Raw genomic sequence first — 71,367 nt, 5'->3', positions numbered from 1 at the left:
GTTATACTCCATAAGCTGCATATTTCCAAATTCTCATTCAAGGCAAATTGTTTACACAGCTTCATAGACACAAAACATACTTTGTTTCATAAGAACAATAGGTGCGTTAATCAAGTCCTTAAGATAATGTATCAAGACACAGACACATGCCAGTGTTTCCTAAGAGAAAGTCACAGATGAGATTGAAAAAAAGTATTAAGTTGAAGGAAGTTTGAGACAAGCTCAGCAAATTTTTACAGTTCTTCATACTTTTTCCTTGCAAATAGAACACGGGGCCTCCTCAATGAAGGGCAAATGTCCCTATAGTACAGCTGTAAAACAAACATCACTTCCCAGCTTGGCATGTGAATTCTACTCTACGAGATTCATTTTCTAGAATAGGGGAGATGAACCACTGGTGTTACAGTTCAGGTCATATTTGGGTTTGCTTTGTGGTTTTCATTTCACTTTTACCTATCCAGGACCTCACAGTGTTTAATACACTCTTTGAATACAACCAAGACGGAAAAAAAATGAGAGAGGAGAAGTAGGTGATGGGTACTTATCAGCAACCCATAGCAGAGGTACAGAGAGAAGGCAGGAGGGGAGAAAACCAACCCAACTCCTGCCTACCAGCCCATGGTACCTCACTGCTGTGGATGCCTTCTGCTCCTTACTGTGGGTACTTTGCTGGGAAGCAAACCTAGGTGCTTCTGCAGCAAGACACAACCCACTGTGCTATGGCTGCACAGACACAGAATAAAAAGGCTGCACAAGTCCAAAGTGATTGAGGAATATTTCTTTGCTTGATAGCTCAAGCTAAGAACAAACGCAAGTCAAAAAAAGCATGCTGAATATATCTACCTTTAGGCATGCGCTCAACTGTAAGTATGTGAGTAATCCCAGCGGTTTCAGTTTTGGGGATTTTAAGAGTTGTATGGTTTTCATAACTACAGGAAAAACCCTTTCCAACAAACTGCCAGTGCGACTCCCTGTTGTACTATACCACAATTACTGGAACATATTTGGTATTTCTCAAGAGGTTCAGATAATGAAGAATCCTCCAAATTTTCTATTAGCCCAAACTTAGGAATTCAGCATCAGGGAGTTAACGGCAGAACAGACAATGTATGTTAGGTATTGCAAAAGAGAGGCAGAAATATTTATAAAACGTAAAGCCTTTTTGTTGTTGTTGTAAGGTTGTTCGAGAGCCCAGACTGCAGCCCAACCAATGCTATTGCACAAGCACACCGAGTTATTTAAAGACCCGACTCTCTTCCACTACTCTGCAAAAGAAACAACATTTGAACGTTTCTTCGTAGTTTCAAACCACAGTATTTTCCCAAATCTAAACGAGATTAATGATAAATAGGAAAACGTGCACAAAAAGAAGATTTTGTTCTTTGATGTGCTATCAGTTTAACACTGAAGCACAAGCTTCTACTAAAAACAGATCAGTATTCAGAGTTGCAAGGAATTTGTTTTAAAAGAAAAACAAAGAAAGGTGCAATGCTGAAGTTGCTTTGGGGGTTCTGTTTGTTTGTTTTCTGATTGGCAAACAGCCCATTCTTTTATTTCCTGTGAGCGAAAAGAAGCAAACAAGGACAAAAAAAGGAAAAATATAATAAAAATAAAAAAGGTAGCCCTGTCCCAGCAGGGAAAGCCACCGAAATTTGCCACATCAGAAATATTCTCAACAAGAACACAAATAACTGTGAGCCAGAGCTGCACTAGTAGAGGCCACGCACACACAGCGGGGCTGGCCCAAGGACACTTGTTCTGGGCTGTAGTCTTTGCCCTCAGCAAGATCATTGCTGCTCTGCAGTTCCAGAAACATGCACAGTTCTGTGCATGGGGCCCAGCAGTATTTGGGTCAGCCATAGTCAGTTATCACAAAAAACCGTAAGTCAACAAAAAGAGCTCGGATTTACCATCATATGATTACAGCCTATGGCAAACACTAAACACAGGTAACAGTTTTCCCTACGCCTTGAGAGATACAATCTAATCCATAAGAGGCACCATCTCCACTAGGTTAGAGAGAAGGGGACGGCTCTCCAGCCCGTAGGGCCTGCTGCAGGGGCAGGCACCAGAAGTCTGCACATGGCTGCCAAAGGGACCCGGAGGTGGCAGGAAGAGGGCTGGGGAATGCCTGCCAAGCCTCCCCGTGAGCCACTGCTGGAATGCGAGAAAAAGGTATTGACTTCCTAAGGCGATGTAGGGAAGTCACTGCAGAAAGGGAAGCAAGGCTGCTAAAGGTACTCCACCAGCTTTTCCACAGGCTGCAGGCACAAGGATGACTTTGCTCCATTTTCTCTCAACACTGCTGGGCATAAAGCCCCCAGCAGGCCCCACTAATGGGGCAGCACCCCACAGGGCCCTGCAGGTGAGGGCTCCTCTGAGTGCCCCTCAGCACCTCCCGGGGCTTTCAGCAATTTCAGAAGAGCACGTAAGGGTGAGGGTCTGTATTGAGAACACAAACAGCAGCTCTCTTTGGAGCATTACCTGAAGACAAGAAACAGGAGACAAAATAAACCAAAATGGAGCTTTAAAGCAAGTCTCTTGTATCTGTTATCAAGCAGGAAAGAAAAAAAAAAAAAAAAAAAAAGAAAGAAACACTTGAAATCAAGGAGATTAAATCAATGGACTTCACACATGAGCATTACATGAGAGTCAGTACCAGATCTGAAGACAAGCATTCACAGTTTCATTTTGCAATGGCTCAAAATACTTTGTACCATTCTCCCCAATGACACTCAGAATCTGACTGAAAGTAGTTCTTTATCTTAATCAATAAACAGATAAATACGTCAAGGCTAAAACTTCCTCATCCAGAGTTGGCTACTACATTCTACATAAACATTGATGCCAGAAACACACCACTTCAGCCAAATAAATTTGGGGAGTGACAAAATGATTCCAAACCAGTGTAATTCTCACACAGCTCTGCTTCTCTGCTTCTCCATCCCAGCATTTTCAATGCTCTGCCACACTGCCACATCCCACATGCCCTCTGGGGGAACAGACTGGTCAGTAAAAGCAAAGAAATTACGAAGGGCAAGGCATGCCATTTTCCTAGAAATACAGGAGGCCACGAGCAAATCACCCAGCTGCAACACCTCCACTGAGCTCAGCAATTAATAATGTACAAGCTTGGCAGTACTGTCTAGCCCAGTATGTCTTCACTCATGTGAGTAGCCTAATAAAACAAAATAAATTTGAGCAAGAGCTTGAATAAGTAAATTAGAGCAAAACTGCAGTTGCCTATCAAGCAATTAGCCAGAAGGCTGCTGCTTTGTCAGACAGGACAAAAATGGGCAATTTTTTTTGTCAAACGGGAAGGCTGATACACCAGAAAACTTCCTCGCATCTTGCAGACAGGTTTGCTGGTCTAACAAAAGCTACTGCCGGCTCTTCCAGACTTTCTCTTTCACATACATGCAAACGTATTATTTATACTTGGGTGCATGTACATATATATATATTTATATATATAAAAGAAGTAGGTCTTGAAAACCTTTTTCCAATCACCACCCCAACCTTCTCTCCAAAATCCTGAACAATTAGAAATCTTTGCAGGCCAATTTCAGATACTGACACAATGATAAAATAGTTGAAGCTCCCAGAACAAGCAGCTACAATCACAGTCGTCCTCTGATTTCTCTATATTAAAAACTGCCATAAACCACAACAAATATATTCCTCCAAATGAGACAGCACTGGCACTGGCACTGTCTTTTAAGAGTATTAAAGTTAACTTGTTTAGATGTTTTATGTTTCTTGTGTTTTCTTTTCCTCTTATGTTTAGTTATATCCCTTTCTGTGGATTTAGATTCATTTTTCAGATTTTCTTCTTAGTATTAAAATAAGAGTTGAAAAAAAAAAAAAAAACAAAACCAGACAGGTCTGTTACAGGTCTGGGTAAGTCAATGTGTACACCAAATCTTCCCCTCAGACACCTTCCATATTCATTTATCAGCAAAAGATTTCCTACCTTGTTATTTTTTGCCCTATACTATTTCAGTCTCTCTCCATTTACCATTTCTGCCTCTACAAATACTAAGTCCTTCCTACCATGCACTTTTGCCATCTTCTTTTACTTTCCACGTTAGGGGACAGGAGGCTGAAAGGATAAAGAGCTGGGCTCAGTTTTGCTCAGGCAAGCACTGTTCCCTCTTATCCTAACAGCTGTTAAACACAGACAGTGTCTCTCGGGCTTCCTGCAGTGCCCTCGGGGAGCACTGCTGCATCCCCTGCACCTGAACATGCCCAGTGCTCCCATCAGCAACAGCCCCACAGAGCCAGCAGAAGCAGCAGGAGATAGGCTCTGCAGCACTGGGTGCCAACTGACTGTTCCCACCAGATCTCTTCTCTGCTTTTGCTTTCTCAGTTGCAATACAAAACCAGAGAAGCCCATCCCTACTGAGAACAAAGAGAAACACTATCACCAATAAGAAATGTTTCATCCCATGCTTGATATATACCTAGCCTTGTTCATGGACCTCTAGCATCAACAAAAATCTCAATCAGCATGAGTAGTTCTCCAGGAGGCTTGGACTTACATTGCTGGTTTACATAAAACATTCAGCTTTGCTCCCATTAATGGCAAGGGTAAAAAAAACGCATTTGTTCCAGGTCCTGGGGAAGCAGGTCCTAGATGCTCCCCCAGTGAAGAGCTTTGCCTTTGCAGTGTACCACACATCCTCTTCTCAAAAGGCACAGCAAATCTTTATTAACACCACCTTGGTTAATACTCATTTGACTACTACATGAAGTAAGTTCCAGCAACCACCACTCACAGGGCTTAGCTAACTTTCCCCATTGGTAGCACAGAAAAATCTCAACCAAGCCAGGTGAAGTCCATCAAGAAATGCTCAGAGCTGCAAAATTAAGCACCAAGACTGCTGGAAGTTGCCAGGAGTACTGCTCCCATCGAGCAAATATCTGTGGGCAAAGTCTACGTAGAGCCAGTAACAGCTTTTTTGAGTCCAATCAATTGAGTGGTTAAACTTGTGCATTCAGCAGGCAACCAAGGGAGGGACGTATTTTAATGGTAGATGTGGAAACAAAGGAATTTTGATTAGCCTTGGGACTGGAGGGGGTAAAAATACTGTTTTAGGATTTTCCCAGGATATGCATATTAAGAACTTGTCTTTTTGCCCTCTGTGTAATTTTTTTAATATTTGGAAAGCAGAATTAGGCCACATCTGACCAAACCTCCAGAGCCTTGTATGAGCCAGCAGAGACTGGAGTACAGTGACTTGCTAACTCCTGTGCTTTTACCCATAATGGGGTTTCAGTGGTGAGCAGTGAGGCTTTTGTAGAGCTATCAAAGGCTTAAACAAACGGCTTCTCTACAAGCAGGGACCTTTCCCTCTGCTTCTCTCTAAAACACGTGCATATTGTTTGCTTTCTCTAACACAAACTGGAAATAACTTCCGCATAAAGCAACTCCAACTGTTACACTTCTGAAGCAGCCTATGTTGTCAGTGCCAGACCCAAGGAGAACACGGCCATCAGCGATGCTACACAGAACTGAGGCCAACCCCACCAGAAAGGCCCAGGAGAGCAGCAGGTTGGGTGGGCATAGCAAGCCCAAGGATGGGTTTGTCTCACCCCCAGACCCATGAAGATTTCCCGTGACCATCATCCACCACTGTGGCTGCATCACTGCTGTGCTTGCCACTTCGTGCAGTACCAAGCAGTCACCCACCGTTTGTTCAGCTCTTGGAAGTACTGTAAAGCATCCACCATTCACCTGTCACACAGCACAAACTGATCCCTTTGAAATGAAAATCGAAAAGTAAATGTGCTGGTCAACATCAGCAGCTGCAACAAGCACCAACGCCAGTGTGAGCCTCCAGGCAGGTAATTCACTGCAGCTCTAGGCTGGCAAGCAACACTATGTTTTATTTAATTAGGATGAACAGAAGAGATAAACCTCACAGCAGGGCGGGTAATGACAACATTTCAAAAATAATTCATGCCCAGGTAACAAAAGGGCAAATTTCAATTACATAAAAAACTAAAAAGTTGACTTAATACATCCAAGGGGGAAAAGGAAAAAATATTAATAATTGTAGTGCATATGATTAACAAGTGGCATTTACAAGCTCTGCAAATTGGTCTTTCAATTGCCTAATCTGCGGTTGGAAAGAGAAAGGTTTTCTTTCTGAGCAAATGCAAACAATGTAATGAGCTCCCTAGCACAGGGCTCAGCCAGGCATTGCGAGCTCCTGCTGCAGGGCACTGCCCACTGCATCACCCTGCCGCCCCAGCGGCCCTCGGCTCATGTCTTCTACACCCCATGGCAGGTGGGGTGAGCTCCGACTTCTTCAGCCACAAATGGCACAAGAGACCACTTAGTGTCTCCTCATCGTTCCACTCCCTCAAACACACTGCCTCTGCTAAAGCGCCATCATTCACTGGGATACATTTTGTTTTAATGTGTATATATGCATAACAGTTGTCAAGGAGATGTAGTACTTGGAACTTTTATTACCTGACTTTTAGATCTAAGAGATGTAACCAGCTTCCTATGTTGACTAATAGATGAAAACAAACAAACAAACAAGAACCAACTTCTGAATCTAAAAGTACGCTGAATAAATGCAGGCACTGCAGAAAGCCCTGAGCTGGTTCTCACCTGGCTCCAACGTGCACCTGAATGCTCACAGCCCACGTACAATAACACATGGACTAACACCAGACCCTCCCCTCCACCACCATTTGTCAGTAAGGATTTAACAGAAGTCTGTAATAGGTTTTGTACTATTAGTATTTCATTACTCCAGTGCATTTAGAAGGATACAGTGGAACATAATAGCCGTCCTTTTTCAGAGGCATTTAAGGAGGATACTGATGGAGCGATGAGGGGTTGGTATAGGCATTTTTATAAGGCAGTTCAATTACTGCGGGTAATTAATAATCTTTTGCTTAAGAGAATATTACAATACAAGAAGAATTTTATTATCTTTTACAGATTGCAGACTAATGCATGAGAGCAAGACATCATTTATTTACAAAAAATCAACAAAACAAGAACATAATAATGCGCTCCGTATTTTTCAAATATTGCCAAGACCTACGATGCTGATTGCACAAACTGCAAGGAGGATGTAAATAAACACATTTGGTTTAAATAACCAAATAGAATTAAGAGCACATTTATCAAAACTGAAGTAAATATTAATAGTACAGCCGGAGAAAGCGTTGCCATCCGCAGAGGCAGCAGGCGAGGCAGGTCATTTACAACATTAACAACCCAGTGCTGGGTGCCATCCCAAGATCTGCCTCAGCCCATTCAGCCAGGTCTAACATAAAAGTTAATTTGGCACCAAACAATAGATAAAACCAAGCCAAAGCCCAAACTATGATAAGACAATTTCTGTTTACACAAGCCTAACGCCTCTACAAAACATCATTTTTATATCCAATTCAGAGGATGGCATGAACATCTGCTTTCACTTCAAGACATTAATTTTCAATTATTGAAGAAAAACAAAATAAATCCTGACAAATTACTGGTAACTGTGGAATCTTTTGTTACTCTATTATTTTATAATAGTAATTTAGAAATCCTACAATTAACATCTAAACAAGAGCTCTCTGATTCTTTTTTTTTGCATGTGTCATCTGAAGCAATTCAGCAATGAATGATGTTCTTTAGCTTGCACTGATTTTACTCGGATGCTTTTGAAGAAAAAAAAAAAAAGGAGGCATTCTGTGAGAGCCAGTGCTGCTGCTTGGTGTTTGTTTTTCCACCCATGGCATTAGATGAAGTACCGCTGAAATCACGAGATCCCTATTTTCTCCCCATTTGGAATTCCAACCTTTTGAGTTGCCTTTTCCACCCTTTTCAATTTTAGGCCACACTTGTTAGTTATGCTCGCCAGGACCAATGGGAACAGACCACAATTAAAAGGTGTTTGCACACAGGCACGAGTTTCAATCAGCAAAACCAGTTAAATACCACACAGATCCTGTCCAGGAAACAGTACCGGAGGGAGAGAGCGGAAGGAAAACTGGGACTGGTGGAGTTCAGGGGAGAAAGCTGCTGGGTTTGTATCAAAATGCACGCTCAAAAATTAAAAACTGCAGGCTAATCCCCAAAGGCAGCGCCTGCTGTACTGCGTGGATTCAAACGTTCTCATGGCACCAGCCCCACGATGAAACACCAACATCTCCAATTATTCCTAATCCCCCAAAAGCTACACTTGATAAAGAACAATCAAGAGTGTAATCTTATTTGATATGAGTTTTATCAATTTTAGCTGCTGCTTTCACTGTATCAATAAAATTCCACCGAAACTTGAATGAACTGTAAAATTAAAGGATAATCGCACGAGTCTCTTGTATTTGGCAATTATGATTATACTTGTCAAAATTTAATTTGCAGAATGTACTGCTCCAGTACCTGCAGGTTCTTCTCTATCAACTGGGAAAAAAAGAAAATTATATCTTTAAGACGAGTATGAAAGACATTGTTACTTCCACAGTCAACTCTGTAACTGAGCTCCGACATTGTATAATTGACTTTGCAAGCAGAACAACAGCAATATAACAAAGAAAATGTCAGTGTTTTCACAGCGCTAATCTATAGCACTAGGAGGGCCTCCTGCTGTCAGCCAGAGCTGACAATACAATAGCTTTCAAAGGGATATTACCATCACGCTTTTATTCTTGACATCAATCAAGACAAAGAGAATCCTTTTCACGAGACATTAAAAATCAAACCTTTGTATGAGCAGATAGGTAAAACAGCATTCCTTTAAGGAAGATCATTCATAACAACCAGCTAATTGGAACTCCGCAAATGGCTGAAGTATTTTTATTTACTTTGCAGGTAACGAAGTAGAGCACAACCCTCTTTCTTCCTTGACTGACATAAATGAGGCACGTAGGGTGTGAATCAAAAGTTTCTATCAGCATTTTTGCCAACTGAAAGCAAAAAAAATATGACAGCAATTCTGCAACTTCAAGTAGGATAACAAATCTAGACTTAATTAGTGCGTTCTTTTGCAAAACAGTTTGATTACAGACTAGCACGTTTATGCACAGAACACCATTGCAACCTGACAGCAATTTGCAGAACTGTCAAATTCAGCAACTTAAGTGCATGTGATGCTGAAAACCCCGTGCCAACGCCAGCCCAGTCCCCACAAACCACATCCAAGTCATTCTTCAGTTACAATTATGTGGGACTTGAAACCTACAGCTCTGCCAGCAGACCCCAGCATCTCCCAGCTGTGCTTTCCCAGAGCTGCTTTCAGAGGCACCAGTCTGTGCCTCATCAGCTCCAGTTCCATCAACTCTCTCCAGAGCTGATGGCACACAACCAGCCTCTGAAGTGCATGTGGCACATCCGTGGGACCACTTGGAATGGGAACAGGCAGCGCATGGGGACAGTCACTGCTTTGTTGTGATGCTGGGACTTGAACCTCGTGGGCTTAATGGCACTGAGGAGGGTACAGATCTTCTTAAGGAGACCTGCCAAAGCCACCAGCAGGTCGTGTTGCTGACAGCAGGGCAAAGGAAGGTTCCGTGCTGAGGAGAACCATTTCCATGGGTCCCATCTATGATGTGAAGGAAGGCTTCAGAGAAGGCAAGTGCTTTACCCCAAAACTGCCACCATCACACCACCCCAACTGGTTCATTTTGCAGTTTAACAAAGGCTCTGTCCCTCCTGCTTCTGCTCTGCCCTGACTGACCTGCAGCAACCTCCCTGTCAGCCCAGCAGAGCATTGGCCCAAACCATCGGCTGGGTGTCATCAGGTCTGCACAGCCAAAGTAACGGTTAAACAAAACCACTGTGTCGTGTTGCCAGTGATAAAATCCACACCAAGGAAATTCCACGGCTACTGCTAGAGTTCCGGCTGCAGCAATCACGGCAACTTTCTGTGGGACTGAAGCAGACACCTCGTCACAGAGCAGGGCCACATGACCCGCAGGTTTGTCAGCATCCCGTTCTGCCTGACAATTGCTTAATTTGAAATTACGTGGATCTGAAGAGTTGTCAGCATTTGATACTTCCGTCAGAGTCGGCTGCTTCTTTAATGCCAAAGACGGCACTCGTGGTTAATGCGCAGGCAACTTGCCTTTTGCATGCAGAATAATCCCTTTCATCAGAGGCGCACGCTGATTCTATTTTAGTATGTAATCTTTCTGAATGAGAAAGGATGCCCAAACCTCACTAGTGGTTAATAAATACCAAGGTTACTACACAAAGTGAAACAAATGCACAGAAAAGAGAAAACCGGTAAATGATTTGAAGTCCTAAATGCTACACATATATCCACATAATTTATGCTTGTTTTCTTCTCAGCTGAATTGGGAAACCTGTGACCTCAGAGTGCCTTTATTTATTACATCTCAATTATTTCCATGGAAACATGTACTGTGGCAATCTACCGGGCTGCCAGCTCCCTAGACCACAAAATGTATATGATGGACTTTACAAAAGCAAAAGATACGTATGAACATAAGAAAAGGGAGGAATTCTATATCCCACATACATATATATGAGCTGCCTCCTATTACTGAAAATTTCACCCAGATTCAGCCTGTTTCTTAGGTTCCCCATTAGCCAGCTCATGCTAAGGCTGTAATTTACAGCCAGTTTGTGCTGAACTGAAAGCACATTTGTTGTGCCTGGAGACTGGAGGAATATTCAGAACCTTTAAGACCAGGCTCTACCCGGCCCCCCGTGGCAAAGACATTCTAGATATTTCTGCGTCGCATGGAAAACATTTCCCAGCTGTGACTTGCCAGCAAGTTACCTGCTTTGATTCACAAAAAAAAAGGCTCTTGTAAACAGCGACCTGCTGTATCTTGGAGCTAGGGACGATTTTTCGTTATAGAGTATCAATGGCGAGAGATGCTGCCCAAAGGTAACGAGGTGGCAAACAAACGAGTAACAAATGCAAATATCTCGTGTCATTATGTAACGAGGTGTTCATGTTTATTAACCGGGCTTCAGAGCACACACGGTTCCGCTGACGTATGGCTGCGTCCTGCGCGTTACGTGCGGCACCTGGGCACGGAGAGCGACCGGAGAACGCGTGGCCTGCACCGAGAGGAGCCGGGAGCCGAGGGGAGCCGTGACCGGCAGAGCTGTGAGCGGCGTTGCCGTGCCTGCAGGCCGCAGGGCCCCGGCCGAGCCGGAGGGGGCAGCGAGCGAGCTATTGTGTGATGGGAAGGGCTCACTTTACAAAAACTTCATGGACATTTGAAGCTGTCACTGTTTCTATTGCAATCTCCTGAACGGTGTATCTCAAAAATAATAAATAATCGCCACGGAGAGGGGGTTCGATTCTTTGGCTAGTTGGTTAACCGGACGCTAACAACGTCTCCCAGCGAGTTCTTTAATTCCAAACGCTTTCGAGTTTTTGCTTCGCGGCCCCGGGAGCATCATCGCCCTTTTGTGCTCGCACACAAAGCCCCCGGCGCAGCCCACGGCCTCCCCGCGCCCCCAGCCTCGGCACGGCCCCCGTGCGCTAAGTTGGGTGCGGAGCCGTTATAAGCGCACCTCTGCCTGAAACCGGCTATTGTTCCCTCAGCCCGAGCAAGTTTTCGGCCCTGCAGATGCTCTCGAATAAAGAAATCGGTTTTAATTCTCCCAGTCCTTCGCCACCGTTACACGTATAGAGCTGGGGAGGGATGAGACGAGGCGCTGCCGTTCGCAGCCCGGAGGAACCGCTCGTCTCATCCCCGGCCGCTGCACCGCGGCTCCCGGTCCCCGCCCGTCGCTCCGCTCCCGGCCCCGCCGCCAAACTTTTCTTCCCCCCGTTCCGCTCCCACCCGCGCTCCGTCGGCCGAGCGCCGCTCCCCAGCGCCGGACGCTCGTCGGCTCCGCGCCCCGAATCGCGGCCTCCCCCGCAGCCCCCGAGCGCGGCGGCTCCGCCCGCCCCCGCGACGCCCGCAGATCCCGCCGCGGGGCCGGAGACGCCGCCGGCCGCCATTTCGGGCGGGTTCCGCGGCCGCTGCCCCGCCGGGCTGCCCTCGGCCCGCCCCCCACCCCGACGGCCGGGAGCGGAGCCCCCAAAATGGACGGCGGCGGCGGCGGGCGGCTCCCCCGGCCGCTCCCCTCCCCTCGGCGCCCGGCCGGGGCCGCTCCTCCTCCGGCGGGCGGCGGCGGCGGCGTTACGGGCCGGGCCGGGCGGAGCCCGCGGCGGCGGCCGAGTCGGGGGGGATTCGCAATCCCCGCCAAGCCGGGCCCCGGCCCTGATTGGCCGCGCGCGGAGGCTGGCGCGGCGGCGGTGCCCGGCCGGCGTTGCGGGGCGGCGGGCTCTTACCTTTCACCGAGCGGGGCTTGGCTTGCTTCCTCCTGGACATGTCCGGGCGCCGCGGCTCGTCCTCCTCCCGGCGCGTCCTCCTCGCGGCCCCGCGGCCCCTGCCCGCCCTGCCTGTCCCTGCCTGTCCCTGCCTCCTGCCCCTCGAAACTTTGCCGGGCTGTGCGAGGCGAAGCAGCGGCAGCAGCGGGATCGATTATCGGATTTCTCACTTCTTTGCCTGTTGCAATGCGGCAAGTTCAACTCCTGTCCACCCCCTCGGGCACCTAGAGGTTCTCCCCCCGGGGACAAAAAAAAAAAAAATCACAGGCGCAACAGTTGCGATTTCTTTTTCTTTTCTCTCTCTTTTTTTTTTTTTTCCTCCTCTTTGTTGGTTTTCTCTCCTCCCTTCGATGTGCAAATCGCACCGCCACAAGCCGAGCCCCTCCGCGCCCCCGCCGCCTTTTTGTTCTCGTTAAAGTTTGCAGGCGCCCTGCGGCTCTCAGTCCGGCTCGGCACTTTGAGAATGGCACAAAAAGCCGCGCGGGGCTCCCGGGGCCGGGGGGAGGGCGCGGGGAGAATGAGCGTCTAAAAATAAGAGCGGCGCGGCGGCCCCGACAATGCGAGGCGCTCCGGGGGTGCGACCTCGCCGCGGTTTCCCTAAATCCTCCCCGGCCGCTCTCGGCCCCCCCTCGCTCCCCGCCGCTCGCCCCCGGGCTCGGCCCCCGCTCGCCGCTCACGGGGCCGGCGGCGCGGCTGCCCCGGGTGCGCGGCGCGAGGTTCGGCCGGGATGGGCTCCCCGCAGCCGGCCGCGCTCGCCGCCGCCTTCCCCCGCACGCACGCACTCGGCGGACCGAGGTAAGCGCTCCTTCGCATCGATGCCGGGGCCGCTAGCTGCCTCCATGGGTCATTCTCTGGAAGGTGGCACCGCTCCTGCCTTCATCGCTGCCGCTGCTGCCGCTGCTGCCCTGGGTTTTTATTTTCTTTAGCTCTCGCCAGCCTCCCTCTCTTTTCTTTGTCCTGGCTCCTTTTCCTCCTCCTGATCTTGCTGCTGGGGCTGCAGTGCAGACACACATAATAAAGCCAGGCTTGGCTGGAAATGTAGCTGAGTCCCAGCAGGAGGATGTGAGGAGTGGAGTCCCGGCGGGGGAGCGCTCTGATCCCGTAGGGAGCCCCGCGCAGCCTGCGCCGATCAGACGGAGAGAGAGCCAACAGCACCGAGCCATGGACGGCCCGGGAAATACAGCGGCCGCCCGCAAAACGCGGACCGCCGCCGCGGACCGGACTCGCCGCCGCCCGCGGAGCCGCACGGCACCGCACCGCACCGCACCGCATCGCACCGCACCGCACCGCACCGCACCGCACCGCACCGCTCCGCATCGCGCCGCCCCGCCCAGCACCGCAGCTCCGGCACCAGCTCACGGCAAAAGTTTGCGGGCTTTTTCCGGCACCCTCTCGCCGCCGCGGGAGGAGCGGGAGGCGCACATTTATTTACTTTGCCCTTCCCGACGTGCTCAACTTTGCAGGGGCCGGAACGGCCCATGGCTCGCTGCTAGGAGAGGGTTTTTCTGGAAAAATCCAAAATGCCTTCAACTTCTTATACTACAGCGTGCCAGGTGCCAAATTACACTTGAAATCGCTCAGTGAGTTTCTTCTCCCACTTAGGTCGGGCTTGTTTGGTTTAAATACTCCCTACTACCCTTAGGAGGAAGGCACTTACTCTGCTCATCGCCACCTGACCCCACGCCATGGGCCTGCGCCACACAGGGCACCCACATGGCCATGCATCCCCGCAGCTGCACAGAGATGGCTTCAGTGGAATACAACTACTTTTGGTTTTGGTTTTTTTGCAGACGCCATGAAAACAGCCCCCGGCAGAAGTGCTCCAACACCGGGTCAGGGCAGACAGAGCGGCGCCGGGCCTGACCTGGGGGCTGCATGAAGGCATCACCTTCCTGGTAACCATTTCCGCTTGGAAAACATCTTCCTGTGTTCTTGGGTTGCATTGGGTTCTCGGGTTTGTTTTTAATATGTATCTTTTCACATTGCCAGGAATCCAGATAATTGAGGAATGAGTTTGTCATTTGATCAAGAAATTCAGTATATGAAACTGAAGGATTTTTGTAGCATATCAAATTTGAATGGATGTTTAGTGGTGATTTTCTCCTTTCTTAAAGCGTGACAGAAACTATCGTGTTTATTAATGTTATAATAAAGATTTACAGTTTCCTCCTACTGCATGACTCCAGATTACCACCACAGACTGGACATACAGTAAAAAATGTTTCCTATAACACCACTGTAATTGAGATATACTTCCTCTACATCACTGCACTGACATCAAGTTGTGGGCTCAGGAGGACTGACCCAGGAGAAAGGCAGATTTTCAAAGAGCCTGCAGCCCCAATTCTGATGCCAATAAAACACAGGGATAACTCTAGTCAAGAAACTCACCAGTACAAACATAACTAGAGACATAACTAGAGGTTACAGAAAAAAAGTTGGGATATTTATATCCCAAAAAAGTAACCAGAACCATTGGCAAATTTGGCCAACGTGACCCTAGATGCGTATCCGTATGGCATAAGAGTTGGACCAGAATTACTTCTGTTTTCTCGTCTTATTGGAGAGCCCTAATCCCCAGGCTATCAGATTGTTTCTGTTCTCTCACTGGCCCAATGAATATTTAATTATTCTTACAAAGCAGAACAGCTTCAGCAGGACAGATTCTCATCCAGAATGTGCCAGCGGTTGGGCACTCTCAGAGGAGTTCTGAGACCCACATTCAAATCCCCATGTGATCCCGCAAGGAGGGGATTTCAACCTTAGTTGTACATGTTCCACTAGGCAAGTAATTCCCAAGCCCTTTGCCATCCCAAGTCATTTTGCTATCCAGACCTCCAAATTTTCTACGCCTTTTAAAAATACTTTCTAAATGCCCCAGTTAATGGGGCATTTCTACAACTTTTTCCTTTTCAAAGTTCACTAAAAATATCGAAATGTTTTTCTTCTAAACAAATGAACGGAAGCATTTTCCCCCTTCTCTCTTGCTGGAAGGACAATGGGAAGGTTCACGTGTGAACCTGTACCTGTTTTGGAGCAGCTGCTGGACGGTGAGGAGGTGCAATCAATGCATCCAAGCCCCTCTGCTGTACATGGCTCAGGTTTGCTCTCAGGACCATTACAAAGCAGTAGCACACTTAGGAGCGCTGCTGTCTGCCAGGGCCTGCAGAAAGATAACCATGTCAGAGATAAAGAGAGTAGGAAACAAAGTCTGAGGTTTAAAAAATGAAGGACGTGTAAATTCATCTCTAAGTGTAGCACACATCTATATAATTATTAATTCATTTCTCTCCATTATCTTCAAACCCAAAAGCGCACAGACTGCCTCCAGGCCCTGCCCCGTAAGCACATCTCTGTCCTCGTGATCTGACACGTGTCCTGGTGCCGTGCTGCTGGCTGCCACGACATGCGGGCTCTGTGCACAGCCCCTCCAGGTGCAGGTAGGAACCGAGTCACTTCCCTTGCCCTGTGGTCCTGTGGCCCTCGAGTAAAGCAAGCCCGTGCCTGCAGCCCCAGGGCAGCGCAGTGTGCAGCCACCTTCACTGTTCTCAGCTCCAGAACTTCAAATCAGTAACACACATACATTCCAGGAGCGCAAGTAACAAGGGAAGACTTCACAGACTTGTTAAAATATCTAAGGCAAATAATACCAGCTTGTGTGCTAATTTAATGAAAATACATTTAATAATTTAATTTAAATATGGTAATACAAGAAAGCAATAAAAATATATTTTGAACACTTTATCAACCTTGTTTTCCCACAGATGCCTTTTCTCCTTACTCTGAGAAGTTACATGGAAGCACACAGTGCAGAGCTGCTGCCTGAGACACAACCTTGCACTGTCCTGCAGCTCACTGGGTGGCTGGGGCACTATGGGTACCACAATTCTCACTTGAAACCCCTGTGGGGTTCTACTGTAACGTGGTGTGCAAGCACAGTGTGTCTCCTAAGTTTTAAAATCTGATGATGTTTTCAGGACTATGCTCTGCCCTGCAGTAGTGAATATGAGCCCTCTTCTCTTTGGAGGGCCTTTATGCTATGGCGCTGTATCAGGATGTTAATTCCATACACACCTGGCAGACAGCGTCCAGAATATTTGCACTTTGACTTACACTTTCTCAAAGTGATTATGTTTAAGGCTGAGAGAACATTAGCTCAAATTGTTCAACCCTGGCACAGCCTTACAGTGGGAGAATGCAGGTGGTACCAACAGCACCTCAATGGTGCGTGGATTTATTGGCATTCAGCACTGAGTGCGAAATCATACACATTTCTATACATGGGCATAACTGATTTAAAAGTGTGTCGGAATTAGCTTGAAATTACAAGTTGCATAAAAGCAGAACAGCTATTTGAAAGAAAAAATAGAAGCTTCCTGGATGCTGGGGTTTTCATAGCGGACCTCGATCCTGCTGGTCATGGGGTTTGGCACCCAAGAGACAGATCCTGCTGCAGGAAATTTGGCCCCTACCAGGATCTAAACTTGCTGAAGTTAAAAAGAGAACTGTTTTTGACACATAAAAGAACCAATCAGCTGGACACTCAATGAGTCAGCCACACAGGGATCATCATCATCATGGAGTGCAAGAATCCACCTTAAAGTACATATCGTACACATAGACATAGGAGATGCTCATAATGCCTATGAGAAATGTGGCAAAATGCTGACAACCCAGGAGATGCCCTGCAGCACATTCCATCAAAGGGTCTACACACAGACAAAAAGACTGAGCAGAGGGAGCCCAGCTCAGGCCCCAGCAGCATGAGGGGAAGGAGGCAGCGGGCAGAGGCTGCACAGAGGTGGGCAAGCACCTGAGCTCTCCATGGCAAAGGCAGGCAGGCACTGGGAAGCTGTTAAAGGCTGGATTAGTTCTTAAAAGAGATAATGTTTCCAAAACACATGGCACAATGCACTCATTCAGTTGAGAGTCAAATGTCACCGTGGATACAGCTGCAAGACAGTGTCGCTCTTTCTTTACAGTAAAATATGTCAAATGGGGAACACAAAGGCATCGTCGGGATAAACGCTGGATTGGAGCACACAAAGGCAGGCGGCATCCGCAGCGCATCAGACAACCTGAATAAAAGCCCCAGCTACAATACCAGCCCAGTTTCTATGGTGTTTGTGAGTTAATGCCTCCGAACATTTTACATAAATAAATAACAGGCATCCCCTGTTTTAGCCATAGCAGAGGGCAGCCACAGCCTGAATTCAGGCCGCCAGGAGCTGCAAGGCAGGAACGCTGCACACAGAGGAGAGGCTGCACATGAGGGGTGGCTGCAGGCAGGACCCAGCAAGAGCAGTCATGCCATGTTGTGCTCTGGGGGCTTACAGCAAAAAAGGATCGAGCTGCTGTCCCAGAGCACTGACAAAGAGAAAGTTCCACTGCAAAATCTATTTGGCCGTGCACAGAATTACATTTGCTGCATGCACCATGTTAGCATTCACACATCTCTAATGACAACAGTGATTTCAGGTTTTTTTCCTATCATCTACTTGTGTACAGAACCTACTTCTATCAATCATCTTTCCCTCTATTTAAAAAAAAATAGCCTAAAATCAAGACAGAGTAAGTGGTGCAGTTAGTGACACTTTCTGTAAAACACTATCATACACCAGAGCTGAATTTAGCTCAAATATCACAAAATACCCATCTGGAGAGGAATCACACACACACACCCCTGCACAGTTCCAGGAAAACAATCATTACTGATAACTGGGCTAAAGACACAGGCCGTGCAGTACCCTGCAAACACAAACAGCTATTTTGTCCTTTCCAGCACTCACTGAGCAAACTGTTCATTGCAGCCTCTTCCAGTTAAGTGCCCCAGGAAGCAGAGTGGGAGTCAGACAGAGGATCTGCACTGCATGACCAAGTTGCCTTCAGGTCTAAGGATTTTCCAGGCTTTACGTCTATCTGCCTGTGAATGTTCTCACTAAGACAATTAATAGCATTATAATGTTGATTAACAACTTATGATGCCTATTATAAAAAAACACTGCTTTGTGTTTCCATGTACTTATCACGATGCAGAGAAACTATCCTCTCTATCATCTACCTACTCTGGGTCCCATTCATTACAGTTAGAAGTGGGTCTGCAGTCCTTCTCAAAGGATTTTTCTAAGGAACAGAAAACACCCCACAGTTTGTGTTTATGAAAAGGGCTGCAGCTCCTGTGCACACAGGACAGCGAACTGCTGTACCAAATCCTTCTCACCACTGATACCATCTCTGCTGTGAAAACCATCACCAAAGAGCTTTGGACAATTGCTTGTGGTTAACCACAACAGTGTGGTGCCAGTACTCACCCCACACTATGGCACATCCCAGTGCTGGGCTGTGAGCTCAGCCCCATCCCAACCAGGGCTGAGCTGTGTCCCTCCCCTGCTTCTGCCCCATCACAGCTGCCCTAAAGGATGAAGGCCAAGGCCAAGCCCATGTCACAGCCCTGTGCTGCACTGAGTGACTTGAAGATGGGCTGACAAACTGCTGCTGTCCCTTCAATCTGCACCAAAAAAAAAAAAAAAGAAAAGAAAACTGAAACACAAATCAAGTCTCATTCTACAAAATTAATAGTTTCCACTCACTTCTTTCCTGCATCTGCTTCCACTCTAGTTATGCTGAAAGGAGCAGCTCACTGCCCAGTGCTACTGATGAACACAGCCCACAGCTGCACTGGAAGACCCCCTGGCACTTTCAAGAAAGTTAGTTCTTTAACGTTAAGGTTTTTATGGTTCCCCCTCTGAACTGGTGTGATAGCAGCAATGAGCTTGTGGTGGGAAGCAGGTGGCACTGTGAGAACATGTCAAAGGGTCCTTGCCAGGTGCCAGTGTGGCACAGCACAGCCTGACACAGCATAGCACAGCTGCACAGGGCCTGTCTGAAAGCCATCCCACCCCTCCCCAGTGCATGGGTGCAGTGAGGCTCCAGCCAGCATTGGTGGCCAACCCCAGAGCAGCCCTAGTCTCATGATGGGAGCCACCTCCACTAGGGACCAGCACATGACTGAGCAGTACCTCCTTTTGAAAGAGGAAAAATGTATCACAGGCCTCAGGATGGGAGCTCCTTCTGGTGCATTTCTGTTTTGAGCCTTCCAGGGCAGCTGGGGGAGGAGAGGGGGGCTGCTTCAGGGCCAGCACAGGCACAGCAAGGAGCAGCCGGAGGGGCATGAATTCCTGCCAGCGGCCAGCCCAGCGGGTCATGGCAACGGGAGCCAAGGGAGGAAAATGAAGCAGCAGGAGCTGTGAGAAAGCAGTGGCATGGCAGGGGGTGAGGAGCACACAGTGCTGGCAGCTTAGCTGTGCAGCCAGTGGGAGGGAGCTCACATGGGCTGCACCAGGCCATGCGTCCACTGCTTTGATTCATGCTCCAAGCACAAAGGCTCAGGGTTTCAAGCATTACACATGCCCCATGTTAGCAAAACCCAAATGTTTCCCACATGTTCCCGAAGCAAGCTGGTGAAGCCATGAGCCTATGGCAGCGCTGCCTGGCAGCAGCCCCAAGTGGCTGAGCCACACTTCAAGCCCACACCAGCATCACTCTTCTAAGGGCACATGGCTGCTTGGAGGTGTGCTGGCAGCACAGCTGTGCCCCTGCCCTGTGTGCTGGTGCTGCTCCATGCAGGCGCTGTGTGAGGAGGAACACAAGCTTTGCAGAAATACGTATTTTTTATATCAGAGTGAAAAAAATCCTGTTGGCATTTCAGCCAAATGCACGTCATTAATGCAGAGCAACGTATTCAGCATGAGCATACCTGATGCAGGAGGCTGAGATGGAACAATACATCTATGTGGTCCCTACTCAGAGCTGGGCCAGAAGGGGGCAAATGACAGTGAATCCTGCTAGCTCTGCTTGCACCTGTGCTGGATCAACCTACGACACCTGTTCCAATGCCATGAGCAAAACATGTTACAGGTAACACACTTTGGATATGGAAATGATTGGTGGCAACTGCAGGCAATGTTTCTGCATTCAATTGAAAACTGACGGGATTTACCTGGCTGTTGCTATCTAGCCAGGGTGGCAGTGGTGCAAAATATTCAGTCACCCAGTGTACAGCATCAGAAGTAACTGAGTTCTGAATAACCACATTTCTGAAAATGTCATGAAATGAACTCTCAAGAAAATAAGCTTGAAAATCTTAAAGGCAAGTGCTGCTTCCCTGATGGGTTCCACATGCTGCAGGCACAGGTCCCTCCAGGATGTGACAAGCCGCATGTCCCTGCTAAGTCCGAGACCTCACACTGGGCAGAAACACATCTGGAAATGATGGATGAGGCTTAGACACCAACAGAAAGCAAAACATGGAAGGCTGGCAAAGAGTGAGTTGCTACATGTTGCGAGTCCAAATAAAACCAATGTTTTATAGGGGGTCTAATCCATTATTCTTGTGCAAATTATATGTGCATTCTCTAATATATACATCTCCACAGCCATAAACACAAAACAGAAGGACAGAGAAAGAGAAATCTTGCTGAACAAGGGAGTTACACACTGTAGGAATGCAGGAGCCTGTGATCTGTGTTATTTCTTTGCTTAAGGCCACCTAGCAACAGCACATAGGTTAATCCTCCACAGACTGAGCAGACAGCATCAGCCAACAGGAAAACAAAACATCCCTGCCAGAAAAAAACCAGAACAAGAATTGCCCATTTGTGAGAGGGTTGTAGGAACAGGTATACGCCACAATCCTGCAGAAGGAAGATTTCTTCGTAAATAGAGTTATTGTCCGCCTCGTTATTAAAAATACAAAAAGAGCTTTACAACCTTCCCAGTATGGCCCTATGGGAGCCCAGCTCTGTGGGGAGCTGGGGATGTGCTGAAGGCTGTTTGCCACCTCAGAGCACTGCTGCATCCCGTTCTGCAATGACCAAACCTCCAGAGACATAACCCTCTGCCTGTGGCCTGCAGCACCTGCACAGGCAGGTTCGGCTTTCTACAAACACCTCTTGGATGTTAACACATGCCATCACCTTCTTTAAACCACCATTTGCAGCAACTCAGCCCCCACTGTAGTGGTTCTCTTGTTATTTAAGATTTGGGAGGCCTAGCCAAGCAGTTTGTCCTAGCAAAAAAGGCATTCCTTTCTGTATTTGCCCAAGTGCCACGTGGTATGCAAGCTGCAGGCAGCTTTGTGATTGCTCCCTTTCTGCTGCCCACCAATAGATGGTAGCAGCACCGCTGCCGTCACACCACACACATGGCAGGAGACAGCTTCTGTTCCCCACCTGGATTCAGATTTACTGGCCTTGCTCAGCTGAGATGCTCCCAGCACCATCCTGCAGATGAGCGCACCTCCCAGTGCAATGGCTTCTGATGCAAAGCTGTGGTGAGGGATGTGGGCAGGTAACAAGCCCACGGCTCCATGCACCCAGGTGGAGACACTCCCACTGCTGGCATGGAGCTCCCTTTGACAGAGTAAGCCCTGGCCAGGAGGAAGGATGGTGCCAGCCTCAAGATACACTTCATGGTAGAACAAGCAGAGCAGCTCTGCTCCAGGGGCTTTTCCTGGCTCTGCAGACTGCCTGGAGGCTCGCTGTAATCGACAACACCATTAACAGAAATGCAGCTACCTTTGACTGAAACAGAAATGGCTGCATGGTCACATCTCTGATCAGAGACAGGTCTTTCCTACTGCAATGTAATTCATGTTCAAATTGCAGCAATAAGGCAGACTTCCTTGCAGCTGTTCAGATGTCTTTGGGGGAGGCCATTATACTTCACCTTTCTAATGCTTTATGTATTACAGCTTCATTTTCACCTAAGGCTGTGATCCTAAACTTCCTTACAGCCTTATCTACAACCCGTATTTCAAAGCTTAATCTTCCTGCCCCTAAACATAGAATAGAATAGCTTGCAAAAATGGCTGCAAGAAAGCTGCAATTTCTGTGCTTTCACAGCCCCTCTTCATAAGTCCTGTATAGGTACTATTCCTCATGGAGCCAAAAACTTCCAGGAGAACGACTAGAGCTAGAAGATATTTCTTGACCCAGCATAACACTGTCCACTCCGTCTGGTGGAGAGATTATGAAATTTTAATTGGTCTGAGAGCAAGATATCACTATAATTGGAGCCCAAGCGCCGTTGTGAGCCTGGAGCTAGCACTTGCTGGAAATCCTCAGCCCCCAGCAGCAGCCCCAGTGCCCGAACGTGCCTGTGCTGCTGAGAGGAGTTGATGCACACCCTCCCCTCTGCTTGCCTTGCAGCCACCGTCTCACTTCCAGAACAAAAGGTTCTGTAAAAGAAGGATGTTTGGGCTCCTCAGGGCTTCCACCTCCCTGCGGTGCAGCCAGCAGCAGGGACAATGAGAACATCCCAGCCCTGGGGGTGCAAATGTTCTTTGTCAAAAACGAGTGTATGGGCAGAGCTGGTGACTCTCTCTCTCTATATATATATATATATATAATTTTTTTATACATAGGATACACACAGCCTTCACTAAGGCAGAACTGATAACAGCATGCGGGATCCCTAGGGATGTCCCTGTCCCACTCCACTCTGTCCCCTCCCCTGGTCCACAAGTGCCCAGAGCAGCAAAGCAGGGCAGCCCAGCTCACGGAAACCACAGCAGGAAGGCACACAAGTCACCAGCAATGAAAACAGTTGGCATTAGCAGAGGCGTTTTCATCTGAACAAAGCATTTTGCAAGCCATGCTGAATTCAATTATCATAGCCTTTATTTCTTAATTCATTAAGAAGCCCAGACTGCTTTAGGATCTCATAATTGAAATCAAGTTATAAGACACTGACTATATTAACTTTTTTTTTTTTTTTGGTGAAAAGAAGTATTAAACAGAAGTATTAAAAGTCAATCTATATTGAGTGGGAAGGAAAGGAAATCCACTTTGTGGCTGCAATAAGCTCTATTTCCACTAAGACTTCCTAGTTGTGCCATTCAGGAGAGGCACCCCATGAACATGAACCCAGGCCCAGGACCCTGCCCTGGAGAAACCCAGCACAGTTCTTGGAGGGGCGCAGAGCTCCACAGGCAGCACCCAGCCCATAGGGTTGGGACAGCACAGGGCAACCCAGGGCTGTGCCAGGAAGCCCAAGTCCCCAGTGAGCACAAATCCCAACACAGCAGCCCCATGGTTGCTTTCCCACTGAGGAACTCTGTGCTACTGAGAAAATTAAAGGATGGAAGTTCATTACTGGGACAAGTAGAGCACAAACTTTTGCCAAACACCTAATTAATTAGCATCATCTTGACCTGAAAGAGAAACTCTAAGGAGAGCTAGTAGAAGGCTGATTCCTGCCAGGGCTCATTGCTTTTAAGTACTATTATTATTGATTATAGCTTATTATTTTCCTTTATTAAAAAAAGAAAAAATAGGAAACAGAAATTCAATAGGTTTTCCATCAGACTAGCTCCAAGTAAGTCTATACACACTGCAAGGCAAAACAGCATTGCACGTTCAGATGCTATTAATACTTTGTTTCTAATTAAATTACACCAGAAATTGTGCAGGATATTTCTGTCCCCATACTTATTCTAGCCCAGTCGCCCCTTGATTAACCACCCTCATGCACTAGGAATTAAGGTGTGACCTCTGACTTTTTTTGAGGAAGATGTGCTCTTAATATTAACAGCTCCATCTTTTCACTGCTCCTTGAGCAGGGCTGGGAGGAGAAATGTAATTATACACAATGGGGGCATAATTCCTGCATTAGGAGTGACATTAGAGTGACAGGTAGCAAAATATAACAGTACAACAGCTTGTGTATCACTCCGTTATGGACTGCTGGCAGCCTACTGCCCCACTACAAGCCAGTCCTGGGAGTGATGGTGCTGTAGATCCCAAGGGACTGAACACAAACGAAAAACACTGGTGGAAAGTACATGTTGGGTGGTTCTGGAGGTGCTGAAAAGACACAGAGCTATTTGAGAAGCAAAATGAAAATCCAGAAAGATCCAGCCCGAAACTTTAGCACAGCAGCCCAGCGAGAGCCTGGCAGCAGGAGCTCCACCAGAGCCATGCTATTACCACTCCCACCAGAAGCCAGACTCTGACACGTTAATTACAGCAGCCGTTGTGCCGCCGGCACGGTGCAAAACCGCATGGCAACAGCCCCTCGGAAAGCAGATCACCGCACTGTGCCTCCTCACGTGACAGCGCTGCGAGCTGTGAGGAAGAGCTGGGCTTTCTTTAAAGACAGAAATTTAAACCAGTTTGGTTTGTGATCTCTGTACAGAGAGCACCCACAACAGCAGCCCACGCAAGGGGAATCTCAGTGATCTCCAGCACCTGCCACATCCCTGTGCTCCACGCAGGTTTCCAGTTCCTTGTAGAGCTCATTCAGCTGCACAAACCAGCAGCCAGACCCCTGTGCAGTGACAGCCTGAGAACAGCGAGCAAACATCAGCCTTCAAGCACATGTAGCATTAAATAGCATCGCTTTTGATGTCACCATGACTTTTAAGCAAGTCAGAGGCAAATTATGATTATATAGAATAGGGCAACCACAAATGCATGCAACACAAATATAAAACCTAAAATGAATGGTTATTGCATCATACAGTAATAGGTGGCTGTCATGTTTTTTTGGAAACCTTCTATGTCCCCAAAATAATGGACCCCTGGAAAACAGCGAGGGTTGCATACAGACTAAACATCATCACTTACAGCAGCTGTCACTGTGCGTAGCCTTTGAGTTTTGTTTCCTTGACCTGCTGGTCACTGAGGCCCAATTTGCGCTGACCAGAAGCAAGACGCAGAGTGGCTCATTCTGAGCCTTCCTGGAGCCAGCTGCCTTGCAAATAAGGTGAATTTCTAAGATGGAGGCAGGGTCTTATTCCAAAGGGCTCGCTTTTGCTCTTTTTTGGTTTTTTGTTTTGTTTTTCCTATCAGTTGAGCAAAGAGCTAGTGAAAGTATGGATATAATGACCCCATTTCATAGCAGGAGGGGGACTGAGCCACTCCTGAAACCACTTCCATATCCACACTTCTGTGTTTACCTGGCCCTAAAGCTTCCCAGATCTTTTTGTGTCTAAGTTCATCAACAACTGCATGAGCTTCCACTGGATAATCCACTCAGAGCTTCCAGGCCAGGCAGCCTATTTCAGTGAGTTTCAGGATACTCATCCTGTAGCATGTGGTGCCAGCAGGTTCCTCTGCTGCCTAGGTGGTTTCAGCAGGGATGAGCCCTAAGGCCACTTGGGACAAGTGTTGCACATGCTACTGGTGACTGACCAATGAAACATCTGCAACAGCACCGATAAAGTCTCCTCTGTGCAGGTAGCCTCATTTTCTGTGTTGTATTTGGAAGCTACAATACAGTGCTTCTCCCATGCAGTACAAATTGGTCTGCATTTTTGTGAGGATCATCCCAAATGAGTTGAGCATCCAGAGCTCCCATGAAGGTCATTGGCAGCTGCGGGCACTTGGCTCTTCCACACTTGGAAGGTGCTTTACCTTTTCTGCTGCCAGGGCAAGAAGTTAACAAGGAAGCTGAGAGGAGAGTCCATGCACACTTCAAAGTGTGTTGCAGCCTGGTGAGACACACATAGTGAGCACAGAGGGCTCCCTGACGGCTGGAGCTCCCAACCCTGCATGGTGTTGGGTGTCACCCTGCAGGTGACATGGCTGTATACCACAACCACAGTCCTGCTGCTGGAGAGGGTACGATATCGTCATGGCTCTTGACATGGCATGCTGCTTCTCAGGCTGATTTCTTTTTTTCTCACCACTATTAATTACTCTTAAAGCATATTTTCTCTTTACAGAACTGTTTTGTGGTTGTAAGTACTTACTCTCTGCGATATTCTTTTCCACAGTTTTAAGAGCCCAGTGGCATGTTTCCACTGCTCATCTATTTGAACCTTCTCAGTAACACATGCAACCAGTCAGGAGACAGTGCAAGCTGGGTGACTATACGAAGCAGAGGCAACAACAACTTGCCACAAGTTCTCATTTTCTGCCTTCTTGATACCAGTTTCCAGAGCACTGACAGCAGTCTGTCAAAAAGCATTATTGTGAAGTGATATCTACAAGTGCTGATATTGACTTACTGTCTGGGCAAAATGTCTTCTTGTCTCCTTCCAACAGAGCTCCTCACAGCATGGGCACTGTCTCTGGGGAGCAATCCGAATCAAGTTTTAAGCTGGCTGCCATCATGGTAGGAACATTTCCTCCACCTTTTCCCTTGTCCTCTGTCTGCTATGATCCCTACTCACTCCGCAACACGGAGGTCAGCCAGACCCATGCAATTAGAGAGTTCGTCTGCAGCTGACCTTGAGCCTGCCGGGCCCTTTCAAGCACAGGCAGTCTATCAGCACAGTACAGAAAATAGTGGAGATGTGCGCATAGGCAGGAGAACGAGATTGTTAAGACATTTTTCCTCCTCGCACTCCACAAACTAAGACAGTACCTCTGCCACTTGGGTGAACTTAGGTTATTCCCACTCATATCTGGCAGCCCATGGCTTCCTCCTTCATCTCAACTGCTGCTATTTTTGTCCTGTGATGTCTGTACTTTGGCACTATTGGGAGTGGATTGTGTGTGGATCACTAACTTTCGGACAGGTCAGCCGTCTCAGCCTGAGCACCACTAGATGGATACTAATAAGAGGAAACAAATACATCAAAGAAGAGACTCTCTTTTTCTCTTCATATTCTTCTCACAGGCACACTGCTTTCTTCTGCTCCTGTCACTGCCCTTTCTAGCTCTGTGTTCATGCTCTGATTTCTGTGGACAGTGCCATATCAAGGAGGGGGACAGCTGACTTTTCAGATCTGCTGGAACCATCCAACAGTCTCACATGAAGCCTCCCTTCTAAAGGGAGGATGCAAAAAAGATGACAGATGGGACAAACTGCATGCAAAATGTAACAAAACAGAGCCATGGCTGGCAGGGGACGAGCAGAGAGGCTACAGGGAACCCTGGCGGTACATATACATGATGATGCAGCACCAATGCAGAAGCTCCAGGGACCAGAGTCCCTCTGGCCATGCTGACAACAGCTGGAGGCATGCATGTGTCTCAGCAGCACTGGCACAATTGTCTCCAGGGTCTAATGTGGACAGAAATGTCTTTGCTCAAGTGGCAATGCCAAAAGAGAACCTGTCCCAGTCTAGCTGACAAGCTGCTCCAGTTGAGGAAAAGCACCTCTTCAATGGTGATCTGGCAGTTAACAAGGGATCTGGAGCTCTTCCTGTGGATTTAAGTAGTTGAGTGCCAGGAGTTCTGTGAAAGTGTTCTCTGGGAATATCTCCCAAAGCCATCTGGGTCACCTCTATGAAGCCAAGAATTCCCTGTGGGACAAAGGTTGCCAGGCTATAGGGCATTTAGTAAGGCGCAGGGAGCAGGGTGATAAACCCACTTACTTGCAGCAGCTGAGTAAGACTGCAGGGTATTGAAGGATTCACAGCACATTTTCCTGTCTCTGGTTATCCCTGGCTTTTACATTTTGTTTGGGTTTTTTTTTTCCCCTCCCCTCTTCCATCCCCAATTTAAGCATGACCCACAGCAGTGCCAAGGCAGACAGTATGGATGCACAGCTCCAACCAGCCCAACAAAAAGTGCTCCCTGCACTCCAGCCATGCTGCCCTACAGCAGCTGGAGGTACCAGAGCCCTTCAGCACAGTCCTCACCAGGACAACTTCACAAGGTTGCAATTAGGTGCAGTGGGAAGAAGCAAACCATGAGTGCATGGCAAATTAACGGCTTTGCAATTTACCACTACAGAAACTCAGCAAGGTCAGCTTTGCAGACCAGTCTGGCCAACACCAGCCTCAAGGCTCACTGTACAGACACCATAATCAACATGCTCTCGAAAGACAGACTTTCAGACACAGCTTTCCAATCCATTTTCAAAAAGTGTAACCCTACATTGAGCTAATTGTTTGAATTACTCATCATTTGCATTATCTCAGCAAACAAGAGAGTGCAGAAACACTGAGCTCTGGTGCCCACTTATTTCCTTCTCCCCAGCTCCCACCCTTGCAGCTTCAAACTTCGCTCTGTGATCTCAGCTCATGTTTTCGTTTTCAAATATACATTTCATGCAGCATTTCAAAGACAAAACACTGGTCACCTCTGATGCTGCTTGTTTTTAAAGCCTCTCCCTATATTTATATGTGGGACAGTATTTTCCCTGGTGGCTATACCAGAAAACTACATTAGATTTCAATTCTTCCAATACAAATATTTTCCTGAATGCTTCCTGCTAGATGAAAAGTAGTATATGGAGGGAAAATCAGAAAAAAATGCAGAACACTCCTGGCAGAGGTTACTGTGCACTTCCTGCATGGCAGAGCACTCTCCCCAGTGCCCAGCAGCTCACAGCCACCCACTCCAGCAGATTTCCTGGCCCAGCCCTCTCCTCTCAGTCAAACATCACTGCAGAATCAGGTGGATGTACAACTGTACAACCCCCTGAAGAAGGTGGTGCCCAACTGTGCCAGCAGCAATTATGGAAACGCTTCCCTTCCCTCAGCATTTTCCTGTGCACTCTGAGTTCCTCCCCAAAGCATGGAGGGTGATGTCATTCTCCTGCTGAGGTGAGGTAGCTGGATGCACAACCTGAGATCATTCTGGTGCAAGTAACAGGAACATTGGTTGATCAGCCACCCCTGATTCCACCAGCAGTGCCTGCAACAAAACACAACCAGCCTCGGCTGGTTGCTGCTGCCACTAGGGCAGGCTCCCAGCTACATGGTTCCCTCATCGCCCACACAGGCCAGCCCAGGATGATGGAAGCTCAGCCAGGCAGGGTGAGCACAGAGAACGCATACACTGATCTGCCAGCAGGACCACTCCAAGGGAACGTGGGGGAACAGCACATCACCCCCACAAGCAGATGTTACCTGGGACTCATCCCCCACTCCACTAACCTGCAGCTTGCCATTCCCAGCAGACACTCTGGGAGGCACCAGCTCTTTTGGTACTGCCCAAAGAAAACTCATGGCAGCACAGCACTCCTGCCTCGCCACCCCCATCTACACCAAGCTCCCTGTTCGTTCACATCGCTATTAGTCAGTAATGAAGAAAATTTAGAAAATACATTTCCTCCCACACACTTCCCAAGGGGTGTGCAAGCTGAGCCATGAGCACACCCAGTGGGGACTGCTGTTCTCTCCTGGGTGAAGCATTGCTGTGGTGCAGGGTCCCCACACAACAGCGCTGATCAGGGACATAGCTGTGCCAGCCAGAGACTGGGCACTGGGGATGGAGGTGCCCCTGCAGGGACACAGCTGCTGGCCACATCAGCATCTCCTGGCATCAGCACGGTTGGTACCCAACAGGTACAAGGTGCCCGGATTCACCCAGCACTGCAGGGGATCTGCAAGAAGTCAGCAGCTGGGGCAAGCTTCTGCTGCCCTCCTAATTTTTCCTAAATGTCCAGCCATTTTGCATTTGTTTTGAATTCCTTGCCACGAAGTCATTACGCATTCAGGTGGAGAGGAAAGTGAGCTCGGCGGGAGTCTGACAGTAATTCTGCATTAGTTAAGCATTAGTTGACAGATGTACAAAGCAAAACCATTACTCCTGTCATACGTTGGGCCCTGACTTTCTTTTCCCCATTGTGGTTCTCCTCCAATCAACAGCTTCAGAGAGCCACACAAATGCCGAGACGAAAGCCATGCAAAAGCTGTTATCGGAGGGGCTTTCAGCAGTAATTAGAGGTGAATGAAAGGGGGAAAAGGATTTTGTCTGGAACACAGTTTGGCAAAGTGTTGCCATTGCATTTATTTATTTTAAGTGCTTTTCTATTAAAGCAAATTCAGTGACAAACATTTCTGAACACACACACCATTTACAGCAGGCACACCAGAATTGATGTTCACAAACTTCAGGTTGCTGAATATTAATCAAATCTGAATTTATTTGAAGTTCAGTCCATTAATAATGATACTGAAAAACCACAAGAACTCCCTAGAAAATTTGGCCTCCAAATAGCTTTTACTAAACCACTTACTACATACTAATTACTATTAATAGCGAAAGAAATACACAAAGAAATCGCTGGGTACCTTGCATTGACGCAGCCAGAATCCATAACTGCATAAAAAAGATCGATGCTGCTTTTCTGCAAAGCAAACTTTAAAACACACTGAATATGTAGGAAACCAATGCAAATTACACTTTCCTATCATTACTCTTGTTGGGTGCAAAATCAAAGCTATGTGGAGCAAATAATTTGGTAGTGTTTCTGGGCACTTCCATCACGAACCTACCCAAATGCCTCCCACCACTGCACAGACTCACAGGTTCAGAAATACATTAAAGGCTGGTAGGAAGAAATGTTCAGGGCAGCTGAATGATACTGGCATCTTGGACAAGACTGTTCTACCATATTCTATGTAATTCAAAATTAAACTTAGGAATCTACACAGCATGTTAAAATGTGCATAAAGATGTCATAAGACAAAAGCACACAGCCTTCTATTCTTGGTTCTTACCAAGATGATGCTCATTTTAAAAGCCTATGCACAAACAAATGGAACAGCACACGTAAACCAGGACCCGTGCTCCCTGTACATCATTTTGCAAGCATACTCCCACAAATCCAGCACACAATGTTCATGAAGAATTAGGGTGTACCCCCCTACAATCTTGATGAGACTCAGTTGAGTATTTGTCAAATATGTGAACAAGATCTGCTAAAGTCAGTGTGCTAAACTCCTCCTATCAGCTCACACTGTCTGCCCTCATACAGACACTGCTGTGGGTTTCAGCCCACTCCCTCTGTGAGGACAATAAGTGCCAGCACAAAGATGCTGGCCACGGCCCTTCGCCATCATGCTGGGCAATAGTGACAAGAGCCATTTTGACAGTGTACTTATCCCACTAGGAGCCAGCTGAAGCTCTGGTGTGCAGCGATGCCTGGATAGCCATAAGCATCCAAGCCCCACTGTGCCACACTGCCCACAGGTCTGCTCTTGGGATGCTTGGTCTCAAAACCAGCAGCCTCAGCCACACCCAATCCTTTCTGGGAACCAAGCGAGCTATGTAGGAGATAATTATTTTTGAGAACCTGAAACCTCCAGTTTTAAGGTGAAACAAATTTCCAGATGAAGGTTCCTATAAACCCATCATTTCCTTTAAGATAAGGCATAGAACAACAGTACTTATAGCTGATGGACTTTCCAGCAGTCACACTGTTCCTCTGATCCAGTGCTCGAAGCCTCTAATTCCATCTCTATCTTCTATCTTTAACTGCTCAGATATCACCCACCTTTTAACAACCAGCTTCAATATTTCATTGCCTTACACTGCTTTCTGTTATACCACCCTTTATTTTTCCCTTCCCACCTGTTAGATGCTCCCTGTAACTAAATTATGAAAGCATTTATTTAGAACACAGAAGCAAAGAAATCAGATTACATTGACCTGAACCAACACACTCCTCCCTCTGAAGTCTTCAAGCGCTTTTTTCTTTTTGGCGGTGTTGCTCTCAAAGCAGAGACCCAAATGACTTTCCTGATAAAATGGTGTCTCCACCTGGCCCTGCACACCTGCACATACACGGCCCTTTGAGGGTGAGTGGGGCGCTGAAGTTGCACTATGGATGGATTCTACACAAAGCACCATTGTGAAGGAAAGGCTCAGGGCTGCAGGAGAAAATAAATGGAACCAACTGTTCAGTAAGCTCAGGACAGGAGGAGAAATACCTGATAGGAGAGGCAGGGAGATGCAGGCACAAGATGTGACCACTAACCAGCAAGAAATTAATTGCACCACACCAGCTATCACCACATATAAGTCCGAATAATTGGATTTTCTAATCTGTCCACCCATCTGGATGATTTCTGTCAAGCACTTAACTCCTTGGACCCTATAGCCTATAGAAAAAGCACAAGAGGAATCAGTGTATCAATGGTGGTTTCAGCAAGTCCCCACAAGGACATATGAAAAAAGAGTTGTCAATTCACTGGGTAAAAGCCTGTAACCTGGGGTATGTCACACCCTTGTCAGCTAGGGTAAGAAGCTTCCCAGTTATTAGATGTCTCTCTTCTGCCAGTGTATCTGGGCACTCGTATAGCATCCAATCACCTTCCAATGAGAAAGATCAATCTCTTAAAACTTAATAGCACAAAGCTTGTTCTCACAGCCAAAGCTCAACTCTGCAGGCCCTAATAGGCTCCCAATATATTCCCAAATCCTCCCTGAAATATGGACTCAAAACAGGCAATTCTATTTTTTCTCTGAAAACAGCACTAATAAAAACATTCTCTCTTCTGCTAATGGAACCAAACAAAAGACAGACAAGGATCATATTTTTCGTTCACTGCAACACAGCACTCAGACTCGAAGCCACATCTCCAAAGCAGCATCTCCCACCTGAAACACAACTTGCCTGCTTTGTACTCAGACACGCAGCAGGAGCCAGCTCCTAAGACAGCCACACTAGCAAAGCGAGTCTGCTGAGCCAGACAGAAGCAAAGCCTTAGTTATTTACTACCTCTGAGCTTTGCTGCTTGGAAGTTTTACCAGAAGAAGGGTTTCTGTCAGCAAGAAGTGCCCAACCTATGGCACACAGGCTGTGCTCAACCTGTGGCAGACCAACTCATTCTGTCCACAACTTGTGTCTGTATCAGACCTTTCTATACAACTGTCAGTGGCAGAAATTTTAGTAAGATTTGAACCAAGGACTTAACAGCTCACAGTGAAAGATGAAGACTGGAAACTCACAGCTTCCATAAGATACACACTATCGGCTGCTGCAGTTTCAGTGAAGCTCACAAGAGGCAGCAGATACACTTCCAGTAATTTCTACTTCCACTCATTCCATTTGTATCATGTTTGTCTTGCTTCAGCACATCTAATTACATTACATAAATCACACAGACTAGCACTACTCTTCCCTCCAGAAGTCAGTCTGAAGACCCAAGCAGATGTTAATAATCTATTCAATTGCTGACTTGCACTGAACTGCATAAGAAATTGCTAATAAATAAAATAAAACTGATGTAAAGCAACAAAACGGTGCTTCTGTTTGGTTTTCATATCCCAGGAAACCTCATACAAACTGTGTGAGAAGTGCTTTCCAGGTGCAAGCATTCATCCAGGCATCAAGACACTCCTGAGCTGGAGGCATGTGGCCCAGCACCATGAGCCTCCAGCACCACAGCAGCATGGCACAGCCTCTGGTTATGAGACTGCATATTTCAATGGACACACAGCTCTTCCATAATCGTCTAGCTGATAAAGAGCAGTGTGTCATTTGTTTTACCATTCACTTGCTTTATTATTGTTGCATTTTTACTGTTATCAAGAACAGAGAACTAAGGGAGTACCTTCAGTCACCACTCACAGCCTCCTGTTTCCTTGGACTTTTCTCTCATGTTTGTCTCTTGTCATTGAGATCATAAGAACCAGAGGATGTGGTGTGCCCAGTGAGGAGGTCCTGTGTGCTGCTGAGTGCTCTGCTTTATGTAACACCATAAGTAGTTTCACAAAGCAGAGCTTTAAAAACATACCCAAGTAAAACTTCATCAATTTTGAGCTGCTCTTGCAACTCAGAAATTACTTCAGACATGCATATCATGAAGAAGCCTTTACCTATAGCAAGACTTTCATCCCAGAGCAGGGTGGCAGCGTGTAGGTGGTGGGATGCCCATCTTGGCACAAGGCTCCCTGGCCCATCACTAGCTGCCAGCTGGTGAAGCAACAGAATAAAAGCAAATACAGGCATAAGAAACACCGCACTCATTTTTTCTGTGCTGAAAGTTTGTCCATATGGAAATTCAAGGCAAAGCTAATGCAAATTCCCCAGATTCCTGGTGAAATGGCTGCTAAGCACAATTGTGCTTTTCCCTCCCTCAGCAGCTCTAACCAGCAAGACACAGAGCAGCTGCCACCATGGGACATGGTACTTTCCCTCTCCCCAGTGCTCCCCTCCTCTACAAACTCAGGGGTGGCACAGAGAGCAGCAGACTGATGTGCAGTCTATGGGGCAGGATGGTGGTGCACTACAAAAAAAGTTATGGACCATAAAATACATGTCTTAAATTAGGAGGTCATTTTCTCCAGCTTTGATTTCTCAAACTTCGCTAGACCACAGGAATCCTATGCAAAATCATCTGAATATAGACATCATTTTTGTCTTTTAATCCCAAAACCTCAAGTTTAAAGACAGGTCAGATCAGTGCTGGTATTTGTCTGAGAAGTACTTCAAATCTAAGCTGTCAGAAAAGTAAATCCAGCTAAAAATGCAGAAGCATAAGATAAAAAATACAATGCATTTAAAATCTGTCACCACGGGTGCTCCAAGGACAGCTAAATCAACTGCAATACTGGTAATATGAAAAGCATTCAATAATTCAGGCACCCTGGGCCATAAGTCAGCCTTAACTACACATGAAAGTTATCTTTCCTGTTTTTCCACTTGATCACTAGAGCGAGGTTCTGGTTAAAATCTCATCTGGTGTGTTTCTTCTTTGTAAAACATGGCCTAGGTCTCAAGTGACTATTACAAAACTAAGCAGCTCAGAAAATAAACATCATTTTCTGGAAGTACGAAAAGTCTGAACAAAAGCTTGAACAAATGATGCTCTAAGAATGATTAGGTGTCCATAATACATCTTCCACAGGCCTTTGATAAGGGTCATGGTTTGTTTACTCTCATCTTCAGGTTTAATATGAAGCTTTAAAGAACAGGAGGCAGACAACTGATAATGTTTCAAGCTTCTCCCTCCAGGTGGCTTCAGTGAGGTGGATGTGTCACAGAGCTGCACAACTTGTACCTTCTTTTTAACTTATTTATCTTGCAAATATGAGAATCTCCAGAAACCCATGTGGGATCAAAAAAACATTGTAAGAAGGCAAATTGCAATTTGGGAGCTTCTCTTTACTTAACATGTGACCTAATATCATTTGCACTGTAGGATCCAAAAGCACACTTTTGATGAACTACCTCCCTTCCTCCCTTCACTGTTTAGAGGAGTCAGATGGCATTTGTCTTTGCCAAAGCACAGCTCCGTGTGATTTCTTAAGTTTAATACAGAGACAGAAAACCCACTGGCTCTCCTGCACCACGTTTCATCACACCTCTTCTTCCATAAGGAAAGCAATAACAGCTGTTTTAAAATGTGGTTGAAGTTTAGGTTTTTGTTTTGTTTTGTTTTCTTTTTCCCCATCACTCACCTGTATGGTTTGATATGCTGCAAATCATTCTGCTCTTACACACCCCACAGTACTGTGAATGCTTGTTAAGGACCGCTTGCCTTTTAGTCTGTTTCTGAGCTGATTACTTGACTTATAAATAGGCAAATACCAAATAAGCAAACATCTCATTTAAAGACAAAAAAGCATTTTAGGTTACAATAAAGTTTAAGACCACTTTTGAGTGTGAAAGTGTGAAACAGTAGGTGAAAGAATCTGAGCTACCCTAAGTTGCTCAGAAGTTTTCTTAGAAAAAGAAAATCAAATTTCATACTCTTCAGACACAGTGATGTCCTACAAGGCAGATAAGAGTCTGTGGTTTTGGTTTTGTTTTCTTTTTTGGGAGTTGGTAGTTTATGCATGTGCTTTCCTTCCTTCCCCCCCACACACAGTTTTTATGTTTCAAATGCTATGTGTTCCATGCACAGGTATGCAGAGTTTAGATTTTTTCACTGCTGTTTCATTCCATCCGATTATATCACTAAATTTGTTAATTTAAACTTAATTCTCTTGCAATGCCAGCCTCTCCATTTGTCTCCAATCACAGATGTAAACTGCTTTCACATTGGTTAGCTTCCTTAAATTTCTTTTTCATTCTTAAAGTTGGAGGCTCAGAATGGTTCCTAAAATAGTAAGGTAACACTATTTTCCCCTTTCTTTTATGCTCATGTTCCCCACAGGGTGCAGGTATATACACCACTTTCACCTTCTGTTCTCTGAGGATGTTTAGATTTACCCTCTCCCCAGTGGCCTAGAAGGGATCAGGCTTTCTGTGCCCATGTGCCAGCTCTCCTGAGCCAGGGTTATACACGTTGCAGGGCTGGGGAAGGATGGCCCTCATCGACCCTGGACACAACACAACAGCGCTCAGCATCTCACTCCCTGCTTGCCAGAGGAGATTTTACACTATGACAAAGAACTCTTCAGCAAAGTTCACCTCAAAATCTCAACTTGAGGTGTTAAAAATAAGAAAAAAACCTTAAATGATACAAGTTATTACATTTAAATCCTTTAGGGAAAGTGGGGAATGATTTTGTGATTAAGGACCTACTATGGGGCTCAGGAGAATTAGTTCAATTCCGGCTCTGAAACAAGCTCCCAGGATCCCATGGGAAAGGCTCTTGCTCTCTCCTACTCACATGGACACTGGCAAGGTAATTTGTAAGTGCTTGCAGCCTTCAGATGGTGCACTACCAACAGCCAAGTAAATACAAAGATAGTGAGCTAGAATCATTCTGAGATCAGTCTACAGGGTGCTGCCATTTATCACCCAACAAGCCAAATTTATATTTTTGAAAAACTGACATCAGGAGCAGTCTTAACAAAGAATAAGTTCAATTTTTACTCACTTCTGGGCTGACAGATTGCTCCTGACAGTTTTAGCTAATGTATTTGATGAGTGAAAAAAGCAGCAAGATAAAACAAATTGAAGGCCTTGCAGAAAGACACTTCATTCTCAAGCAGAGGGCTATCTTTGACAGTTTGCACTGCAGAGAAATTTTGCTCAGTTAAATTCTGTAGTAGGTATCATTTCTTGGGAAAAAAAAAAAAAAAAAAAATTATAGGTTGATTTAATTCATAAAATGAGCAAATCCCTAAAAGCAAGTTCATCTGCCAGTGTACACAATGATAGAGCAATCAAGCAAACGGTATCAGAAAAATGTAACACTGAAGTCACTGTATAACCTAAATGAAGTTCCTCACTACAGAACACACTGTGAAAGCATCAGACAGCCTGTCTTGCAAAAACAAATGAACAAAACCGTTATTCTGATATTCTGATAAGCACACGTCAGGCAGTTCTTCACTATTTACTACATGCAGAAATGTATTATCTGGAGTGGAATAACTGTATGCATCAGTACATATTAGGGGATGACCTGCTGGAGAGAAGCTCTGCAGAGAAAACTGAATTTATTTAAAAACAAACAAAAAAGCACAACAGTGCAACCTGCTTTATTTGCACAGGATGCTCTTAACTATGAGTATGTGAAAACACTGGGCCTTAGCAATGCCCATCACCTGCCTGAACCGCACAGAAACCAGCACTGCAGACAAAGCAGCTTCACCCCACGCCCAGCAAGGAGTGCCTTAGCAGTTATCATCCACAGTGTCCTACTTCAAAAGACATACAAGTACCGAGCTGCGATACAGCCTTCCTGGGTGCATATAACACAGAGCACACTGGCCTGCAGTGTTACTAAACTTAGCACAAGAGTACTACAAAGTAAATCTCACCCTGATACTAATGTTAACCTTGCACACAAGTTGAAACAAAATTACAAATTAATACAGTTGTCATGGAAAGTTAGAGTCAGATTTTATTTCTTACTGATTGTTCGAGACAAACATTTTAGATGACATCTGTGGCTTGTTCTAAGCAAGGTTTTAATCTATGACCATAATGTAGGTCACAAGATCCAATTCAGTATTCATGCCAAGGAGCCAGACTCAGCAGTAATATCAATAGCTGTCAAGAGTGCACATGCTGTTTCTTTTTACACTACCATTTAATAAAAGAATATAGTCCAATTAGGAAGATTTCACAACTTCTTAAAAAACTGATTTACCTATTTATTTAAATCATGAGAGCAGGATTTAATTTACAACAAAGCACCATACCCTAATCCTATGCATCTAAGAATATTCATGTTTAAAATCTGAACCGCCCTCACTGTTTCTGCCACGCTTTTGGCTTTCAATGAGCTTCAGTAACTCAAAAGAATTGCAACCAACTTGGTAACTGAAAAAGAAAGCTTTGTGGAACGGGAAAGTTCACAACGGGAGAAGAAAAAAAGCCTTTCTAAAATAGCCAGGTGTTCACCTCAACCCATACCAACTTCAAACAGATGCAAGGACAGTAGTTGAATCTGATTTCAGACTAAGGACATAAAAGGTAAGCTTTATATTCTTATGCTTTCATAATGTTGGAACGAATTCATTTTTAGATGAAGAATAGTATACTCCCCTACTCTCCTATCCTTTCACATAAAGTTTGCTCTGAAAATAGCATGGCTGAGTTCCAGTCTTTCAACTATTATTTGATCACTGCTAAGTATTTGCAAGTTCAGATTTTTCCAAGTCCCACTTATCTACTTGATGTAATTCACGTAGTATCAACCATGTATTGTTCTACTTTTACAATCAAACATCACGTTAGTCGTGAAAACAGAGAATGAAACACTTGGAAATACAAAGGTTCAGTGGTGTTGGAAGACCACCCCCTAACGGCCTAACACTCAGCAATGCAGGTTTAAGCTGAGAAAGGGGTGACTGGCTTTAAACAGCATTCTTGCTTGGCAGTGGAAGAAGGGACGTAATTTTGCCTAAGGTATGAGCGGCAGTGTTTGCATGTGGTCTTTCATATCTGTGAGAATTCATGTTTAAATTGAAGGACCAGTTTGTTCAACAAGGCATAATTTATATGATCAAGAGGTAAGCAATTCTTCAGAATACATTAAGAGCACAAGAAGATACTTCCAAGAATCTCACCAATCCCTTGTCACAAAGGGATCCAGGAAGTTTCCATAGAGTAGCTCTTAAGGTAAAAATAGCACAGATATTTTAAGTCTATAATAAATGTACAACGTAGCTGGTTATATTTTATCTTTTGGAGATGTTCTGTAGAATTCTAAACTTCACAAATAAGTGTGTACACCTTTCAGTTACTGAATACTGTTAGAGCAGGTGTTTCATTCTGTTTAATGGACTGTTGGATATCAGTGGCTTAAATACGAAAGTGTGTACAGTGCTTTTAAAATTTCAGCTCAATAATATAAGCAGATGATGAAATACCTGCAAGAGCGATTGTAGATTAGGGCATCTGTGTATGTTCTTACAGTTCTTCCAGTTTTCTGAAGAAATATATGCATCCTATTTCAGGATGTACATGACTATGAATATTCACGCTGGCATACTCCTCATACACTTTATCTTTACTGCTCTAATTTATTTACAGTTTACTTACATGGAATGTACACAGACTTGTATCAGATTCAAAAGATGCTTGAAGTTGTATCTCAGGGGGAAAAAAAAAAATACCTTCAATCATACCATTCCTGGTCTTTGTATAGCCACTTACCAAGCCCAAATCCTCACAATTCAAGTATCTTTCCTCACTCAACAGAAAAATGCCCAATGGCTGGAGGCCGCTGTAACCCTCATGGAGTTTCTATGCTAGGTAGCCATCCACCATATCCATTGCCTTGTGTGAGATCACACGCAGCAACTATATTCCCATATGCTGTAACTATGATAGTCAGTGATCCTCCATGGGCATACCATGATTTAATACAGAGCAGAAAGCATGCTGGTTTTATCAAGCTTGTGTTTTCATCTACTTCACACATTTGCAAAAGGATAAAAAAATACAGCTGTTAGCTCTGTATGTAATAAGACAGATTTTTAAAACCTTCAGTGGAGTATTGATACAACATCCCTGCAGCTGCAGAGGTCACTTTGATTTAGCACAGGTATATGAACTGCACTGGAAGTATAAATGAAAAGTTGTATTTTCTCCTTCCCACTGTCAGAGCATTACTGGTCACTCACGATTTAAAGCTAAATTTGAGATAAAGATTTCCAATTCCATAAAAACTTTCACAAATGACTACACTTGAAATGAGTATAATATTACACAGTATCACAGTATCACAGTCTTGTGCGGGTTGGAAGGGACCTTAGAGATCATATTACCACAGAATTCATTTAAATTCACATTACTTTTTCCCTGATTGTAAAACAAGGCAGCTACTTTCCAGCCAGCAGAAAATGCCTTTTTATTAATATGCTTGTGATACAAGAAAAGATGCACAATTTAAGTGAACAATAAAGAGTTCTCAAACAAAAACAGACACCTCCCTTAACACCCCTCCTCCCCCCCCCTCCCCCCCCCCCCCACCCACACACACACACTTGTATTCTGTGTAAGAGGATCAGCATAAAATCCAGGTAAGAAACATCAATTATGCAGTTTCAATACAACTTCCTACCAGTAGTTACTATATCCGACTGCTTTAGTTGAATGTGTGTCATGTCATTCAGGAAGAAGAAATCCAGGACAGATGTTTAATCACTCCAAGTACTATGAATTATTAGAATTTAATTTAGTGAACAATTTCAAAGCTCTCTCATTTTAACTAGGTCAAATTTTGTTATCAAGTGTAGTGAATCAATGTTTTACATTTCTTTCAACACATTAAAATTTTAACTGCAGTTCTGAATAGGGACTATTTTAGAGACATCTCTAAACCAAACTAAATTTACTTCTGAGAGAATCTTGAAGCGTGATTTCAGCGTAAGAACAAAGCACCACACACAACTTTACAAGAACACAAACCCATCATTTTTAACTTCTTGAAGGTGCTTGTGCAAGACCTGACTCATAGCAGGTGATTGCCTATAACTGCAGCACACTCCCATGAATCAAAGAAGAGAAGCTGTTTATATTCAAACTGTTGCCAGCCTTGCACTGTTGTCACTTTCTTATATGTTCTGCAAGCCACAAATATCATGCTCAGTGTTGTGAGGTATAAAAACAAAAAGCAGCACATTCCGTAGATCAGATGCACTTTCTTGGATAGTAAGACGCAGCCATTCTTTATTGTAAGCCACAGAAAAATAAAATTAAAACATTTGTCGAAGTATAACAGAACATTCCCAACTACATATTCAGAATTCCATGTACTACTCAGTTAAACTGCTAGAGAATATATACTTTTGATCTCAAAAAATACCCTATTTTGAAAACCACTATCACATTTCAGATCATAAATACTCAAAAATTCTTTGGTAAGCAGATAAGATGAAAAATGGGCAAAATAAAGCTTTACATTATTTATTTTTTTCCCTATATTACAGGCTGTACAATAATCAGCTTTAATTGAATAGCTATCTGTTCATAGCATTATAGATTGTCAAAGAATGGACAAGTATTTCAATTTAGATGGCTATTATTACATTTTAAGTCAAATTTTAAGTGACAGTTTGATCCAAGGAAACCCATGTAAAGATGTAAAGTCAAAAGAAAAACACTTTTCATAGCAGGTGAGAGTTCAAGTTGCAAATGGAAGGCCAACCTGTTAAAATCAGGTCAAATGCAATGTTAGTTTTGTGCTCAGTACAATGGTATTCCTGTCAAGCTGAGCATCTTTTTCATATATTCTTTTAAATAACTCCATGGTAGTTCATTAAAAAAGTCTCATTGTTATCTTCCTACAAGAGCTGCTATAACCACAACAGTTCTTAAAGGACCATGCCATCGAGTCCCATTCCAGTGTCTTTCTAACTGGATGAACACAAAATTAATAACATGAATTTCACGGATTATCTGGTGAAATGATTAGTGGTGAAAATGTTGAGAAATTTTCCTCAAGCTTGAGAACCAAAATGTTAGAAAATAATCATTTTCAGGTAGCTTGATTCTGCACACTTTTTTTCCCCCACTCAGCAAGGTTCAGACTCAGTTTCCCTTATAGCTAACAGAAATAAAATACCACTTAAGGAAACAGACAATTAAAACTATAAATCCTCAAAATGTGCAGGATTACTCCTGAACAGATAGAGCATGTACATGTATATTTGAGGAGGGAAGGAGGAAGGGAAGAACAGGAGAAAAGCCCTGTTTGCTCTTGAAACAAAGCATAATGTGAAGAAATACAACCATTTCAGAAATTAAACGTCTAGAATGAAGCCTGTACACCACAAAATCTGGCAATTAAATCACTACAAAAGCTCCATCAGGACTAGCTGAAGAACATTCACTCTTCCCACAGACTTAATGAGAACTCAGGGGCCAGACACCCACAAGAGACGGTGCTCTGGAATTCAGTCTCTGAAGAGCAAAGCCTAGAAACTGGTAGGCTTCAAGGGACAAAATATTTTCCTTCCCTATTAATATTACACATAACACAATATTATTGCATAGACCCAGGTGAATACTAAAATTAATATAAGTTCCTACTATAGCACTAAAAATAGTCTTCTATCAAATATTTAGGATGTTTACAAAACAGAAGAAGTACTGAATATTTCTTACCTATTCAGATCTTCAAAATCCTTTGAATAATCATCTTGGGAAGATGAAAGACTTCTGACACGACATGTAAGGATTTATTCTAAAAGAAGTAAGAATATGACGTTAGATACGTGTCACCAGAAAAGTCTTTTAAAAATTAAAATAATCCAAAATATTAATTTATCTTTGATAAAAAACACACAACAGACTTTCAAAATTTATTCTTTAAAAATTATATATTTTAAAAATGAACACAAGTGGTGTACTATTACTCCCTTGCCTCCCTTTAATTAAATGGCTCCAGGGAAAAGTGAATAGGTCTTGTTTCTCTAATCTGTGGAATGCCTCATGCTACACTATGACACAGTTCAGTCAGTTCCTCCTGATGCTGTTTAACAAAAGTCTAAAAAAGTATATTGACATCACATCAATCATTACAAAAGAATGCAACCCCAATGGGATGTTTAAAGCCAGGAATTCTGCTTACACAAGATCCTTCTAAAGCTTTTGCTTCGTTTCTTTTCCCATGAGTAAAGAGCTACTGAACAGTTTGCATTTGGAAGCTCCTTCATCAGCAACCTGAAGGATCATATTTCCCTCTATTTGCTTCCCAAAATAAGATGTGGCACTTGTACATCACTTATATACTCTAAAATAAGTGTGCTTTTGGAATTACAGTATCTTAGTTGGATCTTACTGAAAAGCTGCATTCTTAACTTGCTGTAAGACCTCAAGCACAGACTTGCCTGTACTATGAGATGCTGTCCACAAGTACAGCTTCACGTGGAAAAAAGTAACAGTTATATCTTTCTGCTTTTTCCTCTTTCTATATTTCCATTGCAGTAATTATGGGGATTCTCCAAAACAGAGCTCTGCTGTGCTCTATTTGTACTAATTGTTGGACATCCCAAAAATCCCATGTTCTAGGATACGTGATATACAGAAAGTGATGCAAAAGATGATCTAATGCAAGTATTAACACAAGCAAATGTGGCAGCAGAGAGGTGTTGTCAGTTTTTTTTTGTTTGCTTGTTTGTTTTAAAGAAGGCCTGCTAGCCTAACTGAGCACAAATAATTCAAAGAATCCATTTAGCTTATAGGAACTTTATATTATTATCAAAAGATGATTGACTGAAAGCCTCGAGAGAAATTATCTCCTACTTCTCCAGAATAACTTCAGTACAGTCTCAGAATCTCCACTTTGACAAGAAGGGTTTGGTTTTCCCATGAGTCTTTATTATGGGGTAATATCTCTGTCACAAATTAATATGTTTAAATAAACTACCCTTATTCTAAACACTCTTCAAAGCTGAAAGTTGGTAAGAACACAACTCTGCTACTCAGTGTTATCCTATGAGGAAAGACACTCAAAGATCTAAGGTACCCCTCAAAAAGGGAAAAAGCAGATAAACAGGTGGCTCTTCTGTTAGCTGACTTCTGGTCACTGTTTTTTGCTTATTTGTTTTAGAAAACCAAACAGAATTGTGGGAGATCACAAGGTAAGGAAAAAGCATTAGGGAATTATTAAATGAGGGGGATTATTTGTTGACCGAGCCAAGAAATTCTGAATATGGATTCCCTAATAAAAATATAAATCTCTGTAGGTATAACATTTCTCATAGAAGATGGGATCAAATGAAGGAAAAAGGGACAATTTAATGGCAAGATTTTATGCTTCCAAAAACATAATTAAAAAGGGAATATAAAGCATATAAACACTATCCTCATATCTAAGTGTAAGTTAGGATAATAACCACCAAGCTTGAGAGACATTTCCTACAATAAACTCATGTTAAAAATACCAGACAGGCATATTCAAAAACATGGTGTTAACAGAGTATCTCTGAAATAACACGATGCCTCAAGAGGGATGGATTGTTTGAGAAAAAATAAGCAGAAGAGATTGCATAGAGGAAAATGTGCAGAAGAAAGCTGGAAACACAAGCAAAGTAAGAAACAAGTGACCCATCCTAATTATCTCTGATAGCAGATGCTGCTAACAGATGCTCTCTCATTGTGCTGAAAGTACAGCTGTGAGAACCAGAAATAGATACGAAAGATGCTAAGCTCAAAGATGTATCCCCTGCATCTCAAAAGGAGATACCTCAGATCTCACTCTAGGCTGACAAAGCACATTTCTCCCAATCACTTCTGCACTATGAAGTAATTCAAACGTACACTCACTCCTTTTGCTTAGGCAGTTAATTTTAAAGCTTCACAAATGTTGTCAGAAAAAGATATCAGGAATTGCTAACAGCTGTACTAACCCTGAGTAATAGTTCATTCAGGTTATAATTGTAGTATGATGACAGTTACTTTCTTGACTCTCATTTACCTCAGCGAGCCTCCAACCAATGGGATTGTAAAGAAAAAAGAGTAAAAGCTACTTGGAAAAAGAAAAAAACAGAGCAGTAAAAGCATTTTGAAATGCTCAAGAAGTTCTTTATTACAAATAGAAGTATTACAATTGACTAAGGGGTGTGAATCTCATTGCTCTTGAAACTTCTTCCCTGCTGTAGGCGTAGTTTGTGTGCCTAATTACAATAAAAACAGTTGTAAGAAGTCTGTATCTGTTCAGATGTAAACCTAATGGCTGGAGGAAGATCAGAGAGATCAGCAGGAGAGCTGCACATCAACAAACATATGGAACTATAAGTAATTCGGCACATTACAACTTCCTGATGCTTTCAGGATGCTACAAGTCTCCTTGGGCTACATAACTGTATCAAAAGGAGCCCGATTTTATGCACGTCTAATTTTGGACATCTATTTCTTTCTATAACTCAGCCAACTGGACTACTCAACTCATTCAGATAATGAAGTTTATTTTTTCCGAACAAGTGCAATTCATGTCTGAGTCCATTCAACCAAAACATAATGTAAGAGCTTATCTTTCTTGTAGCCTTATACAAAAACATTTTCAAAAATAATCATTCTTTTTCTATTGCGATGAAACTTGAGAACAATGACAACAAAATGTCCACAAATCATATTTACACAACAACCTTCACATCCATAGAAAATTCTATAAGGGTGAAAAGAAACCATCTCAAAACTGCTTCAGGTAGTTTACAGCACCTTCTGCCATCAATAAGCTTTCAGATTTGACCCCTGGAAGTTTTCTAAATCTCAGTGCATTTCACCTTCAAAACCCAAGTGTTACTACAGGTAACTGAAGCTGAAACAGCCACACCTACAGCAGGTAACAAACTGTGACCCCAGGAGGCAGCAGGGCTGGAAGGTGCATGTTTTAGTGCTTGAGAACACCCTGAGTCATTCAGGTTTGTCAAGCACCTCAAAGCAAAGACAGAACCTCCTTGAAATAAATACTACCCAAAACACATAAACAATAATCTATTAGCAGAACAAAGTTTCCTTTCCCCATTGTAATAAAAGAGCAGTGCTGCAGCTGCTTATAATAAGCTCCTAATTACTACATTTCAATTGTCTGCAGTCTTGGGCTGTTACCCTCTTACATCTGTTCAAACTTCTCTTTGGAATCTGTAGAAAGAGCTAAAAAGATAAATTCTAGAGCAGATTAATTCTGTATTGCTGATAGCCATCACTCTCCAGTGCAATTGTTACTACACTCTCCTTGTCCTTTATTTCAGATTCCTCCAGTAACTTCAGAGGCTCAGTCCTACAGACCAACAGCCAGTCCTGCTTGCCCACTCATATAAATGTTACTATAAGCAGAACAGATGGGAGCAGCACAGTGTTAACTATCACTACAGAATGCACCACAGAGAAGCATTTGCATGCACAAGCATTGCATGTTTTCTTCCTTGTGCACTCAATACTGATGGCCATTGGCATCCAGGACAGAGAACCATAGAATGGCTAAGGTTAAAAGGGTTAAAAGGAACTTTAAAGACCATCCAGTTCCAATCCCTGCCATGGATAGGGTTGCCAGCCACTAGATCAAGCTGCCCAGGGCCCCCATCCAGCCTGGCCTTGAATGCCTTCAGGGACAAGTCTTCCACAGTCTCTGTGGGCAACACGTTCCAGGGCCCTACCACCTTCTAAGTAAAAAAAAAATTGTTTCTAATTCTAACCAGAATCGCCCCTCTTCTAGTTAAAGCCCCTTCCCCTTGTCCTATCAGACCATGTAAAAAGCCCCCATCCTCCTTGTAAAACTCCCTTCAAGTACTGGAAGGCCACAATGAGGTCTCTCCAGAGCCTTCTCTTCTTCAAGCTAAACTATCTCAGCTGCCTCAATGTTTCAGCACAGGAGAGGTGTTCCAGCCCTTTGATCATGTCTGTAGCCCTGCTCTAGACCCACTCCAGCATCTTCACATCCTTCGTGTACTGGAGGCCCCTGGGCTGGACAACAGTACTTCAAAGGGCCTCATGAGGAGACAATCACCTCCCTTGCCTGCTGCCACCCCTTTTTTGCTGCAGTCTTTTTTTGCAGTTTTTGATACAATTGGCCTTGCAGTGCACATTGCTGGCTCACGCCCAGCTTTTCATCCATCAGGACCCCCAACAGAGAGAAGCAAGGCCAGAGATTTGGTAGCTTCTACAGAGAACATACAAACTCAATTCATCTACAGCTGTGCAAACCAACTGAAAAAGCAGCCTTTGTAATAATGTCCGGCCTGGGCAGGCCTGACACCAGCAGCTCGCCTGGCTGCCTCCAGCACCTTCACAGCTGCACATTTTGCAACGGGGAAACAATGTTCCCTAGGTCACGTTTCAATAGCAGACTTCCAAGATAAACAAACAAGCAATTTGTGTTTTACAAACAAAAGCGCAGTTTACCAAAGATGGATCGCCTTGAATCGAATCGAGCTGCTTTTATACGACCAACCTTCCAAATAAAAACGAAAACCAGCGGAACACACGGGGGCTGGAGCTGCGAGGTGAGGACCTGCAAGGCAGCAGCCGGACGGCAGGTGGCAGCCGAGCGGGGACGGAGCTCCGCTGCAGGAGTCGAGTGCAGGGATCGCAGCTCTGGACGAGTCGCTAATCTGGTCGTTTAAACGTGAAAAGCTCTTATTTCGGGAAATTGACTTCAGTTACCTCAGCATCCCGGCTAAGGCAGCGGGAGGCAGCAGCTGCATGGACATAGCGATCGTGACCGCTGATCTCGGTACTTCGAAAGGGACGTTTACAACGTACTAAAAACATAAAACAGTGCCGTGAGCACTACGTTCCGCTCAGAGAGCACAGATAACAACACACAGCAGCGCGATACGGCACCGCGCCGGTAGGAGGGGACGGAGCAGAACGGCGGCAGACGCTGTGCTGAGGGACAGCCCTGCTGAGGGAACATTCTGCTGTGGGACAGCCGCCTTGAGGTACAGCCGTACTGAGGTACATCTCTATTGAGGTACAGCCGTACTGAGGTACATCTCTGTTGAGGTACAGCTGTACTGAGGTACATCTCTGCTGAGGTACAGCCGTACTGAGGTACATCTCTATTGAGGTACAGCCGTACTGAGGTACATCTCTGCTGTGGTACAGCCGTACATTGAGGTACATCTCTATTGAGGTACATCTCTGCTGTGGTACAGCCGTACTGAGGTACAGTCCAGCACATCCCCGCCGTGCCATTAATTACCACACACGGCCAAACCCCTCCCCTTGCCTCCCCGGAAACTAATGAGAGCCGCGCTTGCTGAGGATGGCGTCGAGAGTGGCAGACAGGCCAATAAGGCGCGGCGTTGTTCTGGGGGTGTGGCTCAGAGCGGCTCGGGCCGGGCCTGCAGTGCCGGTGGCGGCGGGGTGAGGTGCGAGCAGGGCCGGGTGGCGGGACGTGCCTTCCGCCCTGCGCCCGCCCGCTATGAACTCACTGGAGCAGGCGGAGGGTGAGTACAATAACACTGATTCTCTGCACTCCGCTTTGGGTGTAGCTGTGCTGCGGCCCTTCCCTGCTGCCCTTTGGCTTAGCGGATCCCGTAGGTAGGCCCTGCTCGGGGGCGGCGGTAGCTGTGCTTTGTATGCGGTGAGGTGCCGCAGTGTGGGGATGCCCATAAGGGCCGTCGGGATACGTGGCCCCATCAGGGGCTGCTCTTACGGCACGGGCACCCAAATAAGCGGAGCTGTAACGTCAAGTTGCCATTTCTTGAAAGCTCGGTGGCTGGCTGTTGTTATTCTCACTCTGTCTACGTAACACAGCTGTTTTCTTGGGGACAGAGGGGCCGCTTGCCCCTATACCTATGGGATGCTCGCCGTAAAGCTCTTGCTGACAGCACGCTTGGATCGGGATTCCTGTGATGCCCTCCATGCTGTAGTGCCCTGTGCAGGGCTCGGTGCTGCCCCGGTCGTTGGCTGTAATTGCCGGACTGGCTGTAGCTGTTGGCATCAATTAGTGCCGTTAGCAGTTGTGTGCCTGCAGACAGGGCGCTGTCAGCTGCTGCTGCCAACTCGCTGCTGGGGAGTAGTTTGGACTTGGAAAAGTGCATTAGGAACGATTACATTACTTGTTCTTTTCTCCTTATAATCTAATTGCTTAAATAACTTAGCAATGGCTGTAAGTTGAAGGGGATGATTATGTATATAATATAATCTGTATAACATCAGAGTGATGTTAACTGAAACACTTCAGCTGACAATCTATGTGTTATTAAAAAGCTTTTTAACTCTGGGTGGGATTCTGGCTTTTAATGTTGTCAAATATTGGCCTCGTTCGACAGAGGATTGAATCTAACTGACTTGGGGTGAAACAGCTCCTTGACAAGTGGTGGTTGGTGAGGATTTTATACAAGTTAGTATGAACTTGAAGTGCTGTTCCTCTCTTAGCAGCAGTTTAAATGGAAAGATATTGGAAATAAGGAGAAGTGTCTATTTAGAAGGGGTGGGAAGAACTGTATTAAGATTACTGAATTAGTGCTTGCTGTATATATATGTATCTCTCTCTGTATGAAAAATGGCATTAAGTGTTCTACAAAATAATGTCATTAAAGCTGTGCTGCAACATAGCTGAACATCTGGCAAATAGCCAACCTCTTTTTTTTTTTCCCCATCACTATCAGCAATAGGACTTAAAGGCTTCTTTGATACAGTTAATCTCTAAAATACATTATCTATTTGTGTGTGAAGGGGCTGCTTAAGCTATTCTAAACCTGGGTATTTTTAAAGCTGTCTGAAATACTTTGAGTTCTTAATCATTTCTGTTTTCTATAAGCAAGAGTGTTTCTTGTGTTTAATGTAACAGCATCGTTTCACTTTTCATTTGGAGTTGGGTGGAGTTATTCTGACTTTGCTTTCATTTCATCTGTGAGATGAGTACATCTGCTTTCTTCTGCCTGCTTAAGAAAGTGGTGTGTGCTGGGGAAGGCAGCAAGTTCCTTTTATCTTTTACATCACGGTATGTCTAAGCAGGTGAAGATCTAATTACACTTACAATGTATCTTCCTCAGATCTCAAGGCTTTTGAAAGAAGGCTAACTGAATATATTGCGTGTTTGCAACCAGCTACAGGACGTTGGAGAAGTAAGTTTGATGTTTCAAGGGATACACTGGATTCTCTTTTATGTGCTTTTTAGATTTACCGGTGTGAATTGATTTATTCTTGCCCAAACAACAGTCCCTACTTACTGATCTACTTACTGAACTGTGAGTGCATGCACACAGTTTCAGTGGTGTGCATGCACTCACATGCTCTGCTACAGGGCAGTAACGTGTTCATCTCAGATTAAAGTGTAATACTTGCCTGGAAGCAGAAGCAATGTCCTGCCACTACTGAACATGAATTTGACCAATAAAAAATGTATGAATTAAAGGATTGAGTTTGTATCAGATACAAACAATGGCTTGGATAGTTGTGTTCTTAAAACCAATACTCTAGCCAGATGCCAAGATAGAATGAGCTCCAGGCTGAATTATTCTGCAGAGAGTTGGGATATTAATGTGTTGTAGGTTTTTTGTCTTTTTTATTTTTGCTTGTTGCTGGGCTGCTTTTTGTTCTGCTTTTTTGTTTGTTTTCTGACAGCTCTTACTGCCCACTGCAGGTTCTGGAATCAAACAAGACTAGGTTAGATATCCCTTCAAAGCGAAGGTGAAGAAATCATAGCAGTGGGTCCTGAAGCAGAAAGAACTAAGAGCAGAATGAATCTTCATCTGTTCTAACAGGAAAGTTTGAAGTGGCAGAGGAGGGAAGCAGAATGTACCCGAGATGTGCTGCCAACTTTCAGCTCAGTAGTCTGTAGTAGAAATAGGCTGCTTTTTGCTTCAAAGATTCTGCTGAAGTTTCCATACTCAGGAACTATTTTGTTAGTTTTATAATCCATATATACGTGGGACTTTTTGTGATGAGGGTATTTATCTCAGTGCTACATTTTTTTTCTCCTTTTACCCCAGAAAAGAAGTACTCATACAGAAAAAGAAGTTTATGCCTTAGGTAGATCTTCTCCAACTTTCTTTTAAAAAATTAATTTGTTACTATCTTTGTGGTGTTTTGTGTTTTAACTTTTTATTCTCAGCAAGGAATGTGCAACTCCAGGTTGTGTCTTTGTGCGTTGTTTTTTGTTCTCTTTGTTTGTTTTTTTTTTTATCAAGGTAAAAGTCTGTTTGCATCCATTTAAGCTTCACATTCAACAAAAAATACTCAGATCTGCAAAGCTGCCAGTGAAAGCCTCAAAGCTTTATGAATGTGCAGTAGAACACAAGCTTTCTCTACTGTGTTCCTTCTTTTTTTAGTCACTCGCTGCTCTCCAGCCCTTTATAGTCTCTGAAAATCAAACTACTGTCTTGTATTGCTGTTGTTTGTGTTTAGCCTTTTTCATTCACAGTGAGTTGATCATTCTGAAGCCATTTTGTATTTGTTTTGTTTCCTGGCTCCAATTTAAGTTTGTTGGTTCTTTTCTTTTTCTTTTTTTCCTTTCTGTGTCCACTTTCCTTGCAAAGTGTGTTGGTTGAGGTTGGAGGGGAGTATAATACAACTTAGCTGTGCCAATGAAACTGTCGCTGCTAATTCTTCAGGCTTTTTCCTGCAGAGAGGAGCTAGCAGGATAGAAACTGAATACTGAATAGTTGGTGCAACTCTTAACTCCAGCTCCTAGTTTTGCTAGCTGTGTTGTTTTAGAAAGTGTTGTTTCTTCAAAGCATCAGGATGCTTTTACTTGAAAGGAATTGTGTTTTTGTGCCTACACAAGAATCCTGTACAGAGTCTCTGCTGTTAAAAAAGAGTACAAGTTCGTTTACATATTTTCATTTCTAACTTCCAAGGTGAGGTTTTTCCTCCCTTCGATATGGGAGAAGAAATAAGTGCTTAAGAGCCTCTGTTGGGGAAAAAAATACTGCTTTTGATAGGAATAAAATATGATGCTCACGTTCTTGTTCTTTCTTTTTTATCAGTGATTCTGATAGTGGTATCAGTCTGCACGGCAACTGGTGCTTGGAACTGGTTAATAGACCCAGAGACACAAAAGGTAAAGGTCATGCTAGTCCTGTGTGCAATCTGCCTCATAGCCTGGTGTTGCACTTAAGTGCTGTAGTATCTTGAAAGTCAAAAGGCTGAAGATTATTCTCCCAAGGATCTCAGAGATCACTTGTAGCTCTCAAGCCATCTGGGCTATTTATGTACTATGTCCTCGCACAGTGCCAAGATACTGCTGCGTAAGGTGTATCTAAATAATTGTCCACAAGTATGTGGAAATGATTTAGAGCAGTATGTTTAATACGGTGAACTAGACAGCAGCTTTCTGTCTGCGTGGAGCACGTCTATGCTAAAACTAATGAGATTTATTTCCTAGGTGTCGTTTTTCACATCACTTTGGAATCACCCGTTTTTCACAATTAGCTGTATTACTCTAATAGGCTTGTTCTTTGCTGGAATACATAAAAGAGTGGTGGCACCATCAATGTATCCTTTGGTCGTGTTTTTACAAGTTAGGTGCTTTAGTCGTTAGTTACTGTGTTGGTGTATGCTACTGCTGTGTCTTCAGTGAGCTGTTAGTGTCCAAATGCTGGCTGCTTTCCTTGACATGGTGCACACAGTATAGCAGCTCGATGTCGAACAGTTTTGGCAGAATATAATATGTCCTGTGATGATGTAAGTGTCAGTGGTTCATTCTCTATACCTTTTTTTAAAGATACAAATATTTCAAAAATAAATGTGAAACATTGTATTTCTCTGAGCAGCGCTTGTATACTCCTGATCAAATTGCGTGGATGCGTGTAGAAGTGGAATATAGGATATTTAGTGTTGTGTCATTTTGAACTTACCTGTGAAATTGAAGTGCAATTAGGCTCAGCCTTCAAGGTCTTAACTTGTTCATTGTTTTCTGTCTTGCAGACTGGAAAATTAATTTTGAAACCTAGGCCTCATGTTCAATAAGGGCTGTCTTCCTTCAGTTTTTTCCACTGCCATGGAAACCAAAAATGACCTTTTTTGGTTAGTTTATGGTAGCATGACAGCAAAAAAAACCCTACCACCACCAAACAGGACTGGTTGTCACTGCCTAGTAATGAAAGTCTTATACAGTTGACAGTGAAAGTGTGCAATATTACTTTGACTATTTATCCAAATTCTTTGTTATCATATCAGTGCTTTTGCTACTTCTGATTACCTCTTTTTCAGTATTAATGTCACTTTTTTACTTCAGCTAGAAGAGAACATACAGGCAAAGTATGTGAATTGGTTATGGAGTTGAACCTGGAAACCGAACCTCATTTGTGTTGTGTATTTGTAAGCTATTGTAAATAGCAGATTAACACCGACGTTCAGGACAAAAACAATCACTATTGGAGTTTTGTTGTCTCATGAACAGTATTGAAAAGAGCACATGCCATTCCCGGGATGTTTTATTAGCACACTTACTCATTACAGCTGTCCTTATCTGGTCGCTGTTTCTGGAACTGGTTAAGAGACTTGCAGAGAGACTGTCTGTGCTGGAGAAAACTGGTCTTAATATTTAAGAACTTTGCAACTGTGTTGAGGATCGCATTTGTCAAATTGCGTGTGTATATATGTATAGTGCACCAGCCACTTTCCTTGTGGTCACCTGTAGCTCGTTGATCTGGTTCACAGCACTGCAATTCGAAGAAGACTTTAATCTTTATAACACTGTCTTAAATACGCTTGCATCTTCCTGATTGTAAGACTGTACTGTAACTTGATTCACAAGGCCACGCTGAGTGGATTTTAGGCTGCGATTAGGCTGAATATGGAACCGGTATTGCAAATGTGTAACTTCAGACTTGTTGAAGAAAACAGTGCCACAATACAATAACAACGCGTTGTTCCAAGTGTTATATGCAGGGTGTGGATGTTACCTGCATAAACTGTAACTTTTTGGATGGCTCGACTGGCAAAGAATGTTAAGAGCTGAAGTTGTTCCAGGTGCCTTTTAAATTCCTTTTAAATTCCCAAGCTCTCTTGACTAAAACTGTTGAGTAGTTGCAGCTTCTGTAGCCCCTGCCTGCGGGCTCGAGGCGGCCTATGGACAAAGTGACCATCAACATCGGTCCATCGCGATCCTTCCAGCAATTCTTCCGCCCGTCCATCGTTTTTAACCGTTGTATATTTTGTAGGTAAACGTGTATAAAATAAATGCTTTGTATAAACAGACGGTATCTCCTTTGTACCGCGCAGTCGCAGGTCTCCTGAGCACAGGGAGCAGCCCAAGTTACAGCTGCCGTCTGTAACAGCCCGTGGTGCGGGTGCTGCTGGGGGGATCGTTTTCAGTCTGCAATCGATGCGTTCCGGGCTCCGAACCCGACAGCTCCGCAGGACGCGGGGCCCCATCGGAGGCGGCTCCCGGGTCGGCGCTGCGCCTGCGCCGCGTCTCACACGTGGGTGCGCCGGCGCCGAGCGGCGCGGAGCCGCGGAGCCATGGGGAAGAGCAGAGTGCGGCGGTTCCGGAGGGTCCCCTTCTCTCCGACCGGCCCCGAGCCGCGATGTGAGGAGGAGGAGGACGGCCCCGAGGAGGAGCCGGCGGCGGAACTGCTGCAGAAGGTGCGGGGGAGAGCGGGGGGGCGGGCCCGGTCCGAAGGAGCCGGGGAGGCCGCGCTCGGGTTTGTGGAGCGGGGGGATGGTGGGTAGGGGGAAGGAAGGGAGGCGAGGGCTCGGTGCTGCACGCTGTCAGCCGGCCGAGGGGCCGGGGTTGAGCCGCTCTCCGCAGCCGCCCGCTCGCGGCCTGGGAAGGTGGCACGGCCCTGCCCGGCCGGTGCCCTGCGCCCTGCCCTGCTGCCTGCCTGCCTGCCCGGCAGTGTTACGTGCAGTGAGACACGGTGCTGGAAGGGCTGGTGGCAGCCCATCGTACCACACTCACTAGTTCTGGGTTTAAGCGTTGCAGATGGAAAGTGTAGTTGGAACCTACTTGTATGGGTTGCTTTAATATTGGAAGTTAAAGCCTGCTTTCCTTTAGGTAAATAAGTCCCTTTGTTCACTTCACCCAAGTCACCAATTGAGCAAAGTGCTGCTTGATTATTTTTCTAGACTGACTTATCCACTATTTAAAGATAAAGTGCACAGATACGCCCATGCCAGGATGAAAAAGCTGAGAGAGCCCATCAGTTTTGGTGTGGGAATTCTCTGCTCTTCCATGCTGTTGTTTGGCAGGTGTTGTATTCTCTGTTACATCTCAGCCATCCCTGTTCCCCTTGCAGCCGCTCTGTTGTTCCTATGGAGTGCAGCCCTGACACCCACCCAGCAGCTGGGCTGTGGGCACAGAGTAAGGCTGCTCCTGTTATCCCAAGGCAGATGTTTCTGGCCTAATGCACTTGTGTTGCTTTGGCTTCTGCAGCTTTTTTTCTTGATGTCATTTTTTATGACATTGTTCCAGGCAATGTTTTCCCCCCACTTCTGTGTGTGCTTTTAACACCAGTAGGTCAGAGGTCCCACTGGTGCCAGCTGGCATCAGGTCCGTGACTGTGCTGCTGCCCTCCCATTACACACCTGAAATAGGGTTTGTCTGCTCATAGGTATAACCTCATAACTCAGGCAGAGATTTATACTGAGTGCACTTGATTCTCCACAGAGGCTGTGATCTGCAGCCAAAAGGCCACATCTGCACTATACATACCAGCTGTATGCCCACTCCCTTGACTCTGTGTCTCCACAGCTGCAGCACCCCAGCGCCGAGGTGAGGGAGTACGCCTGTGCCAGCATCTCGCGGCTGCTGCAGCAGCAGCACGTCATCCCAGCCTTCCTGCAGAGAGATGTTGTCCGCTGCCTGGGTCCCATGCTGCTGGACCGCAGCCTGGCTGTGCGTGAGACAGCGGCAGGTGCCCTCCGGTAAGCTCTGCTCAGTGTTCAGTGCTATGGTGAGGGATTCCTGACGTGGTCAGGAAATATTAATATTAAACATTTCTAGAAAGTCTCTTATCTGATCCAAACAAATGTATTTTTTTCCTAGAAATCTGAGTGCTTGTGGAGGATTTGAAGTTTGTGATGACATGGTGACCCAGGACATCATGACGCCCCTTGTGGCACTTCTCAAAGAGGTGTGTTTATTCTTAGTCTGTTTTTAAACCGATCTAACCTTTTACCTATCTTTCTTTCCAAAGTAGTTCCATTTTTTGGTAGCATTTTCAAGATAGATATTTGCAAGAAGTTTTTAAAAGAGTCTTTCAGTAGATCTAATAGTCTCTCCTTGTTTTTAGGTGTGTTCATTACTGTACATTTTGAGTATCACTCGTGTGATACAGAATACGTTGTTTTTTCATCGTTAGGATTTGTTAGTAAACCTGCACTACTACAGCTCTTGATATATGTAAATCTAGCTGAACAAGTCTTTGTGATTAGAACTGCTGAAAATTGCATACAAGCTCTAATAGCAAGAAATGGCTTTTCAGTTTCTAAAATTGTTAAGTATTTCTTTGTTAGAAAAAAAGTGTTTCTGAAGTCTGAATACAAAGGTAGTACTGTAGGAGTCTGTTTCTACAGGAGGAAACAAATCCATCATTCAATCCTGCTGTGACCCAGTGTTCACAGAGAACAGAAAATTAGCCAGGTTTTCTGATATTAAACACTTGATGAGAGATTTCTCAATTCCCTCTGCTTTGAACATTTCAAGTCTCGGCTTTTCTCTCAGCTTGCTTTCCAACTTTGTTTCTCTTATTTGGTTGTAGTGTAGCAGTGGGCTGGATGTGAACCAGCTCTCCCCGAAGAAACGCAAAGAGATGAGCAAAAATTACATTGAAGATATAGCCAACGAGGCCATCAACTTGCTGTGGAATGTGTGGTGAGTTCTGCATTAGCACTGGCCTCTTAGAAAAGCTAAATGAAATTGCTGCTGAAAGAGCACGGTGGCTGAGGCAGAAAGGAAGCAGATGTATGACACAGCTGTATTCGGTTGCCCACCAGATTTCTGCCTGTAGCTCCTGCTTAGTTGTATGGCGGGTCCACATCTGAAATACAAAAGTAATCCACAGTAGAAAATCAGCTTGTAAGTGAAGGATTTAAAAATACATGAAGGTGGTCGTTAGTTTCTTTCCATTGATCACCCTAAGCTGGGGTGCTGTTTCCTGAATGTGTTCTGTCATAGGCTCTTTGGATACACTTGTGCCATTTGGGCTGGGTGGTGATGCATGCAGCCTTGTCAGTCCCTGCTGTAATAGAGGGGGCTGATGTTTGAGCTTTGGTTTGCTTTTCTTATAGCTTACTCCCTCTGCAGGTCTTCGCAAAAGTTAATATTAAGTGTTGGAACAAACTGCCCTGTGGTGATTGAAGCACTAATAGATCAGATCTGCACAATTATGTGAGAAAAGAATGAGTACCTTAGTAATCGGCACTGGAACCACTAAATAAAAGGAGAGTAAATGCATATCTAAATGATGCAAAGTCTTCTGAAAATTCTTCTCGAATTTTGTTTTCACTTCATTTTGTAACAGCTGCACATTTCTGGTCCATACAGAGTTTTGCACAATACAGTATCGCAGAGGAGTTCCCTGTCTGTCTCATTGGCTGCTGACTTGAAGCCTTATCTGTAAAGTGTTTTTTTAAGGGGTTGAAATCTAGAGCAGTGAAGAAACTACTTGCTCAGCACCGTGCATGGAGCACATGGCCAATTTTTGGTGTTCTTTCTTTTAATGATAGCTTTTGTAGACACCAGTGCTTTGGAAGACGAACTGCAGTCCGTCCTGTGCCTTTTTTTAGTTGGAATTTGTTTTGTATTAATATTTTAGTTGAAAAATTGAAGTAGCTGTGAGTACTTGAAGAGGTGTGCGTTCCACAGTTGATAACAGAAAGAAACAACACATTTAGCATTGGTTTGATATACATGTCTGGATGTCAGGCAGCGGTCATTTTGCAGAGTAAATGACTGCGGTGATAGGAGAGGCCCAGCCTCTGTCGGGATGTGGGGGTGAAGTCATCCACGTGGGCTGGCGGAAGGCCCATGGCTGTGTGCTGCCTGCTGTGCTCAGACTGGCCCTGCTCACAGATAAACTCCTGAATAATGTGTGAGAGGAAGTTGCTGATGCAGGGCAGCTTTCTTTGGAGGTATCCAGGGTATCCCAGCCCCTTTTTCTATGTTTTGTAGGGTTGACCATAACTGTGATAGGCTCTTTGGCTAATAAGTCATTCTTAAGTAGGCCTTAAAACTATAAATGTGAGAAATACCAAGTATGTGTTGCTTAACATTTTGTTACAATAACTTTTTGCTTTTTTTTTTCCTCCCCTGGGTAAAGTGTTTTATTCATCATGTTGTTTTTTTTTTTTATGCATTAGTGAATGCAACAGTACAGCAGTCTACATATTCAATAAAGAAGGGTGTCTGGAGGCTGTGCTACATTACATTAAGAAATATTCCACGAATGTGGATCTGGCTATTTCAGTAGGTAAGTTGTGAAAAGAGGAGATGGGATCTAAAGATTTTTTTTTTTCTTTACTTTCTCAATGTCACACTGATATCAAACCCACTGCATAATGCACCTGCCTTAGTGTTACTTAAACTGCACACTGAATACAAGACTTTGAATTCCTTTCCATATACAGTGTTCAGAAATCCACAAGGGGAATGGAGCCTTGGTGGATCATTATATAGTGCAGAAATTGAATTTAATGTAGCTGAAATTGATACAAGTCCCAAGCCCAGCGCAGCACTGGCCTCACTGCCCTACCTGCAGTGTGTTTGCTGAAGTTTGTCTGTTAACCTCACCCACAAACTGTGAAGGGTGGTGTCATGCTGCTACAGTATGAAGCTGCATCGCATGTTTTTTCCCCCACATTTAATTATTCCAACATTTGGGAGTACAGTGCTTTCTTGTTAGGAGACTGAAATCTACTATTGGCTTTGTTAATTAATTATTGTTTTTTTCCTTTGCTGCAGCAAATTGCTTACAGGCAGTGACGGAAGATAATCCAGATCTCCTTCCTTCATTCAGTGCCTCTGTGCAGCAAGTACTGGAAACAGTGATGTTGTGTCCAGAGAGCACAATGAAGCACATCCTTTTGAGAACACTGATAGCAGGTAGAGTGTCTGGGGCATTCCTTCTGTTGTTTTGGGTGGCACAAGAGATAAAGGAGGGCAGGAGAGCTGGGAGGCTTCCTCTTCTCATCTTCTTCTTCTCACTTTCACATCTAGTTGTGTTGTCCTGACAGTAGCTGTAAGCAGTGCTTGCACAGTTGATTCATGAAGCTATTTCTTCTTAGGATTGTGCTTTGCAGAGTTCTGAAGTGAAATGCAGACCCGAACGTCTGTAAAGAATCTTCTCAAATGCTTGATTCTCAATGCGTTGGTCGTCATCCATTTTAAATATTCATTTGGTTTTCACAAGTCAAATGAGTCAGTAACAAGTAGTATGGGAATTGTTCTGATCTTACCAGGTGCTTTTTTTTACCTCAGATTTTCTGCCTCGTGCTCCCCTCTCTACCTCAATTATGATGACTTTTAGTACTGGAGTGCAATAAATGAGTTTAATTTTGAGAATCCTCAGAAAATGATTATCTTGTGGATTTTAATGTTGGGTTTTTTTTTTGTTTTGTTTTGTTTTTTCCTAAAGTTAAAATGCCAAGATGACTCCTTTGATTTGATATCTTAATGCATTTTTATGTTTCAACTATTTCATATATAGGCACCATCTGGAATATCAAGGAAACCATTCCACCAGGCAGCCTGGGAAACATGGTTAATGCAATCCTGAAGATTTTCTCAGAATCATTAGCAATAGATGCTGGTGAAACAGTTATTCGTATGAATGAAGCTGAAAAAAACAGATTAAAATCTGCAGAAGCAGAAACCGAGGAAAACTTGATTGATGTTACAGACAACTGTGCTATAAGTGAAGATGATGGCATGGAAGAAGTATCTAAAGGAAAAGGCAGTGGAGAACAGGACTTGTCAGACCTGCTTCCAGTAAGTGTGGCTGGCTGGCTCTGGGAGCTTTGTGCGTTTGACTGGCTGTTGTTGTCTTGTGTTTGCCGGAGTAACCAACTGCTACACTCACTAATCTCAACTCCCAAACGGCTTGTCTGTTTTAGCTAAAACTTCAGAGCTGAGCATGGAGAATTTCAGCACAAGTTGTTCAAATGTGGTCAAGTTGAGCAACACATAAGGAAAGCACATTTCCATTTTGTCGGCTAGTGGGAAGTGTAGGCTTATCTGACTCTTTTACCTCTAGCTAGTGCAGGAAGTCTTGAGCCCTGCCTAAGGTGAGTGTGATGTTTGATGGCTGTAAGTATTCAGTTGCAAGTACAGATTGCAGAGATATAACAAATGCATTCACTGTTCTGTGTGTGAAAAAGTAGAAATAACTGTTTCTGCTGGACTTTAGGTAACACCTTAGTAATCTTTTCTGTTACAACTTGAGTTCAGATGACATTTTTAAAAGTAAAATTTGATCCCCCTAGTAGAGGTGGTCATCTGAACAATCTGTCAGAATGATGATACATAGATGGATCTTGATGTGAGGGTTGAGAAGAGGAATGGCTGGGTTGTATTTTTCACTGACAGTCCAGATGCGTTAAACTGCACTGAAATGTTGTTTTCCAAAATTAAATTTTGCACCTTTTTTCCTTTAGTCTGATAAATGGGAACTGAAAGAAGTGACAGCCTTACTGATGGCTCAGCAGACAGCTCTGGAAATCATTGTTAATATGTGCTGCAGTGAAGGTTGGTAGGAATTTCTCCCTCCATTGCAAGTGGTGGTGTGGCTTTTCTTCTGGAATAAGTTGTGTTTAGTTTTCCATTTGGTGATCTGAGCCTTTACAGGTAACTTGCATGGAATTGTCCTTCCTGCCTGATGCCCTCACTTTGAGAATCACAGTCATTAATTCTATTACTTACTTAAGTATTTTTCTCATTTAAATAACTTATACTGCTTACACATTTTTGCATATTGCTGCAAATACTGTGTGATTTAAAGGGGAAGGCTTTGTTCCTAAATCACTCTGGCAACAAATTCTATGTTCAGTGAGAGTTCAGTTTGAGTGTTAATCTGATACAGTATTGAAGTGAATCCTGGTACAGGGATGGGGAATCTGTTTTTTGTTTGTTTTTTTAAGGAGAAAATTATTGAAGTTTTGACTGAATTGCTACACAGCTTACATTTAGGTGCTGCTTGTGTTGCAAAAGAAGTAGAGATGGCTTTTGCGTGAAACTCAAGCAGCAGCAGAGCAGATGTGGGCTGTTGAGAGTTGTGCCTTGATGAGCTTTTTTTCTTTTTAAGAAAAATGGTGGAGGGGGAGTAGGAAAAATATATAGGGTATCTGCTTTGAACTCTGATAATTATTGCATTGAATGCATTGATGGCTTTTCTCCAAATCCACAGCGAGATAAACAAGTGATTCACAAATTCTGTTTAAAAACAAAAAAAAAAACAACTGCATTTTAGTCACTAATGCAATTTGAGAGGCAGATGCAAAAGTAATCATATAGGAGATAACTTTGGAGGTAAATCTTTTCACATCCCAATAAAATCCTCAGCGATACCCAGGTATTCCTGTTGGTGATTTTTTTTTTCTCTTATGGCAGAAGGAAATTCTGCACCTAATATGTGAAGCTTTTCTCATAACTGCATTTCTCATCTAATGAGCTGTAATTCATGAGCTTCCCTCTTTAATTGGAAAATCTCTTGTGGGTAAACTGCATATTCTACCATTCTCTCAGTGTAACATCAGATTGATGGTGTTGTATTTCACTGCAGTACTTCACCCATTCATGGGCAGACAAAATTGTAGTCAGTAGAAATTAAGAGGAATCCAGAGGCAGCTGTTGATTTAATTTTCAAGTTATTTGATGACTAAAATAGCTTTTGCCATTATGCTGACTTGATGAAAACACTCAGTTTGCCACACGACTAAGGGAAATAAGCAGGCTGGCAAATAGGTGTTTTTTAGCTGACTACTGGCTGGGATCTGGGAGGAGAAGCAGTACTCTCATCCTCAGCAGGCGTGGAGGAAGGAGTCAGGAATCAGCATTGTTGTCCAATTTGTAGTTCAGTTTGTGAGCCCTTGTTAGGATAGGATTGCCATCAGAAATGCTCCTGGATTTCCAGGAACATTGCAAGAAACCTGATCTTAGTTGTGGGCTGATCCATTTTCTGCTTTCTGAGCTGTGATACTGCTGCTGTTGTCTTAGTTGCTGAATTTCTAGGCCTGCTAGTACAGTGGTCATTTAATTTTCAGAGGTTTTTTCTTTCTTTGCTTGAAGATGCTGCTTCTAAAGAAAATAAAAATAAAAAAGCTTCCATCTGCAAGAAACATACTGAAAGGGAGGTGTCAGCTTTGTTTGCATGTTTGTTCTTGCAGTGGGGCAGGGCTTTGGTTGGTAGAACATGAAAGGTGGCATGTTGCCTCATGCAGAAGATAGTAACACCAGTGCATTGTAGGGATAGAATTAATTGGGTGTGTTACTGTAAGCAAAAGAATTTGACCATGTGATTGGGTGGTCATGGCCAAACAAATTACTTTGCATCACGTAGACGGTAGTCATCACCTTTTAAGTAAATTATTAGAAGTTATTGAATGCAGGTTTACAGTGCAGGTGGAATAATTATGATACAATAAGAGAGTAAATGAATGTATTTTAAGTGAATGACTTTACCTTTTGCCACAGAAGTGCATGGCTATCACGGTAGTCTCTATAGGAACTAGATGACACATGAATCTTTAGTCAGACAAAATTACATGGAGGTGGATACTAATATGTATAATTTTGTCACATCAGTTAAATAACTTGACCTTTTAACAGAGGTAAAAATTTCATCTGTCAGTGAGGAGAATTATTGCTACTTGTAGACTTAGAAGTTGTGTAAACACCAGTTGTGCACCAGTTAGAACGTAACTAGATCTGAAACATCAGACAGCTTAGTGTAAATCCTGTGGATGTAGAAATATCAGTTTAAATGTAGCTGATGGACTTACGCTCGTCAGGCCAAGGCAACTTTTAGGAAAGGACACGTTATTACTTTGCTGTAGCTGTAGCCCATTGGTATCCTTACTTCAACACCTCTCCCCACAGCTGTCCTTACAGAAAGTATCAACCTAGTTTAACTTACATACTTATACTTCTAATTTACTTAAAATATATTGCCTGAAAGATCTGACAGAAGTAACTTAAATTGCTTTGTCTGGCTTTGTTGTCATGATTTCCTTTTCACCAGCTTTCTGTGAAAACAGCAGCACCTTCATCCTACCCCATTAGTGCCCAGTTAGAAGAGGTATCTCTGGGACTTCAGCATTGTTAGACAAAACAGTTGCCTTAAGCTGGTCAGAGGTATTAAATAGGTTAAATGAATGTGTTTGCATGCTTGAATCTATCTCAAAAAGCAAATGGGTGTTGTCCAAGGTAAAATCTTAGTAAATGTTTAATCTTTCTCAAGAAATGCTTCTTTTATGCCTTATCTGGTATCTTTAAATAAAGCATAGTTAATGCTAGATGATGAGGTGTCTGCACTTGGAGAATCTTTTTCATGTTCCACAAGTACACGTTCCACGTACATGTTCCACAAGTTAATATAAAATAAGTATTTTTTTAATGAGACAGTTTAAACAAAAGTGGTACCACTTTGTAAACTGTGGCTTAATGGATCTTGGGTTATATGGATTTCATTAGGGCAATGGAACTTAAGACTTAAACCAAGAGCTGGGGCCAGGTATAATTCAATAGTGGGGTCACATTTACGATTTTTTCTTGTTTTCAGATCCCTCTGATGATGAGTGGGAAGAGCTCTCCAGCAGTGACGAGAGTGACCTGTTTATGGAAAACTCATACAGTGAGGGCAGTGGGCTGCTGATGTCACCCCTGTGCCTCTCTGCTGAGGTTCACTCAGCATTTCTGAACAACCTCATTCCAAAGAAGGTATTTTCTTTTGTTTCCAACATGTGCTACGTTCTCTCATTTATGTCCGATTCGTATCCTATCTTAGGCAAACAAATCAGTCCATCTGGAGATGATGAACTTTAAATAAAAACAGCTTAGCTTTTGTTTTGGTTTTTGTTTTCTCCTAGAGATGTAGCAACATCTCATGGGTTGTCTTTGTATAAATAACATAAGTTGGAATAGAAGATTCTTATGTTTCAGAAACCTTGTGCTTTGTTGTTTCTTGTTTGTTTTTTGGTTATTTTGTTTTGCTATAATTAATGTGGCTTTTTCAAAGTACAAAGGTTATTTCCTGATTTGGTTCTGAAAGGGATGACCTGCAACAAGAGAGGGAACCTTGATTAGAAGCTTGGCTGCCAATTGACCGTGTTAGTTGAGGGAACTGGAAGTAATCTGTGTGAATTACAGTAGTCAGCACTGAAAAAAAGCACGTTCCTCTTTTACCCTGCTTAATACATGGTGTCTGAAGTACAATATCTGACACTGACAAGAATTAAGTTGTTCTTGTTGCAGAATCATTTTGGTCATTGCTAATTGGGGTTGTAAAGATAAAATTCCCTATCTCAACCCAGTTATTAGGGTGATTCAGCATTCACTTGAGGTGAAAACATTCAGGGCTTTTTGTACTCAATAACAGGCAGTCTAAGCTTCATGTTAAGGTCTTTTAGATTTGTAACTATCTGAAAATTCTGTAATGGAGTCTGTGAGAAGAAAGATTTAGAAAAAACAAAAATGAGGAAGAATAGTAGAGATGAAGGAAATCACCTGATGCACAGCACAGTTACTCACTTAAAAAACACTGCGCTAAACCTGTGTTTGACTGCTTCACTTTTGAGTGATTGAGGAAGATTCTGACAATTTTAGCATGTAAGACTTTGTTTTGAGGACAGTCAAGTATGAAATACATTTACTCGAGGTATCTGTTTGACATTAAGCTAAAAATTCGGTCTTCCCATCCCCATGCTTTAGAGAAGAAAAACAAAAGCCTTCTTGCTAAACCTTTCTTTTTTGCCTCCCCAGATTCTTGAAAAAACTGCTTTTCCGAACAGTGTTGCTCTAGACATCTGTATGCACAATCCGTCTTGGAAGCCGTTAATTAAAAAGTAGGAATTTCATTGTCTCTCTTACTATTTTTCATACATACTCAGTTGTTTTAGAGCTGTTAGAGGGACTGGTCATCTTTGGGTTACTTTTAAGATCTGGAAAATGGCAGATCTTGATGCTTCATTTTTCAATGAAGGGATGCAAGTCTTTGGGTAAACCACACACCAGATCACACCCTTACTTAACTCAAGATCCTTCTCTGTATTTCTGCATTTATTTACAAAGGTCTGCTAAGTGCATCTTTTGTTTTCGTTTCAGACTGAACACAGTGCAGTGTAGAGCTTTAACATGTCTTCATAGCATTTTGTTGGTGTCAGATGTGGATTGCCTTGGAGGAGCCTCAGCGCTTCAGTCACTTGCACATCATCTCTCACAACTGATCTTTTCTAAGAAAGGTAAGGTGTTCAGAGGCTTGCTGGCCCATCATATAGGTCTAAGGTAGCTACTACACATGTTAGGTTTTATTGTCATTTTATTAATACTTGTATTCTATTAGTCTTTCAAATAAGGATTCTGAGAGTCAGAAACATGCTGACAGAACAGTGTGCAGCAGTGTAGTGTGTTTACTCAAATTGAATCTTGAGCAATTATGCTTCTATTGCAAGACTGTATTATGTCTTTGTGTGCAAGAAGAAAGTTGCTAAGTTAGCAGATGAATCCTGCCTTGCTGTGAGACCAAAACTGTTTGCTTGAATATATTAGCGATAATAGCAGCTGTTCATCAATCAGCTGTGTCATGAAGAAGATGGGACCTATTCTCTTTAAATGTGTAAATACTCATGTAAAGGGGGAAAAAAAACCAAAGAGAGTATCCAGGACAGACTGTCGCATCATTTTTTCTAGGAATTTTTTGAAATAATGGTAAAAGTGGTTGTTGCAAAGGTCTGCAGAATGCATATGTATATTGCAGGAGGAAAGATGGCAGCCTCCTTGTCTCCAGGACATGCATTATGCATGTGATTGCACAGCTTTATTGAAAACATTTGTATAGTAAGGAAGCATGCAAAGTCTTAACTGCTTAAGATAACTACTTCGTGTTATGATGGTGGTTCAGTTTGAAGGGAGAAGTCAATAAATTGGATAATTTAATTTTTCTAGAAATGATGCTGGTTTCGAATATCAGATATATCCTGGTGAACACTATCGTGCATCCAGCGTAATTCCTCCAAACACATTATTTCATAGAGATACTGTGATGGTTTCCCTGTAGGTCTGCTAGTATCCATAATGGATGGCCTAGTGTAGGTATGTGGCAGTTAGCATTTCCAGCTACCTCTTGCAATCCCTTAGATCAGATCACAGTCATTCAAATAGTACTGCTGGACCATTTATTGTATGATCTCTGTTACTAGTAGTAGAGAAGCTGAACCACGACTTTTAAAAAACAGCTGGTTCCAACTCGGTGATCTGGTTCCCTGATAAACTGCTTCATTCAAACTGTTCTACTAATGTGTTTGTTTTAAGGTCAGTGATATGGCTCATCAATAAATCAGAGATGTTCTTAGAGACTGGAGGAACCTGCCAATTCTCCAAACTGACAGAAAATGTATTTCTTAAGATGGATCTGTTGAAGTCTCGCGTGTGCACAGCTTTGTCATTCCTTGTCATTTGAAAGCTTGAGAGGATCAGTTTTCCTCCCTTTCTTCAAGTGACTTCATTTGTAACCACAAATATGGTGTATGCAGCCCTTATTTGTTGTGTAGTATGACTCTGCATTGTTGCTTGAGGATGCATCTGTCTGCAAAACACACTTTTTTTTTTCATTAAATGTCATATAAAACATTTTAAAATGTCATGTTTAAAGCATGTGATATGGTTACAGTGCTTGAAAAAAAACAAATGCAGGAAATGAAAATAAATGTGAAAACATAAGCAAGATTTCAACTTATACTTTGGAATAGTCAAGAAGTTCTTGGGTGAAACTGGAGAAATGACAAGCTGAAGACAGAGGGTCTGCAATTAGTTTAAACATTTTTTTAGTGATTAAATGTTGTCTAATGGAAACTGTTAGAGCTGATAAGTCACCAAGTGTTTAGAAGGAATTTTGTGGCTTACAGGTTGAAAAAAGGAAATAAAGATCGAGTTGCTTAGGTGGGAAAGGTGGAGGTGTGTGTTAAGTTAGCGACAGGTTCTGTGTCTGGAATAGTCCAGAAAATTGCAACACCTTAAAGAAAAAATAAAAGGCTTTGAAGAAGACAGGATGTGCACTGAAGGTGATGGCTCCTACTGGTGAATTGGTAGTTAAACAGGAATAATACACTGTTGGATTAGTTCTTTTCTGAAAGGTTATAAACCACTGGAAAGCGAGCTCTTTAGATGAGTGGGAAAGAGCCCAGTGTTCTGAGTCTGAGCCTGTTTAGAAGAAAGGAGTTAAAGACCTCAGTCAGCTTCTGTAATTTTCTCAGTTCCTCTAATATGGCCACATGCGACACACAGTTTCCAAGTTCTGTTCTGACTGGTGTCAGAACAGTCTTAGCAAGTGTTTTAACCAGGATGTCCTGAATCACACTTTTGCACCCTTAGTAAGTGTGTGGATGACACCAGGCTGTGTGGTACAGCTGACCTGCCCGAGGGGCAAGATGCCATCAGAGGAACCTGGACAGGCTTGAACAGTGTGCCCAGCTGAACCCTGTGAGCTTCAACAAATCCAAGTGCAAGGTCTTGTACCTGAGTCATGGCAACCCCTGCTGTCAGTACAGGCTGGAGGGTGTAAAGGTGGGGCACAGCCCTGCAGAAAAAGACTTGGGTGGATGTGAAGCTGTACATGAGCCAGCAATGTTCCCTCACAGGCCAGAAAGCCAACGTGCGCTGCATCAAAAGAAGCGTGGCCAGCAGGCAAGGGAGGGGATCCTGCCCCTCTGCTCTGCACAAGTTTTAGATTGGATACAAGAAAAATGTTTTTACGAAAGGAGCAGTGAAGCACTGGCACAGGTTGCCCAGGGAAGTGGTGGATGCTCCACTTCTGGAGGCACATGGGGTCAGAATGGATGGGGCTCTGAGCACCTCATGGAGCTGTAGTTGTCTCTGTGCATTGCAGGGGAGTTGGACTACGTGGCCTTTAAGGGTCCCTTCTAACACAAACGATTCTATGAAAGTAAGTGCCATTAAAGAACAATGTATCTAATTTCCAGATAGAATTACTACTGAATTTAAAAAATCACTGTGGTTACAACCTACAAAAATCTGTTACTGAAAATCTAGCTTTTTCCTGTTTGTGGTAGTACCTGAAGGAAAAGGTTAAAGATTAAGGAATTAATGTTTCTTTGCTTCTTGTATCCTTGTCTTCTCATTTAACCTTTGGCTTTGGGTGCAATTCTTTAACAGAACTTCCTGAAGACATGGAGTTTCTGGAAGCCATAACCAGTGCTCTGAGGGCTCTCTTACAAACAATGGCATCAAAGAATATCTCCCAGGTAAGAGATATCAAGCTCAAATGTTTTGGTAGATTCATAGACCTTACAGGAATACTTTTCTATGTAAACAGGTGAAACATGTTTAAAAATTAAAATAGCAATAAAAACCTTGGGTGAGGTGGTTATGGTGACAGGTATGTTATCTACTAACTTACCACCTGGACATATGGATTCTGTATTTCCTGATGTCACCCAGTTGAAGCTGGTCTTTCTAGAATGTTTACTGGACGTTAATTAAATGTCCAGCATTGGGCATGAGTTAAATATAGAAACGAAGCCTAGTGATTTGTTATACAAGATGTAATACTAGGTGGGCTGCTGGTCCTTTCTGGCTTTAAACTGAAATATGAGCTTCTATAAGTCGTAACGAGCTGGATAGCTAATGAGATAGGTAGATTTGTGAAAATCCCTTCTGGCACAGAACTTTTTTCCTTCAGCTTCACAAGGCTTTAGTTAAGTTCTGAAAGAAACACCTTGTGAATTTGAAAGGGAAAGTTTTACTGTTCTCTTATTGATTACACTTTAAAGAATTCATGTATTTTTCATAATACAGGAATTTTTGGTTTTTCTATTACAAATTCCCCTGAGTGTTGCATAGAAGCGCATTACTTAAATTTCATATTTAAAAGTTTCTCTGGAAATGTTAATATATATATATATATATATATATATATATATTTTTTTTTTTTCCTTTTTTTTTTTTTCTCCCTTGCTGAGCAGTGTATGACTCCTGAGCAGCTCCTGGCTTTATGCGAAGCAAGTATTCACAGCAGCAATGCCAGTGTGAGAGTGAACGTAGTGAGCATCCTTGGGATTTCTGGCAGCGTCTTGGCCAAAGTACAAGATACAGCTGAAACACTAAAGGTGAAAAAGCCAATTTTGTGCAGCAAGCCTGAAACTTCTGATGCATTTAAAATTTTTCTTATGCTATGTTTGAAAAAAATCAATTTTTCTTTCTTATATTTAGATGATTGGAAAATTTCTTCTGGAGGTGGCTATGAAGGAGTCTTCTCTTGTGGTAGCAGGGGAAGCCTTGGATGCCCTTTTTGATGTGTTTGCAGATGGTAAAGAAGCAGAAAAAGCAGCAGTACAGATGAAGTTGCTTCCAGCACTGAAAGAATTTCAGCCGGTGTTCAAAATGAGGGTAGGCATCAGATGCAGCCAGCTTGGTATCTCAATTTGCTGAGTGGGTTCAGGTTTGTGATTTAGGCTGGTAGGAGAGATAATTAAGCAGGAATGCATGACTTTATAAGATGATGGGGTGGAAAAAATGAAAGCAAATAATTAAATTCCTGCTATTCTGCTTTAGAGAAACCAAATGCATTCCCCTTGTAGTTTACAGAACCATTAAGGTGGCAGCACAGAATTGCATTGCAACATTCATGCAATACTGTCAGCATCATTGGTGTGCAAATGATTATTTTTTCTGAAACTCTTGTGAAAATAATCCTTCAGATGTCTCTGTTGGGAAGGAAAAGTCCCCTCTGAATTTACATTCACATTCTGGTTTTAACTTACATTGGATTTTTGTTCTGTTGTTAGTTAATTATCCTGTATTTCCAAGAACTGTACAGCCAAAAATGTATGCTGTAATTTTAAGTATAGCTTTGACTTTAAATAGAGAATGGCCTTCAGTGCATTATTTCTTAGTTGGATGAGGTGTGAGGAGTGACTTTCATTGTCCTATCAGTAAGCACATACAGATATTTGACAGTGCTGCAGTCATTTGGTCAGTTTGGTGTGTAAGATCTTTAGTTTGAAAAGCTGCAGTTAGTAAATGTATGTTTTAGATTTAGGAGTGAAACAGGATGCCAGTGGGAGCCTAGTTTTAAGTGGAAATGTTGTACTGGAGTAAAGTGACTTGCAGAAATATTTGCTGGTGGTGAATGTGCGCACGTTAACATGTTGGTGTTGACAAAATGCATGTAGAGCATGGCTTGCTAGAGAACCTCTAAACATTACCAGCTTCTAGGGATCTAATAGGAAAAGCATCTCCATTAGTGAAAGTATGTGTGTTTTGGTTTTTCAGATACGAAAAGAAGGCAAAGGACAATATAGTACAGATCAGCTCTGTGTTCTTGACAATGTGAAGATGAATTTGAGAAGATTCATTGCATACCAGGAGACACTGGGCAAAAACTCCACTTGAAACATCGAGGAACTTTAAGGTTTCTGTATCAAAAAATGTTTTACAAAAGTGTAACCATGTTGAACTTCTAAATGTACTGAGAAAAGCAGTTTGGCTTTCATGTTAATATTCGGGTTTTTAACGTTCAGTATTTTATACTTCTGGGTTGATGCAATGTGGAAGTCACATGTATAGCATACTTTGGGTTTGAATGTTAGCAGCGATGATAATGTGCTCTTGCAGTCCTGAGACCAGCAAATAGCACCGCTGTCATTGTTAGAAACCCTCATGTATCCTGGCAGAAAACTACAGTTGCATGACAAAGTAATTTAAAGAATATTCTTTTATGTGCCAGATCAAGGCAGGGAAGCTCAAGGTATTTTAAGGGAATTAAGCAGTGACAGGATGTTGGTATTTGCTGTTTGTTCTTACCTGTTTGTAGCTTTGCACAGGCAGTTATGGCAAGCTTCCCAAGAACAGCGTATGATAAGTGTGTAGATTGCTGTGGGCACTTGGACCTGTTACTTCTTGAAGTTTGTCACAGAGGAAACTGTTTCAGATACATTTATGACAAATTTGGTATTACGGCTTTTTACTCTAGAAATCAGTCTGGAGAGGATGCTGCTCCATCTTTGTGATCTGAATGCTATTTCTGAGAATCAAGCCTCCCAGATTACATTCTCCCTTGTAATTCTGCATCTGGATGAATTTGAATTCAGGGAAGCAATAAACCTAATAAAATATTTTTTTATACTGAAGTATTATCCAGAGTAATTTTATATTTACTGAAAATCTTTTAAGGTATTTGTGATATTTTTAAGCCGTAAAATACTGAAACTGTTCTTAAAAGCTGTCACTGATTCATGAAAGGTTTATGTGCACTCCCATGTATCGAAAGTTTTGATTCTGTTTCTGTGTACAGGATACCCTCAGACGCTTCTTTTTCTGTCTACTTTTTTAGGAAAGCATTTTGTTGTGCTGATTTTTGAAAAGGGACTTTTTCTCCCCCCTCTCTTCTGTTAGCACAAGCATCTGGATTTTGACAGAATTTTCCCCATGGTGTTAAACAAGGAACTG

General features: G+C 43.6%; 3 protein-coding genes and 1 long non-coding RNA gene across 5 annotated transcripts in view; 2 read left to right on the top strand and 2 right to left on the bottom strand.

Moving 5' to 3' along the window:
* The window catches only part of ZNF423 (zinc finger protein 423), a 192,950-nt gene extending 179,433 nt beyond the window's left edge, over positions 1–13,517 (bottom strand). Inside the window, exon 1 of one of the 2 annotated variants that reach the window (XM_015873489.2) lies at positions 12,273–13,517. In XM_015873489.2, coding sequence (XP_015728975.1) covers positions 12,273–12,312 — 40 coding nt within the window. In that variant the 5' untranslated portion in view covers positions 12,313–13,517. The remainder of the gene's footprint in view (positions 1–12,272) is intronic. The other variant, XM_015873490.2, reaches the window with a different exon arrangement.
* A 27,481-nt stretch (positions 13,518–40,998) lies between these two features.
* Positions 40,999–42,533, bottom strand: LOC107319034. The gene is made up of 2 exons (XR_001557626.1): positions 42,456–42,533; positions 40,999–41,496 (listed from the first exon to the last, which is right to left on the bottom strand). It is a non-coding gene; the product is annotated as an uncharacterized LOC107319034 (long non-coding RNA).
* A 5,571-nt stretch (positions 42,534–48,104) lies between these two features.
* CNEP1R1 (CTD nuclear envelope phosphatase 1 regulatory subunit 1) lies at positions 48,105–53,948 on the top strand. Its single transcript, XM_015873524.2, has 6 exons — positions 48,105–48,244; positions 49,799–49,870; positions 51,734–51,807; positions 52,132–52,241; positions 52,376–52,430; positions 52,674–53,948. The coding sequence occupies exons 1-6, from the start codon at positions 48,220–48,222 to the stop codon at positions 52,713–52,715; spliced, it is 378 nt and encodes a 125-aa protein (XP_015729010.1). The 5' UTR covers positions 48,105–48,219; the 3' UTR covers positions 52,716–53,948.
* Positions 53,949–54,156: 208 nt separating this feature from the next.
* On the top strand, positions 54,157–71,048 carry HEATR3 (HEAT repeat containing 3). The gene is made up of 15 exons (XM_015873510.2): positions 54,157–54,335; positions 55,444–55,616; positions 55,738–55,825; positions 56,453–56,565; positions 58,053–58,162; positions 58,654–58,794; positions 59,399–59,679; positions 60,345–60,435; positions 63,467–63,624; positions 64,666–64,748; positions 65,008–65,144; positions 68,074–68,162; positions 68,883–69,026; positions 69,130–69,306; positions 70,192–71,048. The coding sequence occupies exons 1-15, from the start codon at positions 54,213–54,215 to the stop codon at positions 70,309–70,311; spliced, it is 2,028 nt and encodes a 675-aa protein (XP_015728996.1). The 5' UTR covers positions 54,157–54,212; the 3' UTR covers positions 70,312–71,048.
* Positions 71,049–71,367: the final 319 nt, after the last annotated feature.

Source organism: Coturnix japonica, chromosome 11, assembly GCF_001577835.2.
Source record: "Coturnix japonica isolate 7356 chromosome 11, Coturnix japonica 2.1, whole genome shotgun sequence".
NCBI classification, from domain to species: Eukaryota; Metazoa; Chordata; class Aves; order Galliformes; family Phasianidae; genus Coturnix; species Coturnix japonica.
The sequence above is the reverse complement of the archived record's forward strand: the minus strand, read 5'-3'. Positions and strand labels throughout refer to the sequence as shown.

Excerpts from the sequence above, each read along its gene's own strand:
- CNEP1R1 (XM_015873524.2), top strand. The coding sequence starts at position 48,220 with ATGAACTCACTGGAGCAGGCGGAGG. Across the intron at positions 48,245-49,798 it reads CTCACTGGAGCAGGCGGAGG|ATCTCAAGGCTTTTGAAAGA; the intron begins GTGAGTACAATA and ends TATCTTCCTCAG. Across the intron at positions 49,871-51,733 it reads AGCTACAGGACGTTGGAGAA|TGATTCTGATAGTGGTATCA; the intron begins GTAAGTTTGATG and ends CTTTTTTATCAG.
- HEATR3 (XM_015873510.2), top strand. The coding sequence starts at position 54,213 with ATGGGGAAGAGCAGAGTGCGGCGGTTCCGGAGGGTCCCCTTCTCTCCG. Across the intron at positions 55,826-56,452 it reads TTGTGGCACTTCTCAAAGAG|TGTAGCAGTGGGCTGGATGT; the intron begins GTGTGTTTATTC and ends ATTTGGTTGTAG. Across the intron at positions 58,795-59,398 it reads TTTGAGAACACTGATAGCAG|GCACCATCTGGAATATCAAG; the intron begins GTAGAGTGTCTG and ends TTTCATATATAG.